Source organism: Bubalus bubalis, chromosome 2 (genome assembly GCF_019923935.1).
Source record: "Bubalus bubalis isolate 160015118507 breed Murrah chromosome 2, NDDB_SH_1, whole genome shotgun sequence".
Classification (NCBI taxonomy): Eukaryota; Metazoa; Chordata; class Mammalia; order Artiodactyla; family Bovidae; genus Bubalus; species Bubalus bubalis.
This window is the reverse complement of record NC_059158.1, coordinates 177,503,164-177,564,111: the sequence shown is the minus strand read 5'-3', so window position 1 is coordinate 177,564,111 and position 60,948 is coordinate 177,503,164. Positions and strand designations below refer to the sequence as shown.

At 44.6% G+C, this 60,948-nt stretch overlaps 3 protein-coding genes across 8 annotated transcripts in view; 2 read left to right on the top strand and 1 right to left on the bottom strand.

Moving 5' to 3' along the window:
• The first annotated feature begins 4,492 nt into the window (after window positions 1–4,492).
• Window positions 4,493–18,864, top strand: THEMIS2 (thymocyte selection associated family member 2). Of its 5 annotated transcripts, none has more exons than XM_006049664.3 (6): window positions 4,495–4,659; window positions 7,126–7,266; window positions 9,736–10,146; window positions 12,077–13,146; window positions 16,429–16,585; window positions 17,009–18,864. In XM_006049664.3, the coding sequence occupies exons 1-6, from the start codon at window positions 4,566–4,568 to the stop codon at window positions 17,059–17,061; spliced, it is 1,926 nt and encodes a 641-aa protein (XP_006049726.1). In that variant the 5' UTR covers window positions 4,495–4,565; the 3' UTR covers window positions 17,062–18,864. The 5 variants fall into 5 exon arrangements, with proteins under 5 accessions (XP_044794005.1, XP_006049726.1, XP_025134413.1 ...); XM_025278628.2 differs by lacking the exon at window positions 4,495–4,659 and adding an exon at window positions 4,666–4,980; XM_025278627.2 differs by lacking the exon at window positions 4,495–4,659 and adding an exon at window positions 4,988–5,956.
• Window positions 18,865–19,894: 1,030 nt separating this feature from the next.
• RPA2 (replication protein A2) lies at window positions 19,895–41,300 on the bottom strand. The gene is made up of 9 exons (XM_006049663.3): window positions 41,152–41,300; window positions 40,762–40,868; window positions 36,025–36,126; window positions 35,583–35,696; window positions 29,524–29,598; window positions 28,922–29,038; window positions 23,166–23,273; window positions 22,905–22,999; window positions 19,895–20,784 (listed from the first exon to the last, which is right to left on the bottom strand). Exons 1-9 carry the CDS (start codon window positions 41,159–41,161, stop codon window positions 20,700–20,702), a joined length of 813 nt encoding a protein of 270 aa, XP_006049725.1. The 5' UTR covers window positions 41,162–41,300; the 3' UTR covers window positions 19,895–20,699.
• A 15,134-nt stretch (window positions 41,301–56,434) lies between these two features.
• Window positions 56,435–60,948, top strand: part of SMPDL3B (sphingomyelin phosphodiesterase acid like 3B) — a 32,806-nt gene continuing 28,292 nt past the window's right edge. Inside the window, exon 1 of one of the 2 annotated variants that reach the window (XM_006049660.3) lies at window positions 56,435–57,005. In XM_006049660.3, the coding sequence (XP_006049722.1) occupies window positions 56,945–57,005 (61 nt within the window). In that variant the 5' untranslated portion in view covers window positions 56,435–56,944. The remainder of the gene's footprint in view (window positions 57,006–60,948) is intronic. The other variant, XM_006049661.3, reaches the window with a different exon arrangement.

The following is a 60,948-nucleotide window of genomic DNA, read 5'->3' as shown; positions in this document are numbered from 1 at the left end:
TGTCTGTAAATGTCAATGCAAGGGGAAAAAAATAAAAGACAAAAAAACAGGCAATGCAGTAGCAAGGAGACTCCCAGCAACCACAGTGTGGTTTCTAAACACCATTCTCCGATAAAAGGAAATACTGCCTTCTGGGAGAAATGGCTGATTGTATGGTGAGGGCAGGGAGAAGACAAGATGACCCGGGAGCGTCTGATAGCACCAGGCAGTAAGGAAGTGCTCAGAGAAAGGAACAATGGGGCTATGGCAAAGGGTCCCAGGAGGCAGACTGGAGGAGCTCCCAAAGCTGGAAGAATTTGAGCAACTAAATAATGTAGTATTAGATTATAGTCAAAGTATAAAATAAATATACAAGAGTCTATACTGACATAAATAATTGAATAAATAAATGGGGGAGGGTCTTCCCTGGTGGTCCAGTGGTTAAGAATTTGCCTGGCAATGCAGATGACACAAGTTTGATCCCTGATCTAGGAAGACTCCACATGCTAGGGAGCACCTAAGCCCACGCGCCACACCTACTGAGCCCGCATTCTAGAGCCCGTGTTCTGTAACGAGAGAAGCCACCGCAATGAGAAGCCCGCACACTGCAACAGAGTCGCCACCAGCCACTGCAACTAGAGAAAGCCCTGGTGCAGCAACAAAGACTCAGCACAACCAAAATAAATGAAATAAAATAAATAATTAAATGAGGGGGAGGGACAATTTTTAAAAATAATAATAACTTCATTTATTTATTTATTTTTGGCTGCCCTGGGTCTCTCTTGCTGAGCCAGGGTTTTCTCTAGTTGCGGTGCACAGGCTTTTCACTGCGGTATCTTCTCTTGTTGCAGAGCAGGGGCTCTAGAGCTCAGGCTTAGTAGTTGTGGCACGTGGGCTTAGTTGCTCTGCATCATGTGGAATCTTCCCGGACCAGGGACCGAACCCATGTCCCCTGCATTGGCGCAGGCAGGTCCTTAACCACTGGACCACCAGGGAAGCCCAAGACAAATCTTTCTTATAGAAGAATTCCAAATAATTTATTTGGATGCTGCACCCCAGCGGTTAAGGTTAGCATCACAGTGAGAAGTCATGTGGATATGTCATGTACGCCCCAGAGGATGTGATGAGAAGGGCACCTCACCTGGGAAGTAACCTCCCCTAAAATTCATAACCCCAGTCTAGCCATAGGAAGACATCAGAAAACAGCAACAACAATAACAACAAATTGAGGGACAATATCTGACGAGTACTCTTCAAGACAATCAAGGTTATAAAAACAGGGTCAGAGAAACGCTGAGAAAGTGTCACAGACAGGAATCGTTATGACTAAATCCAACAGGGAATCTTTGTTGGGATCCTGGACCAGAAAAAGGACATCAGTGAGAAAATAGATAAAATTCAAATAAAGTCTGTAGTTCAGTTTACAGCAATGCAGCAATGTTGGTTTCTAAGTTTTGACAAATGCACCCTGGTAACGTGAGATGCTACCAACAGGGGAATTTGAAATTAGCTGAGGGATATATGGGAAATCTCTATTATTTTTGCAACTTTATAGTAAATCAAAAATTAAAAACAAATAAACAAACCACCACATACACTCCCAAGCAGCATAAAGAGTAGAAAGAACACTGCAAAATGTTAGTTATATTTGGGTAGCGAGAAAAGAATGTCCTCTTTTTATTTGTCAAATATCTTTTTATTTTTATTTTAAACTTTGGTTATGATTTCTGATTAGAAGTCTTCTGTTACTCTCATAGTGACAAAAACTGAAACAAAGCATTTTGCACAGTATCTATATTATCTCACTTAATTCTCACAACCAGCTCAGAAAAGATTCTTTCTTCCATTTTACATGTAAGGAAATGAAAACTCAAAATCAAAGTGATTTGCCTAAAATGATACAACAAGCAAGAGAAGGAGCTTGGATTTGAATCTTAGCTGGTCTAACTGCTGAGAGACAGGGAGATGGAAAATCCTTATCCATCTCTCTGTGGTCACCGGAAATAGTTGGTCTTTTTCCTAAGCAGATTTCTCTTTAGCCCAAGGAAGAATTTTTCAGGAGAATTGTCCAGAGGGAAGGAGCATCCTGGAAAGTTAAAGAGTTCCCTATGGGTCAAGGACCGTGAAATGTCCCTGAGAGGGATTCAGGAGACCTGATGCTTTATCTTCCTCCTCAAACCCAAAGGGCAGGGCTGTGTGCCTCCTGTGAGACTCAGAACTGGACCAGGAGTTCTAATTGACCAGGGCAGGGGATGTGGGGGGCGGTGTGTGGTGGAATAACGAGAGTGGGGTCGGAGGGGGGGGAGTAGTGGATTTCTTCTTCATCTTTATCCTCCTCCCCCCCTCCACAATGGAGTACATCACTGAAGCCTAGGCATGTGGGGACCAGCTTTTATTTACTCAGAGCCTCCCAGGACGGAGGTTCATGACATTATATAGGAGGCAGTGATCAAGACCATCCCCAAGGAAAAGAAATGCGAAAAGGCAAAATGGTTGTCTGACAAGGCCTTACAAATAGCTGAGAAAAGAAGAGAAGCTAAAGGCAAAGGAGAAAAGGAAAGATATACCCATTTGAATGCAGAGTTTCAAAGAATAGCAAGGAGAGATAAGAAAGCCTTCCTCAGTGATCAATGCAAAGAAACAGAGGAAAATAATAGGATGGGAAAAACTAGAGATCTCTTCAAGAAAATTAGAGATACCAAGGGAATATTTCATGCAAAGATGGGCTCAATAAAGGACAGAAATTGTATGGACCTAACAGAAGCAGAAGATATTAAGAAGTGGCAAGAATACACAGAAGAACTATACAAAAAATATCTTCATGACCCAGATAACCATGGTGGTGTGATCACTCACCTAGAGCCAGAGATCCTGGAATGTGAAGTCAAGTGGGCCTTAGGAAGTGTTTCTACGAACAAAGCTAGTGGAGGTGATGGAATTCCAGTTGAGCTATTTCAAATCTTGGAAGATGATGCTGTGAAAGTGCTGCACTCAATATGCCAGCAAATCTGGAAAACTCAGCAGTGGCCACAGTACTGGAAAAGGTCAGTTTCCATTCCAATCCCAAAGACAGGCAATGCCAAAAAATGTTCAAACTACTGCACAATTGCACTCATCTCACACACTAGCAAAGTAATGCTCAAAATTCTCCAAGTCAGGCTTCAACAAAGCATGAACCGTGAACTTCCAGATATTCAAGCTGGATTTAGAAAAGGCAGAGGAACCAGAGATCAAATTGCCAACATCCGCTGGATCATGGAAAAAGCAAGAGAGTTCCAGAAAAACATCTACTTCTGCTTTATTGACTATGCCAAAGCCTTTGTGTGGAGCACAACAAACTGTGGAAAAATCTGAAAGCGATGGGAATACCAGACCACCTGACCTGCCTCTTGAGAAATCTGTATGCAGGTCAGGAAGCAACAGTTAGAACTGGACATGGAACAACAGACTGGTTCCAAATAGGAAAAGGAGTATGTCAAGGCTGTATATTGTCACCCTGCTTATTTAACTTATATGCACAGTACATCATGAGAAACTCTGGGCTGGAAGAAGCACAAGCTGGAACCAAGATTGCTGGGAGAAATATCAATAACCTTGGATATTCAGATGACCACCCTTATGGCAGAAAGTGATGAGCCTCTTGATGAAAGTGAAAGAGGGGAGTGAAAAAGTTGGCTTAAAACTCAACATTCAGAAAACTAAGATTATGGCATCCAGCCCCATCACTTCATGGCAAATAGATGGGGAAACAATGGATATGTGAGAGACTTTATTTTTGGGGCTCCAAAATCACTGCAGATGGTGACTGAAGCCATGAAATTAAAAGACGTTCCTTGGAAGAAAAGCTATGACTAACCTAGACAGCACATTAAAAAGCAGAAACATTACTTTACCGACAAGAGCCCCTCTAGTCAAAGCTATCGTATTTCCAGTAGTCATGTATGGATGTGAGAATTGGAGTATAAAGAAAGCTGAGTGCAGAAGAATTGATGCTTTTGAACTGTGGTGTTGGAGAAGACTCTTGAGAGTCCCTTGGACTGCAAGGAGATCCAACCAGTCCATCCTAAAGGAAATCAGTCCTGAATGTTTATTGGAAGGACTGATGTTGAAGCTGAAACTCCAGTACTTTGGCCACCTGATGTGAAAAACTGACTCATTTGCAAAGACACTGATGCTGGGAAAGATTGAAGGTGGAGGAGAAGGGGACGACAGAGGATGAGATGGTTGGATGGCATCACGGACGCAATGGACATGAGTTTGAGTAAGCTCCGGGGGTTGGTAATGGACAGGGAAGCCTGGCGTGCTGCAGTCCATGGGGTCGCAAAGAGACACGTCTGAGCGACTGAACTGAAACTGAACTCCCCGGTGTCAGGTCCTGGTCTTGACCTTCTACAATAGCGCCACGAGTGTGCGAGGTGGGTACTGCAACCCCCGTGTAGAGACCCGGGAACTAGGGCCAGCAGGGGAAGGGTGGGCGCCCTGGAACGCCCCTGGGCGGGGCCTCCGGCCCACCCCGCCCCGCTGGGCCGGGCCGGGCTGGACCGCACGGAGGCAGCTCAGTCCGCGTCCAGCGAGCCGCAAGGGCCATGGAGCCGGTGTCGCTGCAGGACTTCGTTTGCGCCCTGGACCCCGCCTCCCTCCCGCGTGTGCTGCGGGTCTGCTCGGGGGTCTACTTCCAGGGTGAGTGAAGGGCCGAGACCCCTCCGAACTCACGGCCCCGTCGCGGACCGCCTTCTCCCGACCGGGACGTTGGAAACCTGGGGCCTGCGCCCCAACTTCTCCGGGCCACGGCTTTTGCCTCCGTGGAATTGGGGGTGGGGGGTCGCTGATTGCCTCTCAGGGTGGCGATGGGAAGTCACTGAGCTCAGATACTCAGGTGAGTGGAACCGAGCCAAGCGGGATGGAACCGTCGGGCGCATTGCAGGAGGTCCGACCGTGCGGGGTCTCAGCACTCAGGCGCTCGCGACGCGGAGCTGTTGCTTGATGATTCTGAAACGCCAGGTCAGCCCTCCCTTCCGTGTACCCTTCGCTGCCCCACCTTGACACCTGTCTACATGTCCTATTCTTCCGTCCCTCTAGTCCCGCCTTTGCCCCTCTGCTCGGCATTGGGCAGTACTTGATTCGACAAGCTCTTCCGTTTGCAGCTGAAATGACTCCTCCTCCGGGCAGCCCTCCTGGCTCCTTGCACGCCCGCACATTTGCCCACCTGGCCGCAGCCCGCCTGGTTCACAGGGGTGGCGCACAGCTGGGGCTTCCTCAGTAGTCATTGCCTCAAAGATCTAGAGGGGAAGAATTAACAGGCCGTGAAGGTGAAGAGAGAGGTGGCAGCTCTGAGCGGGGGCGGGCGGGAGGAACTGTGGGCGGCTGAGTGGGGAAGGAGGAGGCGGTGGAGAGAGGGAAGCGAGAGTCTGGGTGGGGTGGGGGAGGCTCCTTCCTTAGAGAGCAAACTCCGCCTGAGTGCCCTGACCCATCCTGTTCCTTCAACCTGCTCCTGGTCCGCACAGGAAAGCGTTCTGAGGCTCCAAGTTGGGGTCACAGATCAAGGGTGAGACACCTGGAGGGCCCCCGGGGCAGGACCCGCCGCCAGGCCCGCTTGGGAATCTGAGGGATCTGGGTTCAAATCTCACTCTTCCTGTCTCTGGGGGCTTCCTGCAGGCATCTGTGCTGTTTGCTCTCCTCTGGACTCCCCCCTCACACACACACTGTGTCACAATGTTTGCGTTTCCTCATTCTGCTTCCCCAGCCCCACCCTGGGAGGCGGGAAGTGGAGGAAGTAAGAAAAGAACCGGACAGGGTGACAGCGTGGGGGTGGGGGTGAGCTGGAGAAGGGCCGATGGTGATCCTGGTGGGACAGGTGGCTCTGATCGCTGCGTGGTTCGGAGCCCCAGGTTGGAGGCAGACATCGGGGCCTGAGTCCTGGTAATGCCTTTGATTACCTGATCATCTTGGGCTGCCCATTCATCCTTGCCTAGTCTTGGTAAGTCCTTATATAGGAAGAAAGTCCTTCCCTCCAAGGACAGTCATGGGTCTTGAGCACGGTGATACCCCTGCAGTACTGGGCACAGCAGCGGGCATCGAGTCCATCTCGAGCACCAAGGCTGTTCTTACCAGCCCCGAGGGTCTGGAGCCTGAACTGTGTGTTGGAGCCTGAGTGTATTTTCCTGGGGTGGGATGGGGTTTTCATTGGTTTTTCGGGCCCTGCTGGGGCTGCCCTTGGTGTGAGGTAGAGTCAGGTGGCCTCGAGGTTTGCCCACCTGCAGTGTCTGTCCTTCCTTCAGCAGGATGGCGGGGTGGGGGCCTATGCACTGCCCGAGTGGAGAGATCTTTATCGAGCACCTTCCATGTTCTGGATGCGGCTTTAAGCTCTTGAAACCAGGAAACGTGGGGCTACTGTGCTTGAAAGTGGGGACCCGGAACCCTGCCTACAGGGCCCACCCTCTCAGTGGCCTGCCATTCTCTCCTGTGCTTCCTTTAAAAACAAGTCATTTGAAGAAGAAAGTGCCAGGGTGGGTGTTTGGCTGTGTGTGATCTCAGAGCCTCTCTGGGCTTGACTTTGCAGCTGTCTAATAAGGCAATTGGACTTCTCTAGTGACTCAGATGGTAAAGAATCCACCTGCAATGCAGGAGACCTGAGTTCGATCCCTGGGTGGGGAAGATCCCCTGGAGGAGGGCATGGCAACCCACTCCAGTTTTCCTGCTTGGAGAATCTCATGGACAGAGGAGCCTGGCGGGCTAACAGTCCATAGGGTCCCAAAGGGTTGGACACGACTGAAGCGACTTAGTATGCAATGAGGGAATTGGGATTTATGGGTGGTTTATTCATTCATGACTTACACACCCTGTCGAGGCTGGGCCTGTGCTAGGTGAGCTGGATCAGTCCTGCTGTATGAGTTAAGTTCCAGAGGCTGGTGGTTGTGACCACAGAGGGGTACAGTCAGTGCTAAACGCAGGCAAAGTGGCATCGATGCTGCCTGAGGACAGCTGAGCCTGTGGGTGCTGGGCAGGGAAGACAGGGAAGGGCATTCCAGGTGGTGGGAACAATGAGGGCCAAGGTGTGGTGAGTGATGTCTTGGGGGAACAGAGCCCTGGCCCCCAGTGACTAGCATTTGCTGAATGGGCGAAACTGAGCTTGCTGTGTCTCCGCAGGCTCCATCTATGAGATCTCTGGGAACGAGTGCTGCCTCTCCACAGGAGACTTGATCAAGGTCACCCATGTTCGCCTCCAAAAGGTGGTCTGTGAGAACCCAGGGACAGGCCAGACCACCGAGCTCGCTCCCAATTTCCAGGGTAAGCCGGGCACCTCTGCCTCCCTGAGTGCCCCGGAACCCTCCAGGCACACTCTCGGACCCACTGGACCCCCCGCACAAACCCCCAGCCCTCTGGGTTGGCCCCCACGGCCCTCACACCCACTGCCACCCAGCCCCGAGGCGCAGATGACCCCTGAGTGCTCTGACGGTGCCCTCAGCCGGCGTGGCTGTGTGCTCTCCTTGTCCATCTCTGATGACGTCTGCCTCTTGGCGGGGACTTTTCCTGTTTTGTGTCTTTGACCACGTGCCTGTTTTTGTCTTCATTCCCACATCCACTCACCAAACATGTATTGACCCTTGCTGCTCACCAGGCCTTGTGCTAGGGGCTGGGGGGTGTGTGCTCAGGATGAATCAGATACAGCCTCCTCCAGTGGGGAGCTTCCAGGATGGCAGGGAGGAGGACAGCAGAGGTAGGCACCCGTTTAGAGAGGGCTCTGGGTGTGAGGGGCCTGCCTCAGAGGTCTGTGCGGGCTTCCTGGGGGAGGTGGCGCCTGAGCTGGACCAAGGATCCCAGCTAGAGGGAGTGGCATGTTCACATAGCACAGTCACTGCAGGAGGCGTGCGGCGTGGTGGACCACAGGCCCAGACGCTAAAACCAGCAGCCTGGGCGGGAATTCCCAGGTCTGCCGGCTACTAGCTGTGGCTGTGCTGAGTTCCCATGGTCTCTCTGCCTCTGCTCCATCTTCTGTCATGAGGGAGTCAGGATTGATGGCATCACCTACTCAATGGACATGAGTTTGAGCAAACTCCAGGAGACAGTGAAAGACAGGGAAGCCTGGCGTGCTGCAGTCCATGGGGTCTCAAAGAGTCGGACACGACTGAACGACTGAGCAACAAGGTTGATGTGAGCATTAAATGAGTTGCCACATATGATGCGCTTAGAACAGGACTGGGCTCAGAGCAGGTGCCCTCTGAGGGCTTGTTCTCAGTATGCTTTCCTGATTTTAATCCCTGAAGTACAGTTTTGTGAGTGAATGTTTTTGTTTCTTAGGAGATGCACCAAATATTAGGAGTAATATTTAGATATAACGGGGCATCAGGTCTATTAGGGGCCTGGTGAGGGCTTGGGTTCCAGGTGAGGAACAAGAGGTGGGGAGGTGAGTGGAAGCCAGACCACTGGCGGAGGCTTGTGTGTGGCACTGATCCATTTCAGTCTTTATTTTGAAGGCATTAACTAGCCAAAGAGGGTTTTAAAAAGGGAAGTGATATGTTTTGTTTTCTATTTTGAGGATTTTTTAAAAACTTGAAATAATTTCAGACTTACAGAAGACTTTCTAGAATTCTTATATACTGTTTATCCATATTCACCAATTATTAAGCATTTTGTTACATTTGTTTTCTCTGTATATTATATATACATATACATACATATGAACATATATTACTATATATGTGTGTATATATATAATCTTTTTATATATCTATCTGTGTGTATGTATATATATATGTATCTTTTTCCAAACCATTTGAGAGTAAGTTACAGACATGATGCCCCATTACATCTAAATATTACTCCTAATTCAGTGTATCTCCTAGAAAACAAAGGTGTTCACTCACAAAGCTGTAGTTGAGTGATTAAATTCAGAAAATCCAGTATTGATACAATACTACTGTCTAGCCCACAGTCTGTATTCAAATTTCACCAGCTGCCCTATAATGTATCCTTGATAGCCTGGTGTTTGCCTTGATTCAGAATCCAGCCCCAGATCACACATGACATTCAGTTTGGCCTCCTTTAGTCTCCTTCAGGCTGAAATAGTTCCTCCGCCTGCCTTTGCCTTGATATCAACTTTTTTTGAACAGTCCAGATCAGTACTTTTGCAGAATGTCCTTCAGACCGAGTTTGTGTGGTGTTTCCTTGAATAGATTTGTGTGGAGGGTTTCGGCAGGAAAACGTAGAAGTGATATTACCTCCAGACATGGGGTATCTTAGGCCAGTCTGGTAGCAGAAGAATGGACAGGGCGTCGGGAGGAAGGGGAAAGGGGTGGTCAGAGGTCATTGGCCAGTAGCTCTTGGGTTTCTAGTTTGGGAGGGACAATGGCGCTCGCCCATCCAGGACAGGGTGACGGGAGCTGGTGTGTGGAAACAGAGCAGTGCTAAGGTGTCTGGGGGCAAAGATGGAAAACTTTAGAGGCAGGAGGGGCTGGGAGGCGGAAAAATGTGGCAGTCAGCGTGTCTGTCCTGTTCTGTCTCTGGTGACAATCCCTCTGTGTCTGTGTTGGAAGGAACCGTCCCCAGCCCTGCCCCTTGCTGTCCATTCGCACACGGTTACTTGCTGCCTCTAGTCCCTCAGCCCTGCAGCCCGGATATGCCAACACTGGCCCACCTTTGACCCCTGTCCTTGGGATTCTGCCTGGTTCTCTGCAGCCAGACCTGGGTGTGGGGTTCGCAGCCCTAGGCTGAGCAAAAGCCTGCCCCACCCTGACACCCCCTGCTGTGCCCCCACAGGCCTCTTCAGCCCCCTCACCGGCCCCCAGAGCTATGGAACCCTGGAGGAGCTGGTCTATGCTGCAACCCAGAGCTCCAAGTCACTGCCCATCTGCTTCATGTCGACCCACAGAATCGCCACCAAGGCCAGGGTGGTGCCTCAAGAGCAGCCCCTCAAGCTGGAGGCTGTGGAGATGCACCAGGGGGCCTGCTGTGCCCGCTGCGTGCTGGACTCCGGGGCCCAGCAGGTCTTTCTGCACCTGCCCTTGTCCCAGCAGGGGCCCTTCTGGAAACTGGAGCCTGGGCCCCCTCGGACCCTGCTCCAGGTGCTGCAGGACCCCACCGTGAGGGACACCCTTCTCACCTGCTCCGCCTTCCCCTGGCGCTCCCTGACCTTGAAGCCCCAGTATGAGGTCGAAGCCATCATGCACTGTGAGTTCCCTGGGCAGGAGGATGGGCGTGGGAGGCGGGAGGGACAGAGGGGTCCCAGGGGAGTTGCTTTGATGGACGATGCCCCCCCCTCCCTATGGATAAACCAGGGATTCTGGGTGGTTTACCTGGTATATACAATGTAACGGAGTAAAGATTCCCCAGCAGTGGAAGTTGGGTGCAAAAGGAGATAGGAAAACAGGGTAACTTGAGTGAGATCCCATATAGTTTATAAAATTGGGCAACAGTTGGGTTGTGCGCTTGTCCACTGCTAGGAGAAAGAAACAGTGTTACCAAGTGAAACCTTGAGCCTTTGCTCTGGAGAAATGTATTTTCCTGTTTCTGGGGAGGGCAGGATTGTTGGTGAAGGGCCTCCTGTATGGGAAGGCACTGTCTGGCTGAGTCCCCTGGCTGTTTCATAGGTCACTTCTTAGGCGGGCTGGTGGCTGCACACACAGGGTTGGTGAAGCAGAGGCAGAACCTGCCAGGTCTGGCTGGTTGGCGGCCACGCTGGAGCAAAGGTAGAAGAATGGGTGTATCTGTTGAGGTTCCCAGGGCACTCCCACCCCATTCCTCTACTTCCGCGCAGGCTTGGCCTCCAAACTGGGCAGACCCTTGCCTCATCAACCCTGCTTTGGATGCTACCAGAAGCCTCACTGAGGACTGTCTTAAGAAACAACCTATGCTTTGTTTACTAGTTTGTTTTTGTATTTTTTAAATAACGAGTTGGCTGCCCTGAAGAATAAGGCAGCTCAGGTAATCTAGAAAACATTCTAAAGGAAAAAAAAAAAAAAAAAAAAATATATATATATATATAATGAGCCCACATCTACCCATCTCCCAGCTTCAACCAGTTATCAGCTCGTCTCGCACAGAGCAAAAATCCCAACCATGTGACCTGAGGGAAGTCACCACCACTCTTCGGAGTCTCAGTGTTCTCATCTGCAAAATGGGAACATTCCCTGTTCTGACTTCCATGTGGTATGACTCACACAACACAGTGGGTAGGCCAGTTTTCCTCATTCTCTTAGAGTTTATGCACTTGGCACTTTCAGCACCAGGGCAGGATGTTATCCAAAGTCATGCAGTCAGTGTTTTTCTTGATTTGACTTTATCTATTCAAATCCAGAAAGGATTTGGAAAGACAGCTTATATTCAAAATTATATTGAAATTATATAAAATTTGAATATATACAATTTGATATATTTAATTATACACAATTATATTAAAAATTCAATTAAAATTTTAAAAGTAAACTGACTGGATAGTCAGTGATATTAAGGAATTACCAAATTATTATTTCAATGTGAGCATTGCCTAGTTATTATTAAAATTTTAATTATCCCTTTTTTAGCAATACACACTGAAATGGTCACAGATGGCAAGATATGATTATTCTGATTCAAAGTAACCCAGTGGAGGGGGAATGGATAGATGGGGGTATAAATGAAAGAAGATGAGCCACGGGTTTAAATGTTGAAGCTGGGTGACAGGTACATAAGGGTTCACAATACTATTCTACTTTTGTAAACATTTAAAACTTTCTATAATAACTTTTTATTAATTTTTTAAAGAGTTTTTTTTTTTAATGTAGACCATTTAAAAAGTCTTTATTGAATTGGTTACAATATTGCTTCTGCTTTATGTTTTGGTTTTCTTGGCCACTAGGCATGCATGTAGGGGTCTTAGTTCCCCGACCAGGGGTCAAACGTACACCCCCCTGTACTGGAAGGCGAAGTCTTAACCACTGGGCCACCAGGGAAGTCCCTATAATAAGTTTTTTAAAAGAGGTAGAAGGAAAGGAGTGGGCGAAGAAGCTGGCACAATAGGAAAATGTTGGTAGGAAGGAAAAGACGGAGACAGGCAGGTCAGCAGACCCAGACCTCTGAGGGGAGGAGGGCGTGGGCCCGGGCTGACTTCTCCCCTCCACAGTGCGCAGGACCATCGTCAAGATCCCCTCCACCCTGGAGGTCGACGTGGAGGACGTCACCACCTCCTCGCAGCACATTCACTTCATACAACCGCTGCTGCTGAGCGAGGCCCTGGCCCGGGGAGGCCCCTTCCCCCTGGCCACAGAGATCCTGGAAGTTCCGCAGGGGTCCCCTAACTTCCTCAGCCCGTGGCTGAGCTCCTTACAGAAGGGCCAGAGGCTCTGCCTCCATGGCGTGGCTTCACCGCCCTGGCGATTCCTGGCCTCGACCAGGGGCCGGAAGGTGCCCAGACACTTCATGATCTCCGGGGCCTACCGGGGCAAGCTGCGGCGGCGGCCGAGAGAGTTCCCCACGGCCTACGACCTCCTGGGTGCTCTCCAGCCGGGCCAGCCTCTCCGGGTCGTGGCCACAAAGGACTGTGAGGGAGATGAGCTGGAGAACCTGGGGTTTGCATCCCTGGCTGTGGGTGACAGGCTGGAGGTGCTGGGGTCTGGCCAGGCCCTTGGGCAACATGAGAGAGACATAGATGTCTTGGTGTGTCAGCGGCTAGGTGAGCAGACTGGGGAGGAAGAGGCTGGGGAGGATGAAGTGGAGGACCAAGAACAGATTCTGCTGCCCCTCTACTTCTCTGGCGGCTTTGTGGAGGAGCTGAGTGATGCCCGGCGCTACAGCCTGCAGGACCTGACTGCCCAGTTCTCACTGCCCTGTGAGGTCAAGGTGGTGGCCAAGGACCCCAGGCACCCCGCCGACCCTCTGCCCTCCTTCCCGGGCCTGCAGCTGGAAGAGAAGATCCTGGAACCCTTCTTGGTGGTCAGCCTGGACTCCGACCCCGAGATGTGCTTTGAGATCCCTCCCCGGTGGCTGGACCTGACTGTCATGGAGGTCAGGGAGCTGCCGGGCCAGCCGTCTGGGGCCCTCCCCATGGCCACAGTGGAGGAGCTGACGGAGGCCTTCTACTATCGCCTGCGGAAGCTACCAGCCTTCGAGAGTCAAGCTCCCCCGCCCAGGCCTCCAAAGAGTAAGGGCCTCAGTGAGCAGAAGAAGCAGATGAGCAAGGAGAAAGGCGTCAAGGTACCAAGAGAACCCCAGGGGGCAGGGAGGGGCCTTCTGTTGGCATCGTTCGAGTCCTGCTGTTCCTTCTTTGGCATCGCACTTCTCTTCCAGTCGTAGGGAACCTACAGTTTATAAATGTGCACACCAGGTACCCACTATTCCATCCTGACCATCCTGACATCAGTGTGATTATCCATATTTTACGGTTAAGAAAATGAGGTCTCAGAGACTCTGAGATGCGCCCCAAGTTACACAGTTCAGGGGCCCTGAACTGGAGCATGGCATTGCGACTCCAAGTTCACGGGGCTCTTCCTGTCTCTGCTAACCCTGCTGTCACTCCCCAGCTCACGCTGCAGCATTTTTCACCCCAACTGTTAGAGCAGCCTCTTCAACCCCTCCCCACTGATATCGGAATGGCCTCCCACATCTCTCCTGGTCGCTGAGGGGCCTCAGCCCCATTTTCTGAACCCTTCAGTGGTTCCCCATTACTGGGGGTGATGGAATCCCTTAACGTGGTATCCAGGGTCCTTTAGAGCTGACTTCAGCCTTGCCTTCCCAGGCCTGTTTTCCGTGTCAGCAGCCCACACTCCAACTCCTGATGCTCCCTCGATATGCCAAGATTCCCGCCTCAGCACTTCACGCAAGCCAGTCTTTTTGCCAGGAACGTTCTTCCTCCTTTCAGACTCCTGGGCAAGGCTCCGCTTAGATCTCTTCCAGGGCAGTGACAGTCGTTCCTTGTCTGCATTCACACTGCATGCTGTATGTAGCCTGGAGGTGGGGGGCTGTGTCGCTTTTTCTCTTTCTGGCTGTGCTGGGTCTTCACTGCTGTGCGCACTCGATCTAGTTGCAGCGGGCAGGGGCTACTCGAGTTGTGGTGTGTGGGTTTCTTTTGTTGCCAAGCATGGGCTCCAGGCGTGTGGGCTTAGCCATCTCGCAGTTTGTGGAATCTTCCCGGACCAGGGATTGAACCCACGTTCCCTGCGTTGGAGGCTGATTCTTAACCACTGGACCACCAGGGACATCCAGTCACGAAGTTTTAATCAGTTGTATTTGGTCTTTGGGGCTAGAACAAGAGTTCTGTGGGACGGGCTCTGCTGACTCCAAGGCAGGTGGAGAAAGTGAGGAAAACTTTCTCCAGAGAAAAACTCACTGTCAGTGAGTCTGAATGGAACCAGACTGAATCACAACAAGGGGGAAAGAACCAAAGAGTCAGAAACACGAAGTTCACATCCCAGCTTCCTCACTCTGCGGCCTGGACCTCTGCTCTGGGCACGTTTCCTCACTAGTGAGCCTGAGAGAACGTTGCTAATTCTCAGTGCGGTTTTGTTAGCCTCAGTTGGTAAAGAATCTGCCTGCAATGCAGAAGACCCCGGTTCAATTCCGGGGTTGGGAAGATCCCCTGGAGAAGGGGAAAGGCTACCCACTCCAGTATTCTGGCCTGGAGAATTCCGTGGACTGTATCGTCCATGGGGTCACAGTCGGACACCACTGAGCCACTTTCACTTTCACTTGTTGGGTGCTTACTCTGGGGCAGGCACCTTATATGCAGCTCCACCCAGCCCTCAACAACCTCCCTCTGAGGTGGGCACTGGCAGTTCTTTTTATGGTTGAGAAAACAAGAGGCACAGAGAGGTAAAGGAGTTTACCTCAGATCACACAGAGCTTCCCCAATGACTCAGCAGGTAAGGAACCCACCTGCCATGCAGGAGACATAGGAGACTCTGGTTTGGGGAGATTGGGGGGATCCCCTGGAGGAGGGCATGGCAACCCACTTCAGTACTCTTGCCTGAAAAATCCCATGGACAGAGGAGCCTGGAGGGCTACAGCCAAAAGGGTCATGAAGAGTCAGACATGACTGAGCGACTAAGCATGCGCACGCGCACACACACACACACACACACACACGCAGCTGGCAAGTGGCAGGCTGGGGGTTGAAATTGGGTCCGACCACATGGCCTGAGCACCTACCTGCCATGCTTTGCTGATAAAGGGTGTTGGGGCGTAGGGGAGAATGAGTTGTATAAAAAGCACTTTGTAAACTGTTAACAAGCCTATTATCTTGGGATGTGGAGAGACTTGTATTTGTACTATGTGGGGAGGTAGTGGGATGGTGGTGGAAGTTGAAAAATGACCCCGAGCCATCTCAGCCCCAGAAGGGACTCCTATCTGTGGGGAAGCGGGTAGGGTAGCTGTTTTCTGACAAGAATCAAGAATAGACTAGGACATCTGAAACGCAGGCCTGTGACAGTGTTGGAAAGAATGCGGTACAGAGCCGAGACCTGCGCCCCAGCCTTGGTTTCTTTGGGCCCGTTCCCTGCTTGTTGTCCTAGAACCAGCAACTTCCCCTCCCCGGGCACGGGTGTTCTCTGCTGCTCACCAGGGCGCTGTACTGTTTGCTCTTGAAAGCATGGCGGGAAAAGCGGTGGCTTTACTTTTGTTCTTTTTTGGCTGCGCTGGGTCTGCATTGCTGGCCGTGGGCTTTCTCTCGTGGTGTGCTTTCTTCTCATCGTGGCTGCAGTGGCATCTCGTTGCGGCACGTGGGCTCGAGCACAGACTCAGTAGTTGTGGCACACAAGCATAGTTGCCCCGTGGCATGTGGGATCCTCCCAGGCCAGGGATCGAACCCGCGCCCCCTGCACTAGCAGGTGGGTTATTAACCACTGGACCACCAGGGATGTCCCGAGCAGCAGCTTTTTAGAGGTCACAGACCTGTTCTGGGCCCCAAGCTTGACCTGGCCAGAAATCCCTTGTGAGGTGTGGCGTGGCACAATTTCACTGAGCCTGGTTCCTTACCTACAACTGGGGACTCAAACAGCTCCCCAGAGAGTGAAATGGACTGACATGCATACAGTGTTTGGCACATGGTGTGTTTAGCACATGGGAGGGGTTCAGTAAAAGTCCTCTTCCTTCTGGGACGCTCCTCAGCCCTGCACTCTTGCTCTGAGGCTTTGTGACTACATTTTGTTCCTTCGGCGACAGATCTGAAGGACGATGACCAAATCCCCGTGGAAAAATGCGACAGATCTGAAGGACGATGACCAAATCCCCGTGGAAAAATGCAGGGACATTTTCCTGTCTGGCCCCCAATCCCATCATCCCTAATCCTGACCCCCTTTTTCCCCTGCCAAAGAACATTTCAAATGCTTGTAGCAAAAACTCCTGGTGTTCTGAGATGTGCTACTCTGAAAGGGAAGTTCAGAGGGGAGCAGAGGAAGTAACAATTGGAGGAAATTGCATTTTGTGGACTCTGCCACCCTGTTTCTTGAGACCCTGCTGACTTCTGCTTTTTCTTCCATGTAGTCCTCTCAAGTCTCAGAATTGCAGGAACCACCTCTGCTGCCTAAACTCAAGACGAAGTCCTTGCCGAAGGTCACCCGGGACAGTTCCAATTTATACAGTGAGGTTCCTGGCCGCAAGAAGGGCCGCAGGCCCGCTATGCCCATCACTGAAGATTCAGGTGAGTTCCCTCAGCCCGTTCATCCAATCCTTGCTTCTCCCCTCCCCCACACCCTTCTGCTGCTGCTTTGCCTCTGAGGGCACCAGCCATACCCTCAGCAGGGCCCTGCCTCTGGGCAGACCCTTCTGCAGTCCTAGTTGGATGCACAGGCTTATATGGGGTGAGCTTAGGCTGAAGGATCCTTACTGTCCTTCACCTAGGGGCTCCAGGGCCCTGGCAAGCAAAATGACTTCATCCAACTACCCTCCCCAACACACACAGGAAGGTTGGCAAAGTGTGCAGACACAACCAATTGTGGCTTCTGGGCTAGCAAGGACCTTAGAGCATCTAGACCAAACCCTCCCTGTCCAGGGGGTGGAAGTGCCCTAAAGATGGGAAGCAACCTAAGGCCGAAGATCCTTACTGACCTGGATTCTTTTGCAGATGATGAACATGATTACGAAGAAATAGCTGAGCAGTTTTCGAAAACCCTCTAGGCGCTGGAAGAACCTTACGTCCTAACTGCTGCTTCTCAGGGAATCTGAGATACCAGCTGACAGTTACAGGCTTTTAGAGGACCCTGGACAAGACCTCTCAGAAATCAGACTGTGCACGAGGAATGGCTGTCTGAGGACTGACTGGAAACCTGCACCAGCTCCCCTCAGTTCCAGGTTCCTACCACCCAGAGCTGGCTTCTCTGGGCCCAGCATCTTGCATTCGGCTCTCTCAGCCTCAGAGCTTTGGTATCAAGTAGCCGACTGGGTTCTACTCAATCCTGCATCTGCAATACCAGCTGCCCCACTAGTTAGTGCAGGAAGGAATCCAAGAGACTGCCCACCTGGATGCTGGCAGCACAGTGCCTCCTGCCTCTGGGGACTCAATCCTGATCACACGCTGCAGTGAGAGTTTTTTTAAGACACATACCACCCCTGCTCCACTCTCGTCTCCCCCTCCCCATCCCCAGCTCTGAGCCTCTGAGGGACCAGGACTGTCTTCCTCATCTCTGCAGCACCCAGCACATCAACAGCTAGAGGTGACTATAATTATTTTACAAAACCAGAGAATAAAAATTACATCTGAGCTTCTAGAAGAATGATAATCATGATCACTTATTAAGTTGCATCTATGTGCCAGACTTTTTACAAGCCCTACCTAAATTCTCAACTCTCTTGAGGTAGACAATGGCAGGATTGTCAGCAGAGGACAGGATAGACAAATAGATGGTAGGAGTCTCCAGCTGAGGTGGGAGCTGAATAGAGGGTCCAGTTTCCACTCCTGGATTCTATGCATTACACCTCAGTGTCCTTCCTTTGTCTGCTACCATTCCTCTGGCTCTCTGGACCCATGCCCCACCCTAGCACAGAGCTCTCCAGGTGACCACTGCATGGTGACTATTGCTGCTGGGCCAGTCTCCAGTACCTAGCATTCATCCTTGTCTTCACGCCAGTTCCCATGCCCTCCTCCGCAGACACAGTCTGTACTACACAGCGGACCCTGAGGATAAAGCACTCTGGGAAAAGCAGTAAGCAAAAAAAAGTTCCTCCTGGGTACAGAACCCCTAGGGGTCAGGAGCACATGCAAAATGGCAACAGTTTTCACTTTCATGTCTGCATTGGATTTTGGCACCAAACTGAGTAAGGTCACAAAAGGGAGGCACAGGAGAGGACCACCAGTTTCCACAAAAGGGGATTTCTGAGTGGCCAAATGCTACCATGAGGAGAAAGGCAGTGATTTCCCAGCAGGGAAAGCTGGGCTTACAAGGAAAACATGCTTGAAAACCACGTTGTGAATGTCTTACCAGAGCAACGGGGGCAGGCAGGGAACGGACCAGAGGCAGACACCACCCTCAGGGTGCTTGTGCCGTCTTCCCTCCATGATAAACCACGGGGTGGGGGGAGGGTACTATAGTGAGGTTAGAGTCCCCCACCCCCTGGCAGTAATCTCCAGCGTGAATGCGCATGATGACTGACTGGGAAACCAAAGAATTACAGCTGACCCTGGAGCAACAAGGGGGTGAGCGTGCTGACCCCCACAGTCAAAAAATCCTGATCACTTTACAGTTGGCCTTCTGTATACACAGATGCAACCAACTGCGGATTGTGTAGTATGTACTTATTGAAAAAAATCTGAGTATAAGTGGACCTGCACAGTTCAAACCGTGATGTTCTGTATTAGTATCCCTTTATATTTATTTTTAATATCCTTTTTCATTTTTAATTTTTGAATGTTTTGTAATACACATAACAAACTAACATAGTAACAGATATAAATAACTGTTAAATAAAGGAATGTAACTTGGAGATGCATGCTCAAAAATGTATCAAGGGTTTTTAATTTCTCTCAACATTTCCCACCTGTACACCTAGAAAGACCTTCCTGAGAGGAGGCTGGACTCATGGCTTGGCCATGACACTGGGGATTTCTGAGAGCTTGGGTCACAGTGCTGTTCTGCTGTCTCAACAGTATGCCAAGAGAACACTGCATACCCAATGTCCCAGGTGACCACAAACATCCAAAACTGTACGTTCCCCCGGCCTGAGCAGGTAGAAGCTCTAGAGGCTGGGGTTTCATTCTGCTGAGGAGTGGCCCGCCTCTGCTCAGTCCCAAGGGCCTCTGTGGTGCTCGGGAACCACAGAACTCCTGTAAGATCATGTCAATGCCAAGATGGCAGGGAACTCTATCACTGGGCAGCTACTCTGTGTTACGGGGAATGTGGAGTCGCAACACCTGGGACACCAGTCTCTTGCTTTATACTCCTGGAAGTTGGCAAATGGGCCGACACAGTAGGTACTGAATAAACACTAACTGGGTTAATGACCAAGCAGTTTTTGATTGCTAAGTCAAATTCAAAATGAAAAGAAGAAAAAAAAACCTGAACCACTGCTCTTGTCCCCTTGCCCATTTGAGGGCGTCAGCATGGTAACTAGAAAGAGAAGTCCACGACCCATGAAAGTATTCTATCATGCATTCCATATTCAAATGAATACATTTTTTTAAACCTATTTTTAGCCATTGTTCTTTTAGGAAACAGGAATGGACACGCTTGCAAATAAGCACACTGGCTGACTGGCTTGTAAGCGGCTGCACAGCTCCCCAGGTGGGAAGTATCCTGTGGGCAGAGAGAGCAACCACATTGTTGTTTGCTGTCAGAAACCATGGTGGGGTGGGGCCTTATCCACACAGCTGCTGGTAGGTCTCATTTAGAAACACTTAAAGCAGCTACAGAACTTCAATTTGCATGTTACAGCTCATTAACTTATCTAAGAATTAGGTTGAGATGATAAAGTATTAATTACTGCAGCATAAAGAAATAACATTTTTACAAGTTACTTCAATAATAGAACTATTTTATTAAACATATGAACGTACTGATTTTGTACAACATGCATTTCTTTCTTTCCTCTGCCCCAGGAAGCCAGCGCTCTAGAACCCCATGTTTATAAAAACACACTTTGGCAGCTACTATGACAAGGTGAAAAAAGTGCAATTCCGAAAGTAACAACACATAACCAAAGTGGGGAACAAAAAAAGGCAGAGTTGAGTGGGCCCAGTGCTGCTCATCTTCTCTCAAGAGGAAACAATTTAAGAATAGAAACTCTTGAGCATTATTTAAGCAGTACTGCCCAACTCTCTTGGTAGCATCTGTTTCAATTCCATTTATCTTGATGTTGTAACTAACTAATCTGTTACTTCTTTAAGAAATTCTGCCCTGGTTTATATCCTTTTCAGTGGCCCATATCCCTTTGAGCTTCAAAAACACAGAAGTCGCTCAGTCGTGTCTGACTCTTTGCGACCCCATGGATTGTAGCCCACCAGGCTCCTCGGTCCATGGGATTTTCCAGGCATGAATACTGGAGTGGGTTGTTGTTTCCTTCTCCAGGGGATCGTTCTGACCCAGGGATCGAACCCGGGTCTCCCGCATTGTAGGCAGACGCTTTGCCGTCTGAGCTACCAGGGAAGTCCATGAAAAACACAGAAGAGTAGTAGTAAGTTTCAAAAGGATGTCAGTTGAGATCTTTTATAGATGAAATCTACTTCCTAGAAGTCAACTCGCCAATTATATCGACAGCTGGAGACAAGAGGCTGCAAAAAAAGGTCCAACTGGAAAATATCTCGGGTACCCAATTAGATCCAGTTATTCTGCGTCTGTGGATTTAAAATGATCATCATCCACGGTGGAATAGATGTGTCCCTCGTTGCTTAGAAAATCCACAGCTAGCCTAGAAAGAAAGAAAACACCCAAATGCAGAAGATAGGAAATTCCCTTTTAGATATGGCTGAAAATGTAAACTTCCCTCATTTCCCAACTTTCTATCTTCTTGTTTTAGTCACTAGGTCGTGTCTCACTCTTTTGTGACCCCATGGACTGTAGCCCACCAGGCTCCTCTGTTCATGGGATTTCCCAGGCAAGAATACCGGAGTGGGTTGCCATGCCCTTCTCCAGGGGATGCTCCTGACCCAGGGATCAAACGTGTGTCTCCTGCATTGGCAGGCTGATTCTTTACCATTGAGTCACCAATTCACAGCCGTTTGCTCAGAGAAGGCTCTTGCAGGGAGAAACATCAGTTAAATTGCAAAACTGAGGTAATCCATGGAGACAATGGTTTTAGGGCTGCCTTGGATCCCCTCTCCCAGATTGTATAAAGCAAAGAAAGTAGGACCTCACTTAAATACCAGTCTAAACGAGCGTCTGAAACTAGGATCTAAAGCTGTTGTTTAGCTTGCACATAATGTTTCCTAGTAGAAATAGCTTTAAAAAAAAAAAAAGCTCCTCATCCATCCATGGGCCCTCCAATTTTCCTCTGGGAAATAAAGTTGCAGGAAGGAAAGAAAAGGTCTTCCAGAAATGGTTTTAAGGCCTTCAGGGAGAAATATCAATAACCTCAGATATGCAGATGACACCACCCTTATGGCAGAAAGTGAAGAGGAACTAAAAAGCCTCTTGATGAAAGTGAAAGAGGAGAGTCAAAAAGTTGGCTTAAAGCTCAACATTCAGAAAACTAATAAGATCATGGCATCTGGTCCCATCACTTCATGGGAAATAGATGGGGAAACAGTGTCAGACTTTACTTTTTGGGGCTCCAAAATCACTGCAGATGGTGACTGCAGCCATGAAATTAAAAGACGCTTACTCCTTGGAAGGAAAGTTATGACCAACCTAGATAGCATAATCAAAAGCAGAGACATTACTTTGCCAACAAAGGTCCGTCTAGTCAAGGCTATGGTTTTTCCAGTGGTCATGTATGGATGTGAGAGTTGGACTGTGAAGAAGGCTGAGCGCCGAAGAATTGATGCTTTTGAACTGTGGTGTTGGAGAAGACTCTTGAGAGGCCCTTGGACTGCAAGGAGATCTAACCAGTCCATCCTAAAGGAGATCAGCCCTGGGTGTTCATTGGAAGGACTGATGCTGAAGCTTAAACTCCAATACTCTGGCCACCTGATGCGAAGAGTTGACTCATTGGAAAAGACCCTAATGCTGGGCAAGATTGAGGGCAGGAGGAGAGGGACGACAGAGGATGAGATGGCTGGATGGCAACACTGATTCAACGGGCATGAGTTTGAGTAGACTTGGGGAGTTGGTGATGGACAGGGAGGCCTGGCGTGCTGCGATTGATGGGGTCGCAGTCAGACACGATTGAGTGACTGAACTGGATCAGTGTCAATATCATATTTAATAATAGTAACAACTTAGAAAGCACCTACTATTGTGACCACCATTCTGGACCTCATCATAACAGTAACTTTTAAGACAGGAATTATTATCCTCATCTTATAGGACAGGAAATGGAATGAGACATGAGCATTTTTCTCTATCGAGATCTAGAATTTCAACTGATTTATAGTAATAGCTATCACAAACACAATACTCTGTTTGAACACAATACGAGTTCATTAGAATCAGGAAGCTGCTCATCTAACAGGTTATCAGGACAATGATGCTAGAAGGACTGTCTAACGGCTTTAGGTCCAGATAGCGTGTGGTACACTCTCCACATCTGGGACAGTAACACCAATGAGACTGTACACCTGAGGACCAGGAGTCAGGATCTCATTCCTCCAGACTAAATTCCACAAGAGGTATCATGTCAATTTTTGCTCAAAATTACATACTTCACATGTAACTGGACTTACTGTTTGTTGAATGAAACAATGAATGAGGGAAGTGACAGGCAGCACCATCTTTATGAGTCCTTTTCCTATTTTTCCATGACTGAACAACTTCCCTCTTATCAGTCAACAGTTGTTCTTTTTTTTAAACTCACTTCTCATTAAAGGAAACCTTGGTGAGGTAAAATGGGTATAATTCTGGAACCCTAGCTCACAGAAACCAAATACTCACTTGATTGAGGCTACGGACATGTGTTGGAGTTGGTTCTTGAGATCCTGAAAGTTCAATCCTTCAGGTCTTGGGCAAGCCTTGATCAAATTCAGCACCTGAAGATTCAAATCAGAAGCATTTCAGTAACTACTATGAATCAGTTCCCCTATCAAGCGAGAATCTCTTTATAAGAAAGAAATGAGTCAGATACTTAGCACCATTAAGAAAGTAACAATTTACAGCTCTGTGTCTTGCAAAATCTGGAGCCACTCCAGTGTTTACCTGGTTCTGGGCCACAGTGAGGCCATTTGCTGGTATGAAGTTACTCCCACCGAAGTTCCCAGCTTCACCCATTCCTGGATTGCTGATAGGTGCTCTCCCTGCTGAAGGCTGAATTAAGAAGTTCACAACAGTAGCAAGTTTACCAATTTAAACATAGTTCTTAACTCTTTTAAATAGCTTAATAAGTAGTTTACAAAAAACAATTTAAGCAAATTTTTTTTTGTTTTTCTAACCACAACGTATGGCTTATGGGATCTTAGTTCTCCAACCAGAGACTGAATTCAGGCCATGGCAGTGAAAGTACTGAATCCTAACCACTGCATCGCCAGGTAATGTCCTAAGCAGAATTTTCCAAATAACAATTGCTTAGACTGGAAAGGACAGCTATTATCTAATGAGTATTTCATAAGATAAAGTCATTCTCTGAAATATATATATCATATCAAACAGAAAGAAAGGTACTTCCTGGCTTCCCCTTTTCTTGGCAATGTGAGAGGAACCAGAGGAAAAAGAACACAAAGAAAATTAATGAGTTCTGCTACAGTGCTCTCTATCTTTGGTGCTAAATCATGCAAGCACTTACCAAGCATCAGCTAGCCATTAAGCATTACAAGGAGAGAAAAGGAGACACAATTCTCATCACCCACTTCTTTTTTTTTAACCAAACTTCTAAAAAACAATAGACTATAGTCACTATTTTCACTTCTCCCCTATTTGGATTCTCCCCAAATATACCCCTGAAACTGTTCCCACCAAAGTCACCAATGCTTTTCAACCAACACAGCCAGTAATCCCTTTCAGTCCCTCATAACAATTGACCTCTCAGAAGCAGACACTGCTGACCACACTCCTCTTGAAAGGGACCTATCCCTGGGCTTCCTAGCACCATATTCTTCTAGCTGTCCACTTAACTCTTGAACTCTGCCTTCTCAGTATCTCCTCTCAGTCTCCTCGTCTACTTATCTTTCAAAAGGCTGATAGTTCCCCCAGGATTTCATCCCAGACTTCCTTCGAGACCACAAATCCTTGTCCCCAACCATCAGCTGCAGACCACCACTTAGATGTCCCATGCACTTCAAAATAAAGTTCACTACTTTCCTCCCCGAACTGGCCTACTCTGCTATGCATTCCATCTCAGTTAGTAAGCCCAAGCCCAGTCCTGCAGAAGTCAGCCATCTGTGTCTCCAGTCACTCATCTCCCATAGTCTGCCCACAGCCTATTAATATGATCTTCAACAGTTCCAGTCCATCCTCATCACCCCCAGTCTTCTGACTAGTGTCTCAGCTGCAAGTCTCTCCTACGTCAATCAACCCTCTTTATTGCTCCAAGTAATAATTTCTGATCACGTCTCTCCTCCACCTAAATGTTTTCAGCTGGCTCCCCCTGCCTGTGAAAATAATATGAAAACTCCTGACATTCAAGACCTACCACAATTAGACATCAGAGTCTTTTTTTTTTTTTTTAATTCTTGACCACTAGCTTTTAACACAGGGACTTCTGGCCATTCACACACGCCTCTGACACTTTATTCCATGTCTGGAATGCTCCTCTCGTCATTTGCCTGGGAAACACTCTTCTTATCCTTCAAAGCCCAACTTAATTGCCACTGCCTTCAAGAAGCCGTCCCTGACACCTTCCCAGGCCAGGTTAGTTGTACTGTTTCTGGTCTCACAGCACTCGCCCCATTCCCTCTCTCAGCAGCCATCACGGTTTGTCACTTCCCTTCAGCTCTGCAGTGCCCGGTGGACAGCAGGTGCTCAGTCAATGTTTATTGAACTGAATAAAGATGACAAAAGATCAAATATGTTAAGTACTCATTACAAGTAAAAGAGCATTGTGGAAGCTCATCAGGGGAACTCCCATCCAGGCAGGAGACGCATTCCTTCAACATTTATCCATTAAATGCCAATGCTTTGAGGTCATAAAAAAATAGACAACAAAAATCAGTCATGATCCTCTTGTTTTCAAGCTAGATGCCTTCACACTGCTTTCTAGGAAAACAGAAATCTCATGTTATGATAATACTGACCTGAACACTATTTTTTCCCTGGACACCTCTGCTGATATGACCTGCTTCAGGTATCCCCCTTACCTCCCATTTTACGACTAGGTTTAGGCATCATCTCCTCCAGCAGGCCTTTCTTGATGTCTGGGTCAGGATGGGCAACTCCTCTCTGTGCTTCCATGTGTACTGCACTTGCCACTCATTGCTGGTTCCACTGCTTAAGTGATCTGAACCCCCCCACCCCTGCAATGCTTGAGGCAACTCATTGAGAGAAAGGATTATTTTATTTACTCCTCAATATAATTGTCTATGCTCACAACTTCCACCTATTCTAACTTTAAACCATTTTTATCATAGAACATTTGATACATACTTTATGTATCATACATAAAATGATACATATTTTATGTTATACATACATAACATACATACACATGTTATGAAGCACAGTCATAAAATAAACACTCTAAACTTTCTATCCAATCCCATTCTTTCTAACCCATGTTCCCCCTAACCGTTACTAAAGCCACTCTTTTGAAGATCCACGTTTCCAAATTCAACAGACCCCTCTCGTCATCTTACTTGACTTCTGGGCAGCATTCTGCAGCTGAACTCCATCCCTTCCTTAGAATACTCTTTTCAGAATATCCTATGGAATCACATTCCCCAATTTTCCTCCTGTCCAGCTGACAACTTCTTTGACTTTCTCTGGCTCCTGTGCCTCCACACTCCTGAAGGTTAGTGTCCAGAGCTCAGGTCTCTAATAACTCACTAGTTATCCCATCTCATCTGAAGCTTTAAATACCATCCACACAATGATGTGCTTCCTCTAGCCCTGATCCCTCCCTCGAGTCCCAGCCTTATACAGTCAACCTTCCACTCTGGTCTCCATTTGGGTGTCTAACTGGCACGTCACATTTGTTAAATCCAAAACAGAATTCTGGATTTTATCCCCAAAACCTGCTAGCTTCATCTAGTTACTCAAGTCCCAAACCTAGGAGTTATATCTGAACCCTCCCTTTTCTTTAGATCCTGTTTCTAAACTATCAATAGGTTCTGCAGCTCTACCTTCAAAATAGGTTAGAATCCAGCCTCTTCTCCCAGTTGCTGCTACCATTCCCCCAAATTACTGTTGCTATTGCTGGAGCCTCAATCTCTCTCCATACAAGAGCTCAAATGAGCTTTTCAATGGTAAATCACACCCCATCGCTCCCTAGTCAAAATCTTCTGAAAGTTTACTATCAGAAGAAAGTAATTCTTACTACAGCCTATGAAGCCCTACCTCCTCTGGGTCCCGTTTCCTTGTCTACATCCCTCTACCATCTTCCTGTCATTTGCTTCACTCCAGACAGTGTGGCTTTTTAATGTTCTCAGATATGCCAAGCTTGTTCCAATCCTGTGGCTTCTCATTTTTTATTTCCTTAGCTTCAAATGTTCTTTTCTCATCTAAAATTATACCATACATTTTTATTCATCACTGTCCTGTCCTACTCTGCTTTACTGCAGAGTATCTATCAGTTCAGTTCAGTTCAGTCGCTCAGTCGTGTCCGACTCTTTGCAACCCCATGAACTGCAGCATGCCAGGCCTTCCTGTCCATCACCAACATCCAGAGTCCACCCAAACCCATATCCATTGTGTCGGTGACGCCATCCAATCATCTCATCCTCTGTCGTCCCCTTCTCCTCCTGCCCTCAATCTTTCCCAGCATCAGGGTCTTTTCCAATGAGTCAACTCTTCACATGAGGTGGCCAAAGTATTGGAGTTTCAGCTTAAACATCACTCCTTCCAATGAACACCCAGGACTGATCTCCTTTAGGATTGATTGGTTTGATCTCCTTGCAGTCCAAGGGACTCTCAAGAGTCTTCTCCAACACCACAGTTCAAAAGCATCAATTCTTCAGCACTTAGCTTTCTTCATAGTCCAACTTTCGCATCCATACATGATTACTGGAAAAACCATAGCCTTGACTATACAGACCTTTTGGCAAAGTAATGTCCCTGCTTTTTAGCTGTCTAGGTTGGCCATAACTTTCCAAGGAGCAAGTGTCTTTTAATGTCATGGCTGCAATCTCCATCTGCAGTGATTTTGGAGCCCAGAAAAATAAAGTCAGCCACTGTTTCCACATCTATCTGCCATGAAGTGATGGGACCGGATGCCATGATCTTCGTTTTCTGAATGTTGAGCTTAAGCCAACTTTTTCACTCTCCTCTCTCCCTTTCATCAAGAGGCTCTTTAGTTCTTCTTCACTTTCTGCCATAAGGGTGGTGTCATCTGCATATCTGAGGTTACTGATATTTCTCCTGGCAATCTTGATTTCAGCTTGTGCTTCCTCCAGTCCAGCGTTTCTCATGATGTACTCTGCACATAAGTCAAATAAGCAGGATGACAATATACAGCCTTGACGTACTCCTTTTCCTATCTGGAGCCAGTCTGTTGTTCCATGTCCAGTTCTAACTGTTGCTTCCTGACCTGCATACGGATTTCTCAAGAGGCAAGTCAGGTGGTCTGGTATTCCCATCTCTTGAAGAATTGTCCACAGTTTATTGTGATCCACACAGTCAAAGACTTTGGCATAGTCAATAAAGCAGAAATAGATGTTTTTCTGGAACTCTCTTGCTTTTTTTGATGATGCAGAGGATGTTGGCAATTTGATCTCTGGTTCCTCTGCCCTTTCTAAAACCAGCTTGAACATCAGGAATTTCACGGTTCACGTATTGCTGAAGCCTGGCTTGAAGCATTTTGAGCATTACTTTACTAGCATGTGAGATGAGTGCAATTGTGCAGCAGTTTGAGCATTCTTTGACATTGCCTTTCTTTGGGATTGGAATGAAAACTGCCCTTTTCCAGTCCTGTGGCCACTGCTGAGTTTTCCAGATTTGCTGGCATATTGAGTGCAGCACTTTCACAGCATCATCTTTTAGGATTTGAAATAGCTCAACTGGAATTCTATCACCTCCACTAGAGTATCTATAACTATTTATTTTCTTGTTTATGATTCATCTTTCTCAAGAATGTAAGTTTGAGTGCAGATACTTTATCCATCTTGTTCACTGCTGTATTCCTAGGACCTTGAATAATGATTTGCATAAGCTATGCTCAATAAATTGAACGAATTTCTCTTTGTATCCTCAGTGCTTAGCAAAGTGCTTGGCAAAGAACAGGATGCAAAAGCAAATCAGTTTTCCAGTCCCTCCTACTGTAACCAGTCCTCCACCTTGCTACCAGAATCATCTAAGGGCATTCTAAAACTCAGATCAACAAACCTTTTGTGTGGTCCTAGATGGACTTGTCAAACTAAATTCATTAGAATTCATACAGAAAAAGATGTTGAGAAACAAGAAGCACATGAAACAAGAAGTATAATTTCAGGACAAAATAATGGTGAATAAATTTTCTCATTTAGCCAATAGCTTGAAAGGGAAGCAGCAAAATGCTGTCTTAGTTGGGGTTTTTCTCCGAATATGGACTGAAAATCCTAAAGTAAAGCTCAGCCTATAATGATGAGTCTACACTTGAAGTCTGTCTGGGCCTCAGCCATTCAAGACAGTGGAGAGGTATTATGAGAGGAATATGAGTGTTTCATCTGGAATAAAGTAACATGACAAAGCTCACGGAGAAGATTTTTTGAGGATTGAATGATGCCTGTCTTCTGGCTCGATCTGCAAAATGTTAAGGAAATCAAAGCCTGAGCACAGAAGCAGTTCCTCCAGGGAAGAGAAAAAAAAACGAACAGAGTGAAACTGCTCACCTGGCTGTTCGACTTGCTCAGCATCATGTGTGCATTGACTACTTCCAGAATGTGTGTGGTGAACTCATTCATATCCTCCAGGGGCATGATCTTAAAGGCTACCAGGCTTTTCTTGTTCTATTAAAATAAATAGAAAAATGTGAACAAAGGATAAGTACATTCAAGTCAACTGGCTCTTTTCTTGGTTACAGTATTTTATTAAATGAGGAAAATGTGCTATATATTGAAAAATTTCAACTCAAAATTAATTCAAATATAGTCAATGAAATATAGTCAAAAAACAAAACTAGCTCAGAGATGTTCAATGATTTTCCCAAGGTTAAACAGTCTAGTCTCTAAATCCAGTGTTTGCCCTTCCACATCTAATGAATGCCATAGCTGGCAACTGTAGGCTGAGATCTTGTTCTTTCTCTACTTCCTGTTTTAAACTGAAAAAACTCATTATTTCCTTTTGAAGAAGAAAATAACAAAATAACTTCAATATAATTCCCATTAAACATAGAGACTTAGTTAAGTCTTAAGTATCCCAAATGTAGGCATGACTCCAGAAACTGCTTCATGCAAATACATTTTAACTGTTCTTGTTTTTTTTCTGACTTTACCTGGAAAGATCTCAGATGACCAGCCACTTTCACATATGTTTCTGGAGGGACCACAGTGTTTTCACTGCTGGCATCCTAACAGAAAAAATACAAACACACACTTAGGTTTTGGTGATGTTGGTGAAAGCCTCTTTAAAATTTCTAATTTATGTAGAGAAAGTTACAAAGTAAGAGCTAAAGGATCCTAATGTAGCACTAACTAGTTTTCCCTGCCTTTTAGAATTTAATATTTTAAAAAATAAAATCAGGAATTAAGATAATATCTCTAAAAGTAAGTTCCAGTTCTAAGTTCTACATCATGCATATCAAACAAACAAACAAACAAACCAGCAAACAATTATGGCACTTTCAGGCAGTGCTCTTAGGCACACAACTTTCTGGTAGACATACTTCTCAGTACAGCAACTCTCCTTTTAGAAATTTAAGAAAATTACTGAGAACATGTAATCAAGATTTAGCTTTAAGAATAGTCATCTCAGCATAGTTTTGAATACTACTAAAACATTTAAAGCAACCTAAATATTCAACAAAAAGTATACATTCATATAATGGGATACTTTACACTACTACAAAGGATAAACGGAGAATTCTATTTATTGTCTGTGAATATCATTTGTGACTCATGGAAAAAAGCTTATTTCCCATGAGGGGAAACATACATGTCAAAATATTAACAAAAGTTAACTGGGATAATTATAAATGATTTTAATATTTCTTTGTGGGTTTTCTAGACTATGCACCTATTATTTATAAGAAAAACATATAAGCTGACTCAAAATTATTTTCTGCTTATAGAACGCATGTGTGTCTGCTAAATTGCTTCAGCTGTGTCCAATTCCTTGTGACCCTACGGACTATGCCCACCAGGCTTGTCCGTCCACAGGATCCTCCAGGCAAGAATACTGGAGTGGGTTGCCATGCCCTCCTGAGGGGATCTTCCCCACCCAGGGATCAAACCCGTGTCTCTTATGTCTCCTGGAGAAGGCAATGGCAATCCACTCCAGTACTCCTGCCTGGAAAATCCCATGGACGGAGGAGCCTGATAGGCTACAGTCCATGGGGTCTCGAAGAATCGGACATGACTGAGCGACTTCACTTTCACTTTTCACTTTCATGCACTGGAGAAGGAAATGGCAACCCACTCGTGTTCTTGCCTGGAAAATCCCAGAGACAGCAGAGCCTGGTGGGCTGCCGTGTATGGGGTCGCACAGAGTTGGACACAACTGAGGCGACTTAGCAGCAGCAGGCGAGTTCTTTACCGCTAGAGCCATCTGGGAGGCCCACTTAGAGAATGTTGCTAGAATAACAACAATAAAAAGCTAGAATAGAAAATCTGGATGTTTAAAAATAAAAAGCATTCCAACTCCCATCACCTGGAGGTTATCAACTATTTGCATTTCATTCTATTACTCTATATAGCTGAATCTATACCACAGATAAAACTCTGTATTCCCACAAAGAACATTTTTAAACCACTTGGAAAAAGTGAAGCTGGATTTATACTTCTTTCCTTTTACCAAAATTTATAAAAAGGCTTAATCATATATAGAAATATGAAAAGAAACCATAGAAATTATAGAAGGAAACACGAACAATTAAAAAACAATAATTTGAAACAAGGAAAAGCTTTTTAAAGTCAATAGACAAACTAGAAAAATAATATGATAAGAGATTACTACTTTTCAGGTTCTTACAAACAAAAATAAACACTCCTAGGGAATCAAAGCACTTAGACAACTGAAAAATCTTCCCACAAATTAACATTTTGTTGTTCAGACGTGTCCAACTCTTGGTGACCCCACAGACTGTGGCACACCAGGACTCCCTATCCTTCACTATCTCTCACAGTTTGCTCAAACTAATGTCCATTGAGTTGGTGATGCCATCCAACCATCTTGTCCTCTGTCGTCTCCTTCTCCTCCTGCCTCAATCTTTCCCAGCATCAGGATCTTTTCTACTGAGTTGGCTCTTCCCATCAGGTAGCCAAAATATTGGAGTTTCAATTTTAGCATCAGTCTTTCCAATGATTATTCAGGGTTGATATCCTTTAGGATCGACTGGTTTGATCTCCTTGCCATCCAAGAGACTCTCAAGAGTCTTCCCCAACACAGTTCAAAAGCATCAATTCTTTGACACTCAGCTTTGTTTATGGTCCAACTCGAACATCCATACATGACTACTGGAAAAAACAGCCTTGACTAGACGGACCTTTGCCAGCAAAAGTAATGTCTCTGTTTTTTAATTCGCTGTCTACATTTGTCATAGACTCATTTGTCATAGTCTTTTAACTTCAAGGCTGCAGTCACCATCTGCAGTGATTTTGCAGCCCAAGAAAATAAAGTCTCTCATGTGTCTACTGTTTCCCCATCTATTTGCCATGAAGTGATGAGACCAGATGCCATGGTCTTAAGTTTTCTGAATGTTGAGTTTTAAGCCAGCTTTTTCACTCTCCTCTTTCACCTTCATCAAGAGGCTCTTTAGTTCTTCTTCGCTTTCTGCCATAGGTGTAGTGTCATCTGCATATCTGAGGTTATTGATATTTCTCCCAGCAATCTTGATTCTACCTTGTGCTTCATCCCACTCAGCATTTCTCATGATGTACTTGGTATATACATACGCAGGGTGACAGTATACAGCCTTGACATACTCCTTTCCCAATCTGGAACCAGTCCTCTGTTCCATGTCCAGTTCTAACTGTTGCTTCTTAACCTGCATACAGGTTGTGCAGGAGGCAGGTAAGGTGGTCTGGTATTCCCACCTCTCTAAGAATTTTCCAGTTTGTTGTGATCCACACAAAGACTTTAGCACAGTCAATGAAACATAAGTAGATGTTTTTCTGTAATTCTCTTGTTTTTTATATGATCCAATGGATGTTGGCAATTTGATATCTGGTTCCTCTGCCTTTTCTAAAACCAGCTTGAACACCTGGGAGTTTTCGGTTCACGTACTCTTGAAGCCAAGCTTGGAGCATTTTGAGCATTACTTTGCTAGCATGTGAGATGAACGCAACTGTGCAGTAGTTTGAGTTCAATTTGGCATTGCCCTTCTTTGGGACTGGAATGAAAACTGACCTTTTCCAGTTCTGTGGCTGAGTTTTCCAAATTTGCTGGCACATGAGTGTAGCACTTTCACAGCATCGTTTTTTAGGATTTGAAACAGCTCAGCTGGAATTTCATCACCTCCACTAGCTTTGTTAGTAGTGATGCTTCTTAAGGCCCACTTGACTTTGCATTCCAGGATGTCTGGCTCTAGGTGAGTGATCGTATCATTGTGGTTATCTGGGTCATTAAGATCTTTTTTGTGTAGTTCTTCTGTGTATTCTTGCCATCTCTGATTAATATCTTCTGCTTCCGTTAGGTCCATACTGTTTCCTTCCTTTATTGTGCCCATCTTTGCATCTCTAATTGCCCATCTTGGTATTTCTAATTTTCTTAAAGAGATCTCTAGTTTTTCCCATTCTGTTGTCTTCCTTTATTTCTCTGCATTGTTCACTTAGAAAGGCTTTCTAATTTGTCCTTGCTATCCTTTGGAACTCTGATGGGTATCTTTCCTTTTCTCCTTTGCCTTTCGAATCTCTTTTCTCAGCTATTCTTACAAATAGCCTCCCCAGATAACCATTTTACCTTTTGCATTTCTTCTTCTTGAGGATGGTTTTGATCATCGCCTTCTGTACAATGTCATGAACCTCCGTCCAGAGATTTTCAGGCACTCTATCACATCTAATCCCTTCAATCTATTTGTCACTTCCACTGTATAATCATAAGGGATTTGATTTAGATCATACCTGAATGGCCTAATGGTTTTCCCTACTTCAATTTAAGTCTCAATATGGCAATAAGGAGTTCGTGATCTGAGCCACAGTCAGCTCCCAGTCTTGTTTAAATATAGTTAAAAAAATTCAATCTCACTAAACCAAATTACATATAAAAAAATAACATTCTCAATGACAAGATTGTATTTTTTAAACTATCATCCAAAAACTTAAGATTCATAAAACCTACTGTTAGGGTGTGGGGAACTAACTGGACATTCTCATGCACTAATTAAATAAAAAAAATGTAAAGTCGTAAGTGGAAGAACAACCAAAAAAGAAAGTATTTTAAAATGTATATTTCCTCCAGAAAGCCTAGTTTAATTCATCTTAAAGAGATTATCTCATAATCATAAAGAGATGTACACACAGATACTCACTGGGGCATATTCTATAATAACAAATGATGGAAATAAGCCAAATGTTCCCTGATTGGGTCTAGAAGCAAGGGATGATGTATCCTTATCATGGAACAGGTGGTCACAAGAAATGGGAGAGTTCTGAGTGAAAAGGGCAGATTATGAAGCAGTTGCACATCATATTATCCTTTATGTAAAACTGTAGGCATCCTTCTCATTAAATGTACAAATATGCAGAGAGAAATGTCTAAAAGGGTATTTATCAAAATGTACTGTAACAGTAATCATCTTGGAGATGTGGGATTTCAGGTAATCTTTAAATGCTCACTTATTATAAAAGTAAGCACCATACATTTTGCATGAGTATGTAGTATTAGGCATCTCTAGTAATTACCTCCCCACTTGATGGCAGGGACTGTGTGGTTACATTCTTTGTCTACCTGGAATCAAGCAGTCTAGTTCAGAATTCCAATTATTACTGTTCCAATTGGTATTCCAATTATAACTGTTCAATAAATTCTCCTATATTTTTCTGAGGTGCAAAAAATAAAGAACACATAACTATCAAGTTAACTCTTCACAGATGACTGTGGTTTTTGAACTGAAAATAGCATACAAAGTATTATCCAAATTTTCTAAAATGAATGCACTTTAAAAACATTAAAAAATGAAGAAGCTGGGAATTTCCTGGATGTCCAGTGGTTAGGACTCCATGCTTCTGTAGGAGGCACAGCTTGATTTCTGGTCAGGGAACTAAGATCCCAAAAGCTGCACAGTGCAGAAAAAAACAAAAACCAAGACACCTGCCCAACTAAAAAATAAAAGGGTAATAAGCATATATTTTCTTTCGGTCTATTTTCTCCATGTTTATACATATACTCATATACATGGTGCTTTGCAAAAATGGGGCCACATCACGCATACTATCTTTAACAACCTCTTTTCCTCTCAACATTTATGGTAAACACTTTGTGACAATACATACATTTCTTCATCATTTGCAGTGTTTTAAAAATATACCATGATTTAACAATATCCTATTGCTAACATCGAGATTCCTTTTAGTTTTCCATTATGATAAATAATGTGATGATCAACAATCTTACAACTGAATCTTTGCACACATCTTTATCTTCTTAATGTAAATTTCCAGCAGTGGACTGCTAGATCAACATTTCTGTGATGGGTGATATTGATCATCGGCTGATTTTTGAGAAAGGTTATACTCATAACATCAAGGTAGGATGGTATCCACTTTCCCAGACAAACACTAACAAACCATTCCCCAAATTAAGTGCCTCCTGCTCTCAATAGAAGTAGATGTTGCTATTCTTTTTTTTTTTCCTTTGTCAATTTAATAAGTTAAAAATGGTATCTTAATGTTTAGTAAACCTGCTTTTCTAATTGTTGCAATTTGTATTTCACCTATTATGAATTACTTGTGCATTTCTTTCCTTGTTCTCCTAAGGTGCAGTGCTTTTTCCTTTCTAAGAACTTTAATTAAAAATTTAAAATGTTTGTAATATGTTGCAAAAAATGTCCCCACTCATTTGAACAATATTTACTCAGGGCCCACTATGTAACTGGCATTATTCTAGGTGCTGGGGATACTATGCCAACATAAAAAATCTTTGTACTCACAAAGTTTACATTATAGTATGTCCTGTCACTTGCCCTTTAACTTTGATTATAGTATTTGGGGAAGTTTCAAAGATTTTAAATTTTTATGAAATAAAATGTACTGGCCTTTCATGTTAGGGTTTCTGTGTTTGACATCTTGCTTATGTTTTATTTTTATAATAAGACCCACCTTTAAAAAGTAAAACTAAACAAGTTCGACATCGCCAAAGTCCCAAAGTAACTCCACTGATTCCAAAACAACTACTTACATCTGTGTCAACCCACTGGCGAACATCCATGGGTGCAGCTGTCATGTCATCTATCTTGTAAACAATGTTGGTTGCAGCCTTCTCTGCATTTCTGATAATCCCCACAATAGTGACCTAGACCAGAAGGGAAAAAAGTTTAGTTTTCTTGGAAACCAAAGTAACATTTATATATTTTTAAGGAGCCTAGTGGGCTGCAGTCCATGGGGTAGCTAAGAGTTGGACACGACTGAGCGACTTCACTTTCACTTTTTCACTTTCATGCATTGGAGAAAGAAATGGCAATCCACTCCAGTGTTCTTGCCTGGAGAATCACAGGGGTGGGAGAGCCTGGTGGGCTGACGTCTATGGGGTCACACAGAGTCAGACACGACTGAAGTGACTTAGCAGTAGCAGCAGTTTTATTTCATTCTTCATGTTAAGTGACTCTTGTACTCTTCCATACCTGTGAAATCTCAACATTTCCAATTCTGAATACTTCATCAACCAGAGTAGCAGAAAGCAGCTGAGATATGGTACAGGGTACAATGTGCTGAGCTCGAGCTCTCTGAAAAAAAGTATGCATAAATTCAATCAAGAAAATAATTAACCACTGTTCATTTAGCACCTGCTATGTGTCAAGCACTATACATATAACATTGAATCTTCAATATGATCCTATCTCTACTTCATACAGGTGAAAACCAAGATTATATAGTTAACAAATGCCATACTTTAGACTTCAAACCCAGGTTTGTCTGACTTCAAAGTTCCTGATGAATGGATAAGTCTGTGCTGCACTAGGGATCACCAAAATGAGTAGGCCAGATTGTGGAGAGTGTAAGGACTTGCTTCTGGAACAGACTTTAAAGAAGAAACTCCAGCTTTAGGATGAAGGCAAGCTGGAGCTGGGTTTTCATCACTGATGAGATGGGTATTGGAAGGGGTCTGAGAAATGGTCAGCAGAAAAAGAACTCTGGAGTTGTTCTAAGTCTCATGATAAATGACAACAAAAATTTAGACATATAGCTTTAGGACAGATGTTCTGACAATCAAACACGAGTATGGGGAAAATGGGACAGAGGCTTGGTCACACTGGACATCCTAAAGGAAAGGGACAGGAGGCAACGGGCAGAAGAGGACAGACACCCAACTCACATCTGGAAGCAACCTAACAACAGTGTAAACTCTTATTTTGCCTACCACTGGTCAGAGGACATAAAGATGAGTATAATGGAATAGGATTTGCCCTCAACATACTCCTAACTTAGGGGAGGTACAAATGTAAGCAACAATCTTGATCTCTGTACACTACAGAATGAGAAACTCTAAGTGGAATCTCAGAAAAATTTACTGGAAATTTCAAGAAGAGGGAGCATTTAGGCTGGACCTTGAAGCACAAAAATTTTGATGGTGAAAAAACAGTGGGTAAGGAACACGGATTATAGACTGTGAGCAAATACGCACTTTCATAGACTTTTAGGAAGGACTATGTACAAGACAGAAAAAGCATGGTGCATTAAAGATGAGGGTTCTTCCTGTTGGAAGTCAATAAGATGTAAACTCAGTAACTGTTCTATATGTAAAACTGATTTAGAAGTCAAAGCTTATCTCTGAAGATACATGATACTAGCAACATTTCACCTTACTGAAGCATAATTTTGAATGGTGAGTACTGCCAGGATAGAAGAAAGTAAGCCCAGCCAACTACCAGCACGTATGTCACACAAGGTGGCAACCAAGCTTGAGGGTAAAGATTATAGCTCCACCACTCAGTAGTGTGCCCTTGATCACATTTCTCTACTCATCTGTTTACCTCTGTTTCCTCATCTATAAAACAAGGAATGATAAAATCACTAAAAATCATTATGAGAAGTAAATATATGGTGAAGTACATAGACTATCTGGCACACTATAAACACTCAAGAAATATTAGCAATTATTAGGCCAGCTATTATTTCTCACTCTTTCTATCTGCAATAGTTTTTAATAAGGATGTAAAGGAACCAACTATGTTTTCCAATTTTATGGTATTGGTAAATGAACTTATATGCTATATTAGTATTTATACATTTAAAATCTGTTGAGGTTCTGTTTTCATCTATCACACTTGAGATTTTCACTGTATCTTCAGCATAAGAAAACTAAGAGCCACTATGGTAAGAGCAGCAAGAACATGGCTTTGGAGCCAGACAGTCCTATAAACCTGTGTTCAAACCCCTGCTCCACAGCCCTGGACACACTGCCACCTATTCTGTAAAATGAGGATATCAACCTGTGGAGCTGTAAACAAAACATATACTGTTATAAAACTGCTAATATCAATCTCTATATATAGTCATACATATTCAATAAAAATTATTATTCCTCAGGTAAAAACGTTATATATGGGTAATTACTGAGGTGTTGGTAATACCTTCTGGAGAAGGCAATGGCACCCCACTCCACTACTCTTGCCTGGAAAATCCCATGGACGGAGAAGCCTGGAAGGCTGCAGTCCCTGGGGTCGCTAAGAGTCGGACACGACTGAGCGATTTAACTTTCACTTTTCACTTTCATGCATTGGAGAAGGAAATGGCAACCCACTACAGTGTTCCTGCCTGGAGAATCCCAAGGATGGGGAGCCTGGTGGGCTGCCGTCTATGGGTCACACCGAGTTGGACACGACTGAAGTGACTTAGCAGCAGCAGCAGTAAACCTTCAAATTCACCTCAAATCACAGAGGATTCTTGTGTTTTGTTAGTCAGTCAGTCAGTCGTGTCGGACTCTGCGACCCCACAGACTGTAGCCCACCAGACTTCTCAGTCCATGGAATTCTCCAGGCAAGAATACTGGAGTGGGTAGTCATTCTTTCCTCCAGGGGATCTTCCCAACCCTGGTCCCCTGCATTGCAGGCAGATTTTTCACCATCTGAACCACCTGGGAAGCCCTCTTGTGTTTTAACGAACACCTATTATGTGCCAGGAACGATCACAAAGAGTTCCTGGTTTGTTCCAAAGAGTCTCAGAGAGAGTGCAAGCACAAGTATGTTTAATTTTGGAGAAAAAAAAAAAAATTATTTTTTAGTAGACTATGAATCACTGGCTACTCTGACAGTACTGTAAAAAAATCCAAAAAACAAAAATACCCCACCATTTTAAAAGGCAAAACATGATCAATTTTGGAAATTTCACATGAATTGATCAAACATAACAGGTTTATAATCAATAGGCAATGTTTTAGATAGAATGTCAACTTAATTTACTATGGAAAAGGCACTGGATTTAAACATAAAAGACCTGGGTTTGAGACTCCAGGTTACAACCATCACTTCTCTAGAAGTGTTCTTAATACACAGCCCCAGTCAGGTGGAGATTCTGAGATAAAAATTCTAACAGCTGGAAATGAAGAAAAATATTAAGCTTAAGAAGAAAAGATGAGAACCAATGGTCTTTCTTTTATTTTTTCCTTTACAGCCTCAAAGAAGACAAATTTAGAGGACTTGGAGTTCCCTCTGGTCTTCGTAGGAAAAAGAAAGATACAATAGACAGAAGTTGCTCACCAGATTTTGGATTTGTGCAGCATCATATGTGCACTGTCTTACTAGCTATGCGAGTTCAGGTGTCCCTTAATCACCTTGAGCCTATGTTGTACAATGGAGTAAATAATAAGTCTCTTACAGGATTATATAAAACAATCATATGAAAAATATAAAGCAATGCCCAAATGTATGGGAATTATCAATGAATTCTTTCCTACTGATACACACCTGTGAATCAACAGCTCAGGTAAAACCTTATCAACCTGGACAAAAAATACAGAACTGACTAATACTGAATCTTAACACCAAATTCTGTATTTTTAAAAAGATGAAATCAACAGCAGCTATTAAATGCAAACTTATTTCTGAAAGAGTGAATAATAAGCATTTGGGTAGCTTTTTACAGATCACTTTCCTATACATTATTTTATTTATCAAGTCTCAGAACCACCCTGTGACATGAGTAGTACTAGTACTATTATCTGATGAGAAAAATCAAGGGCCACCAAAACTAAGGATGTAAGTTGCTTCACTAAACTCACACCAACAGTTAAAAGGCAAAGTTGATTCTGGACACCGTGTATTCTGGCTCCAAAACTCAAGTTGTTTTCAGTAATACTCTGTGGGGCCATTTATTGAAAGCAATTCTGGGATAGGCATAATTATATTATTATAGTATTAAGTCTCACACCAACTTCGTAAAGTATGTATTATTAATCCCATTTAGCAGATGCAAAACGGACTCCCAATTTTAAGAAATTTGTCCTATGATACTACAAGGAGTGGCAGAGCAACAGTTCAACATGTAATATATCCACTAGACTTCAAAGACCAAGCTCTTTTCACTGCATTAGTTAGAGCACCTCATTCGTCCAACTCTTTGAAACCCCATGGACTATATAGTCCATGAACTATACAGTCCATAGAATTCTCCAGGCCAGAATTCTGGAGTGGGTAGGCTTTCCCTTCTCCAGGGGATCTTCCCAACCCAGGTATCGAACCCAGGTCTCCCACATGGCAGGCGGATTCTTTACCAGCTGACCCACCAGGGAAACCCAAGAACACTGGCGTAGGTAGCCTATCCCTTCTCCAGCGGATCTTCCGGACCCAGGAATCAAACCGGGTCTCCTGCATTGCAGGCAGATTCTTTACCAACTGAGCTATCAGGGAAGCACCTCATTGCGGTTTCCCTAGAGGCTCAGCTGGTAAAGAATCTGCCTGCAATGTGGAGACTTGGGTTTGATTCCCCTGGAGAAGGGAAAGGTTACCCACTCCAGTATTCTGGCCTAGAGAATTCCAAGGACTGTATACTCCATGGAGTCGCAAGAAGTCGGACACGACTGATCAACTTTCACTTTCACTTTTCAGGGTACCTCATTAAATTTCATTGAAAACTGACTTTCAATACATGAAGAATGCAAACTAGGCTAAACAAACAAGTTTTTTTCCCACAAGACTGACTCATTAGTTCTACTGGTAAATTTCAAAATAGAGCCAAGTTAACAGTGGATGCAAAATTAGGGAAAACATCACTTTTCAATACTAACAGCATTCAATTATAAAATTCGATAATAACTGACAATTACAGCTCAGGTTTAACACACTTCTCTCATAAATTTTCTCACAGATGAGTTAAGAACTTCAGGAAAGGATAACATAAAACGAAGTACGCTTTCAACCTACGGATTTCTTTTCGGCCTGGGAAGCTGTCGGAGATCCAAAGCCCCCAGGGGACTGTGTGTAGCCGCCGGCTCCCCCGAACGAGGAGCTGCTATAGCTTTCAAATCCACCTGGTTTTAAACAACAACAGTATAAACATCTGTGCTGCCCTCCAAGGCTTTGAACAACCCACCGGACCCCCACCCCAGACTTCGCTCTAACCACTCTCGGCGTCGCTCTAACCACTCTCAGCGTCTCCCTAACCGTCCCCCGCCCCATCCCACCACCCCCGGCCCACAAGCCCCCTCAGCCAGCCCCCTGCTCCTCCCAGACCCTCGCCGCCACAGGCCTCGCCCACCCCGCTCCTTGCTAAATCTTTCCTGCGATTCTCATCACGCGCCCCACTCATCATACTATTCCACATCTTCGACACGATTCCCTCAGGAGAGTTCCAGAAGGTTCTCGCAGGAGGGTTCGCCGAACCCCTTCAAGACCCCTGCCGCTCCCGCTGCGCAGTATCTACTTTTCGCTGGCGCCACAAACTCCTTCCCGCGAAGGACAGAGCCAATCAGCAACAAGAACGCTTCGGGCTTCAGCCAATCAGTGCTCACGAATCTACGCCTTTTCCGTCTTCTCGGGCCAAGCTCCTGAAAACTCGCACTCGGATCCCGTGAGGGCCAGAAGCCCCGGCGGCCATCATTACAAAGGGCAAAACAAACTGCGCAAGCGAAAGTAAGGCTGAGAACCACTGAGATAGGACGATGTCTCAAGGAAATAACCAATCAAGATGATACGTCTTGATACTTCACGATCTCAGACCGTGTAATCCCACCCGCATCAAGTGAGTGACACCTTACATCACTTTCTTTGTACGGCCTCCTCTCCCGCCAAACTCACTAATCAAAAGAATCCCCAATCTAAAGCGTTATGGTAGAATTCTTGCTTCTGCGTCTCCGTCTGGTGATCGCGCTTTATTTGCGCATTCGGGAAAGTCACAGTACTAGTTTCACGGTACCTAGTAGGGCTGCGTATCCTTTTCCATAAAGTGTTAGTAGCTCAGTCGTGTCAGACTCTACGGCCCCATGGACCGTAGCCTGCCAGGCTCCTCTGTCCATGGAATTCTCAAGGCCAGATTACTGGAGTCGGTATTCTTTCCCTTCTCCAGGGGATCTTCCCAACCCAGGAGTCGAACCGGGGTCTCCTGCATTGCAGGCGGATCCTTTACCAGAGCTGCCAGGGAAGACCTTTCCATAAAGAGCCAAGTTCGTTTCTTATTGCTATCTCCTCGTCCTTACTTTCCCCAGTGAGGCTGTGAGAAGTTACACTTTCCCAGGATGGCAAAAAATATGAGAATGACATCCCCCCAACCAGTCTTTTCCTGACCCTGATCTAATTCAGCTCAGTGTCCTCGGTTGCTTAAAGTGCTCCGTATAAAGTGGTTGTGTCCCTACCAAAGAGAGTGGCAGTCCTCTGCCTTAAGTACTACTACGTTGTTAGGACTCCTCCTCCCTCCTCCCCCGCCCCCCGCCCCCAGCCCCCAGCCCCCAGTTATTTAAAAATATTTATTGACTTTCCACGAAGAAGGAAATGGCAACCCACTCCAGTATTCTTGCCTGGAGAATCCCAGGGACAGAGGAGCCTGGTGGGCCGCCGTCTGTGGGGTCACACAGAGTCGGACACGACTGAAGCGACGCAGCAGCGCAGCATTGACCTTCCAAGCTCTGTGCTGGCCACTGGTATTCAGTGGTAAAAAAGATAGTCATAGTCTCTGGGCTTCTGGGCCATTGTATTTCCTTTTGATAAAACTGCTGGGACTGTCTTAAACATAATATTGCTGTTGTCCTCACTTTACAGATGAAAAACTGAAACTCAGTTGTGGGAGTCTACATTCAAGTCCAGGACGTCTGATTCCATCAACCAAAGTAGTTAGTATACCTTCCTGGACATCCTAGAATTGGGGCACAAACTCAATTGGATAAGGGGATCAGGCAGGAAAACTGTAAACATAATAGATTGGATAATAGAGTGGAATTTTTAAAACTTTTTCTTTACAGTAACCAAAACAGCCACACAAGCATAATGATAAATATTGACTGACATAAAGAATATGGGCTCAGTGGGACTTCCCTGGTGGTCTAGTGGTTGGGAATCCACCTGCCAATGCAGGGGACACTGGTTGGATCCCTGGTCTGAGAAGATTCCACATGCTCCAGAGCATCTACACCTGTGCACTACAACTACCGAGCCTGTGCTCTAGAGCCGGAGAGCCGCAAGTACTGAGCCCATGCGCTTGAAATACTGAAGCTCAGTTGCCTAGAGCCCGTGCTCCACAACAAGAGAAGCCCTCCGAAAAGCCCCTGCACTGCAACTAGAGAAAGCCTGCACGCAGCAACAAAGACTCAGGGCTCAGCATTGCCAGGTCATTTAAGTTTTTTTAGTAGGTGCCAGAAGCCTGTGACTTTATGTAAATATTTGCAAATTTCGAGTGTTTGTAAGTAATTTAAAAATTGCAAAATGCTACCTAGGTCAAAGAAAAGGTATCTGTGGGCCAGATGTTGCTTGTGTGCCATTTCTTTCCTATGTAAATTCCATCAGCCTCAAAATCATTGCTGAGAAATACACAAGATACAGCCAAGAACAAAAGTCATACCAAGATAACATTATTAGGTTAAGCTTCAGGTGACTGAAACTTACAGTGTAACAAGGAAAACATATTTATGATATGTAGAATAACATGTTTGCAAATAAGAGTATTTGGAAAAATTAAGATGTGGGTTCATTTGGGGTAGTCACCCTCATTTGGGGTGCACCTAGTTATAAATTCAGCTGAGAAGATCATACTTAAAAATTTTTTCTTTTATTTATTTATATTTGGCTGTGCTGGGTCTTCACTGCTGCGAGGGCCTTGCTTTAGTTGCAGAGCACGGGCTTCTCATTGAGGTGGCTTCTCTTGTTGCAGAGTGCAGGCCAAAGCACGAGCAAACTTCAGTAGTTGCAGCTCTTGGGCTCTATAGCACAAACTCAGTAGTTGTGGCTTACGAGTTTAGTTACTCCAAGGCATATGGGATCTTCCCACACTGGGGATTGAACCCGGGTCCCCTGCATTGGCAGGCAGATACTTTACCACTGAGCCACCAGGGAAGCCTAAGATCATATTTTTTTAAAATAAATAAAATGATGGACTTCTCTGGTGGTACAGTGGATAAGAATCCACCTGCCAATGCTGGGGAATGTGAATTTGATCCTCAGCCCGTGAAGATTCCACATGCTGCGGAGCAACTGAGTTGTGCGCCACAACTACTGAGCCTGTGTGCTGCAACTACTGAAGCCCAGGAGCCTAGAGCCTGTGCTCAGCAACGAGAAATCCCCGCAACAAGAAGCCCGTGCACCACAACGAAGGGTCCTTGTATGTGACAACTAGAGAAAGCCCATGGGCAGCAACAAAAACCCAGAGCAATCGAAATAATCAAATAAATAAAATGGAATATTACTGTTTTAAATATAAGAATGCAAAACGTCAAACTAAGATTTTTGCACCTCTTTTCAAGAGCTTGGTGATCTGATAAATTGAGCAGAGGGCTCAGTTCTCAATTATTGATAAAATGATTAGTATTTACTTTCTGTTTGTGCGTGGGGGGCAGTGAATTCATCTGTCAAGGTTTTGTTTTATCAAGTTGAAGTCTTCCTGTCACATGGTAGGGATTTCTGAGAAGTCTTTCATTTCCCTATCTAGGTAGACTGCTATCAGGGATATCCACAGCAAGATTGAGAAAAGGAAAAACTACAGTTTAAAAACAATCTGGTGGGGACCTCCCTGTTTGTGCAGGGGTTAAGACTCCACCCTTCCAATGCAGAGGGCACAGGTTCAATCCCTGGTTGATCTGGCAGTTCCATTTCTGGGTGTATACCCCAAAGAACTGAAATTAGGGACTCAAAGAGATAATTCTACACCAGTGTTCATAGCCAACATTATTCACAAAAGTCAAAAGTGGAAGCAAACCAAGTCTCTATTGACAGATGAATTGATAAACAAAATGTGGTATGAATATACAATGGAATATTATGTAGTCTTGAAGAAAACTCTGGTACATGCATGCTACAGTATGAATGAACGTAGGAGACTATGCTAATGACAAAAATGGCATCATGTCTTTCATAAAAGACGTTATGAAATAAGCCAGTCACAAAAGACAAATGTGGTATGATTCCACTTTTATGATGTACATAGAGGAATCAAATTCACAGGGACATGAACCCCTAAGTAAATGGCAGTTATCAGGGGCTGGAGAGAGAGAGAAATGGCAAGTTATCATTTAATGGGTATGGTTGCCATTTGGGAAGATTAAAAAGTTCTGGAGATGGATAGTGGTGATGGTTGTGCAATAACAGGAATGTAGCTAATGCCACTGAACTATACTTGAAAATGGTAAGTTTTATGCTGTTTCTATTTTACCACAATTAAAAAAAATTAATCAACCCTAGTATTTCTTGAGTATATACCACATGCCAGATATGTGCATTATCTCTACTAAATGCTTCATACGCATTATCTCCGGAAGTTTTTGACCTGCCATTTTAACCTCCAAGTTCATTTTTCCTCCACATCATAAACAAACATATTTTGATCAGAACTGTCTCAACATCAATGAACTTTCATTTAGACTTGATTTCCTGTTCAATTTTTTGTACAGTGAGATTTAGCCATTTCTAATTTTTTTCTATTTTCAATTTTGCAGAAATCACTGTGAATCAGTTCTTTCCTGGGTAAACTTTACAATGAGGGTTAAATTCATCTTTTAAATTTGATCCATACCAAATTTTAATTTTTTTTCACATCTGCCGCTATAGTTTCATGGGTGCTTATTTCTATTGAATACAATTTGATTAAGGGGATTCCTGGTAGTTCTCAATGTTATATGCAAAATATGATTCTTTTTTTCTAAGATAATTTTACTGGATGGAGTAGTCATTTTCAGTTTTATATCATGCTGATTATTTCTACTAGTAATTGTCATTATGAATTGGTTGATACTGATAGAATTCTTTTTGATAGGGATTGTTGTTCAGTCACTCAGTCATGTCTGACTCTTTGAGACCCCCATGGAGTGCAGCACACCAGGCTTACCTGTCCTTCAAGCATCTCCTGGAGTTTGCTCAAACTCATGTCCATTGAGTCAGTGATGCCATCAACCATCTTGTCCCCTTCTCCTCCTGCCTTCAGTTTTTTCCAGCATCAGGGTCTTTTCTAGAGTTGGCTCTTCCCATCAGGTGGCCAAAGTATTGGAGCTTCAGCTTCAGCATCAGTCCTTCTAATGAATATTCAGAGTTGATTTCCTTTAGGATTACTGTTTTGATCTCCTTGCAGTCCAAGGGACTCTCAAAAGTCTTCTCCAGCACCACAATTTGAAAGCATCAATTCTTTGGCACTCAGTGTTCTTTATGGTCCAACTCTCACATCCATACATGACTACTGGAAAAACCATAGCTTTGACTATATGGACCTTTTGTTAGCAAAGCGATGTCTTAATTTTTAATATGCTGTCTGGATTTGTTACAGCTTTCCTTCCAAGGAGTGAGTGTCTTTTAATTTCATGACTCCAGTCACAATCTGCAGTGATTTTGGAGCCCAAGGAAATAAAAAGTTTCTGTTGTTTCCCCATCTATTTGCCATGAAGTGATGAGACTGGATGCCATGATCTTTTATTTTTTAATGTTGAGTTTTAAGCCAGCTTTTTCACTCTCCTCTTTCACCTTCATCAAGAGTCTCTTTAGTTACTCTTTGCTTTCTTCCATAAAGGTGGTATCATCTGCATATCTGAGATTAATGATATTTCTCCTGGCAATCTTGATTGCTGCTAGTGCTTCATCCAGTCCAGCATTTTGCATGATGTACTCTGCATAAATAAGCAGGAATAGCATAGGATAATCAAATAGCTTAGAAACCCCATTAGGGAATTGTAGATAGGGAACTTTAGGGGGGTTGGGAGACCACAATAAGACTAATGATCACTCAAAAAAGTAATGAAAATGTTCTGAAACAATGTGGGCTTGCTTGACTCTTGAAGCAAAACAAGTCGCTTAGCATCAAAGCCAGATTGGCTGGCTTAACAAAATCAAGCTATCTTTGCTTAGCGACAAAACCATGCAACAGAAGCACGAGACATGCCCCAAAACAATACAACAATGGTAGCATGAGACCTACATCCTGCCCAGTAAGTTCAGTAAGTTACTAACCTCCAAGGCCCTTTGGCCTTGGCCTTTTGCCCTTTGGCCCCGAAGACGTGTTCTTTGCACAATGCCCCCCAAACAATAAAACAATAGTAGAGAATAAGGCCTACAACCTGCCCAGTGGTGTCAACAAGTTAATGACTCCCAAAATATGCCCTGTGCCCACAAAAAAACCATCATTTATGGAAAGGTGAATTTTCTAAATGAAAGACCTTCATTGTACTGAGACCTGAAAATATTATTCCAAAATGTTATGACAGTCTTGGCCTGACCATATAGTGACAAGAAAACTTCCCCACCTTACTTGGGGGAGGAACCGATGAAAGAAACCTGACACCTATTTAAGAAAGACAAAGATGTTCTCCCCTTTCCCTCTCTTCCTTTGATTATAAAAATGTAACCCACTGAGTACTCTGGGCAGTGCAACACTTGTCTGCCTGCTCCTCTGTTCATGGGGATTCTCCAGGCAAAAATACTGAAGTGGGTAGCCTTTCCCTTCTCCAGGAGATCTTCCCAACCCAGAGATCAAACCCAGGTCCCCACATTGCAGACAGACTCTTCACTGTCTAAGCCACCAGAGAAGCCCTTGTGAAACTTACAAGCGTCCTAGTCTAACAAATCACTTCTTGTCTATCACTTTGCCTCTTGCAGAATTCCTTCCTGTGTTGAGACATAGAGGGCTGTGGTACCAGAGCTCTTTGGAGCCCTGGAAATGACACTAACAGTTTCATTTTCATATTAAAGAGGCTTTTATAAGTGAAGCAGAACACTTAGAATTATTTGTTTAATGCTCAATTTATCAAAGTCTTATAGGTGATAAACCTTGAAGTCAATTTTTTGGTATTTAAACATTGTTTCAGTTCAGTTCAGTCGCTAAGTCACGTCTGACTCTTTGTGACCCCATGGACTGCAGCACGCCAGGCCTCCCAGTCCATCACCAACTCCCGGGGTTTGCTCAAACTCATGTCCATTGAGTCAGTGATGCCATCCAACCATCTCATGCTCCATCGTCTCCTTCTCCTCCTGCCTTCAATCTTTCCCAGCATCAGGGTCTTTTCAAATGAGTCAGCTCTTCGCATCAGGTGGCCAAAGGATTGGAGTTTCAGCTTCAACATCAGTCCTTCCAGTGAATATTCAGGACCTATTTCCTCTAGGATGGACCGGTTGCAGTCCAAGGGACTCTCAAGAGTCTTCTCCAACACCACAGTTCAAAAACATCAATTCTTCTGCACTCAGCTTTCTTTATACTCCAACTCTCACATCCATACATGACTACTGGAAAAACCATAGCCTTGACTAGATGGACCTCTGTTGGCAAAGTAATGTCTCTGCTTTTTAATATGCTGTCTAGTTTGGTCATAACTTTCCTTCCAAGGAGTAAACGTTTTTTAATTTCATGGCTGCAGTCACCATCTGCAGTGATTTTGGAGCCCCCAAAAATAAAGGCTGACACTGTTTCCACTGTTTTCCCATCTATTTTCCATGAAGTGATGGGACCGGATGCCATGATCTTAGTTTTCTGAATGTTCAGCTTCAAGCCAACTTTTTCATTCTCCTCTTTCACTTTCATCAAGAGGCTCTTTAGTTCTTCTTCAGTTTCTGCCATAAGGATGGTGTCATCTACATATCTGAGGTTATTGATATTTCTCCTGGCAATCTTGATTCCAGTTTGTGCTTCATCCAGCCCAGCATGGCTTAGAGGGTAAAGCGTCTGCCTGCAATGTGGGAGACCCAGGTTCAACCCCTGGGTTGGGAAGATCCCCTGGAGAAGGAAATGGCAACCCACTCCAGTACTCTTGCCTGGAAATTCCTATGGACGGAAGAGCCTGGTAGGCTACAGTCCATGGGGTCGCAAAGAGTCAGACACAACTGAGCGACTTCACTTTCTTTTCACCCTGCATATATGGAGAAGGGAATGGCAATCCACTCCAGTATTCTTGCCTGGAGAATTCCATGGACAGTGAAGCCTGGCAGGTTACAATCTGTGGGGTCGCAAAGAGTCAGACATGACTGAGCGACTAACACACACACACACACACCCACCCACACACCCTGCTTATAAGTTAAATAAGCAGGGTGACAATATACAGCCTTGACGTACTCCTTTCCCTATTTGGAACCAGTCTGTTCTTCCATGTCCAGTTCTAACTGTTGCTTCCTGACTTGCATACAGGTTTCTCAAGAGGCAGGTCAGGTGGTCTGGTATTCCCATCTCTTGAAGAATTTTCCACAGTTGATTGTGATCCACACAGTCAAAGGCTTTGGCATAGTCAATAAAGCAGAAATAGATGTTTTTCTGGAACTCTCTTGCTTTTTTTATGATCCAGCAGATGTTGGCAATTTGATCTCTGGTTCCTCTGCCTTTTCTAAAACCAGCTTGAACATCTGAAAGTTCACGGTTCACATATTGTTGAAGCCTGGCTTGGAGAATTTTGAGCATTACTTTACTAGCGTGTGAGATGAGTGCAATTATGCAGTAGTTTGAGCATCCTTTGGCATTGCCTTTCTTTAGGCTTGGAATGAAAACTGACCTTTTCCAGTCCTGTGGCCACTGCTGAGTTTTCCGCATTTGCTGACATATTGAGTGCAGCACTTTCACAGCATCATCTTTTACAAACTTAATTAATTATTCTTAAATTTTTAAAATAGTTTTTTTGGTGGACTTTGCCACTCAGTTTGCAGGATCCTTTTTAAGAATTTATTTATTGATTTTTTTTATTGATTTATTTTTGATGGCACTGGGTCTTCATTGCTGCACACAGGCTTTCTCTAGCTGTGGTGAGCCGGGGGCTACTCTTCATCAGGGTGCATTGGCTTCTGATTGCGATGGCTTCTCTTGTTAAAAGCACAGGCTCTAGGGCACACAGGCTTCAGTAGTGCAGCTCTCAGGTGCTAGAGAGTTGGCTCAGTAGTCCAAGGCATGAGAAATCTTCCTGGACCAGGGATCAAACCTGTGTCACCTGCCTTGGCAGGCAAATTCTTATCTACTCTGCCACCAGGGAAATCCTCCTTAAAATTTTAAACTGTAATTAAAGTGCTGGTTTGGCTGATGCTTATGAATTCTTCAAACATCTTCAAGAGGAGATCAGAAACAAAAATGATAACTGAAAGTAATGAAGTTTAAATTTTAGTGCTCTTTGCTTGCATAGCCTCTTCCAAGGCCATTCTTTTGTCTGTATGCCTCTTTAATACCTTACTATGCATTTTTTTTCTTAAGTAGGGCCACACAAATTGTTTCAGCCATGGGCCCCACAAAATCTGGAGCTTATTGCCCCCTGCTTTCTTGGACCATTGCTTTCTTTTGTTATTGTCCTATGGTTTCTGTAATATTATTCATATTCCTTTCTGGGCTTTCAAAAATCCGATCAGACTGGAAAGAAAGAGAAATGTCATCTTAGTTCAGTTGAGGTAATTAGATCTGGGTCTTCAATCAACTGATTCTTGGTCAGTCTTAAGATCTGCTTGTGTGGTCCAAGGGGATTTTCACCAGGCCACTGATGATCAAAATGAGGTCCCTTTTTATAATGTCTATAAGAGTTTTAAAATCATACCTTTCTCTTAGGTTTTCATTGTTTGTAATGTGATATTCTCCCTCAAAATCATGAGCTTTCAGTCTCACTTGGGTGGCATTATATAAACTGCTGTCCTGTCTCATGGGCTTCCCAGGTGGCTCAGTGGTAAAGAATCTGCCTGCCCAAAGCAGGAGATGCAGGAGACGTGGGTTCAATCCCTGGGTTGGGACCATCTCCTGAGGGAGGAAATGGCAACCCACTCCAGTATTTTTCCCTGGAAAATCCCTCGGACAGAGGAGTCTGGCAGGCTACAGTCCATAGGATTGCAAAGAGCTGGACACCTCTGAGTGAACACACATTCACACATGTCCTGTTTGATACATTGACGGCGATTTTTGCAAGTTCATGTATTCCTACTGATACATTATTTTGTGATATTCATAGGGCCACCTGAAATCTTCACTTCCTAGAGGAGGAGGAATAGAGTCCTTGGGGTTAGCAAGACTCTGGTTGGCTAATTAGCTCTTGGATTCCCTTCTTGATTATTGTGTGTGAGCAATCCAGCCTGTCAGCCTATCTTGTTCTTCACACAATTCCCATTGTTTGGGACTATTTGACTCCTCACAGGTCAGTGAATTGCTTTTATACCCAAGTGGGAACAGTATGTATGTATATTTTATAAATAGGAATTCAGTTAATAAAAGCAAAGTATCCATGTGTTAATTTTTCTTATGAAAATAAAAAAATTAAACATATCCTGTACTAGTCACCATTCTTGTATGTTTTAACTAACTTTTTGTGCTCTTTTTCTATTTGGAAAGAGGAACTAAAGAGCCTCTTGATGAGGATGAAAGATGAGAGTGAAAAAGCTGGCTTAAAAATTCAACATTCAAAAAACTAAGATCATGGCATCTAATTCCATCACTTCACAGCAAATAGAAGGAGGAAAAGTGGAAACTGATAGATTTTCTTTTCTTGGGCTCCAAAATCACTGCAGACAGTGACTGCAGCCATGAAATTAAAAGACACTTACTCCTTGGAAGGAAAGCTGTAACAAATCTAAACAGCATATTAAAAAGCAGAAACATCACTTTGCCTACAAAGGTCCATATAATCAAAGCTATGGTTTTTCCGTTAGTCATGTATGGATGTGAGAGTTGGACCATAAGGAAGGCTGAACGCCAAAAAATTGATTCTTTCAAATTTTGGTGCTTGAGAAGACTTGAGAGTCCCTTCAACTGCAAGGAGATCAAACCAGTCAATCTTAAAGAAAATCAACCCTGAGTATTCATTAGAAGGACTGATGCTGAAGCTGGAGCTCCAATACTTTGGCCACCTGATGGGAAGAGCCGACTCATTGCAAAAGACCCTGATGCTGGGAGAGACTAAGGGCAGGAGGAGAAGGGGGATACAGAGGATGAGATGGTTGGATAGCATCAGCAACTCAATGGACATGATTTTGAACAAACTCTGGAAGATAGTGAAGGGAAGCTTAGCGTGCTGCAGTCCATGAGGTTGTCAAGTTGGACATGACTTAACGACTAAACAACAACATGAACTCATGGCCTTTCACAGATGCAAGTTGCTCCCGTAATTATGACAAGAAGAGGAAAACAAGTGTCGTGTTATTATTAATGCTGCAGTTGTCACAGCTTGCTCGGTTAGAGGTTGGTTCCTTAGACGTACCAGCGCTGCTGATGCTTCTTAAAGCCTGCTGGTGTTCTGGCAGCAGGAGGACATTCCGCCTCATCCAGTCTGACTTTTTTCTTTTCCCAAGACACGGACTCAGTTCTCCTCCTTTGCATGGAGAAGGATACAGAGGGACCCTGCTGTTAGAGCCTTCTTAGTAGTCACTCATGAATGGAAGCCTTTCTCTCTTCAAGTTAGGAGTTAACATTTATTTTTGCAGTTTAACAGAGCATGTTGCTGTACCTTACATTTGTTATGCTGACAAATACATTGTGGATAGTTTTTTTTAGATGCTTTGCCGCTCCAAAAGGCATTAGATTGGGAAAGACATAGGACCTGGGTATGCCTCTGGATTGGGAAGGCAGGGTCAAATATCCTGCTTTAGTCACTTCATCTTCACAACAACCAAGTGAGGTAAGCGCTGTTGTCATCCCTATTTTACAGATGAGGAAACTGAGCTTCCCAACCTGCATTTATGTCATAGACATATGAAGAAAATGGGGCCTGTGTGGTGTGCTGGACTAAACACTTAGGGCTGGCAGGCACCAGAGGTGCAGAAGCTAAAGGGGCACTCATCCCAGTTTGCCCAGGACTTTCCCGTTTTTTTGGCTGCACAGCATGTGGGATCTTAGTTCCCCAACCAGGGATGAAACCCGTGGGAGCATGGAGTCTTAGCCACTGGACTGCCAGGGATGTCACAAGAATTTCCCATTTTTAAAACTAAAGGTCTCTTGTCTTGGAAACCCCTCCAGTCTCAGTGAAACCAAGATGCTTAATCATGCTTCAGAGGTCTCTGGTCAAGCCCACCCTGCCTGCCTGACCTATGTATGAATATCTCCTTGCTCCTGTGACCTGCTAGTGATGTACTGATGTGCCTGGATATTCCATGTGAGGCTCAGTAATCAGCCTGAGGTTGCAGAGCTAGTAAAAAGAGAAACCAGATTGAACCCAACTCTATGTGACTCCTGAGCCCAGCTCTTAATCGTGATGCTTTGTCCTTATTGCCCATTCCCTCACCCTTTCAGCTCTTCTTTACCCTAAGATGCTTAGTGCTTTGATGGTCTAGTCACATTAAACAAACAGAGGGGAAAGGAGCTTATTCTTGTTTTTCTCAAACATAGCCACAATTTTAAAGAGTACTTTGGGTTCATTGCAGCACTATTTACAATAGACAAGAAATGGAAGCAACCTACATGTTCATCGACAGATAAATGGACAAAGATGTCACATACACACACACACACACACAGACACCCCACAATGGAATACTACTCAGCCATAAAAAAGAAGGAAATAATGCCATTTGCAGCAACATGGATGGGCCTAGAGGTTGTCATACTAAGTGAAGTAAGTCAGACAGAGACAGACAAGTATCATGATATAGCTTATATATGGACCCTTTAAAAAATACAAATGAACCAGTTTACAAAACAGAAACAGACTCACATACCTAGAAAACAAACTTAGGTTACCAAAGAGGAAAGGGCAGGGAAGGGCTAAACTAAGAGTTCCGATTAACATAAACACACTGCTATATATAAAATAGATATTCAACAAGGACCTCCTGCATAGTTCAGGGAACTATACTCAATATTTTGTGATAAGCTATAAGGGAAGAGAGTCTGAAAAAGAATATATGTATGCATAACTTAATCACTGTGCCATATACCTAAAACTAATACAACATGGTAAACCAACAATACTTCAATTAAAAGAAGGAAAACATTGAAGATCTAAATACATAAAGAAATAGATTGCACTCATGGGCAGAAAAATTCAGTATCATAAAAATATCAAGTTGAGAAGAATTGGCCCATAGGTTTTATGCAGTTGTAATAAATATTCTCAATAAGGTTAAAAAAAAAAAAAGAACCCACCTGCCAATGCAGGAGACACAAGGGATACAGGTTCCATCCCTGGGTTGGGAAGATCCTCTGGAGGAGGAAATAGCAACCCATTCTAGTATTCTTGCTGGGATAATCCCATGGACAGAGGAGCCCGGTGTGGCACAGTCCACGGGGTCTTAGAGTCAGATGTGCATGCGTGCTAAGTCGCTTCAGTTGTCTCTGACTCTTTGTGACCTTATGGGCTGCAGCACGCCAGGTCCTCTGTCTATGGGATTATCCCAGCAAGAATACTGAAGTGGGTTGCAATGCCCTCTTCCATGGGATCTTCCCAGCTCAGGGATCAAACCCACATCTGTTACATCTCTTGCATTGGCAGGCGGGTTCTTTACCACTAGAGCCACCTGGGAAGCCCAAAGAGTCAGACTGACTGAGCAACTGAGCACGCAGGCACGCCTGCACATTAAGATTGAGCTGGTGGGACAACCATACAAGTATGCGCCTTTGCTCTGCAATGCAACAGGTGGGACACAAGACCGCATGAGATGTCATCTTGCCAAAAAATTCAAAGCTAACCGTCATCAAAACTTCAGATCTAACTACCAGTTTATAGGCAGTATGGAGAACAGAAGAACAACTTAAATGACACCAAGAGGCAATCAGCCAAACACTCCAGAATGTGGGAAATTTCACAAGAAAAATGACCTAGTTCCTTAACAAGGGAAAAGAAAAAAGCGGGGAGGGGGAAAAGTCTAAAATTAAGAGAGACTTAAAGAGACAGATAAACTGCATGCAACGTGTGGGCCTGATTTGGATCTTGATTTGAGCAAATCAATTGTATTTGGTTAGCCAAAAAGTGCGTTCCAGTTTTTCCGTAAGTTAAACAAAAATTTTAATTAAATTTTAAAAAATACTATGAGAAAATCAGGAAAGTTTAAACACTGACCAAGTATCTCCCTGGTGGTATGGTTACTAGGAATTACTCCTGAGATAGGCTGGGACCTGGGACCCTCTACTGGAGTGCTTGCACTTTCACCTGGGTAAATGCCTCCTTGAGCAACAGAATACAAAGAAACTATAAGCAGCTAAAAATAACTGCAAGCAGGAGCAGTTGGGCCAATTATGAAAATAAGATACAAAAAGGCCACAAACTTCTGAGGTGCTGGGAGCAAAAGCTGGGTACTGTGTAGGACCCCTGCACACAGCACCACCAAGGGGTGGGGAGACCGTCTAAACTACCCCTCCAGTCCAACCATCTGCTCCTATCTTCATCCCACTTAAAGAACCAGCCCACCCTCCTGGGAGAGTGAGCCAGGGCACTGGTGTCTTGTTTTCATTCTGTCGTGATGCAGCACAAGTCCCAGTAAAGCCTTGCTTGAATCTCTCGTCTGGTCCCTTATCAATTTCTATTAAATTAAAAGACACTTGCTCCTTGGAGGAAAAGCTATGACAGACCTAGACAGTGTATTAAAAAGCAGAGACATCACGTTACCAACAAAGGTCCATATGGTCAAAGCTATAGTATTTCCGGTAGTCATGTACGGATGTGAGAGTTGAACCATAAAGAGGGCTGAGTGCCAAAGGATTGATTCTTTGAAATTGTGGTGCTGAAGAAGACTCTTGAGAGTCCCTTGGACAGCAAGGAGATCCAACCAGTCCATCCTAAAGGAAATCAACCCTGAATATTCATTGGAAGGACTGATGCTAAAGCTGAGCAAACTCAGAGAGATAGTGAAGGACAGGGAAGCCTGGCAAGCCTGGCATGCTTTTACTCCACAGAGTCGCAAAGAATCAGACATGGCTCAGTGACTGAACAATGAACAAGGGAGGAAGGTGGGAGCGGGGTTCAGGAAGGAGGGGACACGTGTATGCCTATGGCCGATTCATACTAATGTACGGCAAAACCCATCACAATGTTGTAAAGCAATTTTCCTTGGATTAAAATAAACAAATTTAAAAAAAGAAAAATGAGGCCAAGGAGGAGGGTCAGTAACACTGTTGTTTTTAGATCCTCTATGCTGTTTTTAAAAAATTCTAAAAAAAAAAAAAAGTTCTTATCTTTTAGAGATGTATACTAAAGTGTTTATGGGCAAAATGATATGATCTCTGGAATTTAAAAATAATCCTTTGGGGTTGGGGTGGGGGTAAAGATGAAGTAAGATTGGCTGTGAGTTCATAATTGCTCTTGTGGGAGGATGGATACGGGGGCTCTTTACATTGTTCTCTCTAGTTCTGTTTATGTTGGCAAATTTTCACAATCAAAGAAGAAACGAAGCCATGTCACCTCCTCCCAGAAGCCCTCTCAGTTTCCTCAGAGGGTGAGCTCCCTCCTCTGGGCTTGTCAAGCTACCTGCCACGCAGAACTGCAGTCCAGTGGCCTGCTTCTTCCTCTAGAGGGCAGAGTGGTGGCCTTGGGTCCCTCCATCTACCCAGGACAGGGTTTCCGGCATGAATGAGCAGATGACTCTTGGTCTGGGTTCATTTGTGGTCAAGCAGCTCAATCTCCAACAAGCACTTAAGTTCCTTTGATGGCAAAGGCCGGACATTGTCTGTTCTCTTGGGGTGGGGCAGCGTGAAAACTTTGAAAGAGGATATTTGCTGGTTGGTGACTGCGGCTGAGTGAGTTTCCTGGGGAATCCAGTTGCTGACTGGACCGACCGACACGCTCTGAGGAACTGGCAGGACTGGTGCTGCTTCTTACGTGAGAGTCCAAAGGCCTGGCAAGTGCAACTCCCAGGGCAAACCCCACTCACACCCCCCTGGGCAAAGGAAGAAAAGCCAGAGGAGCCAGATGCCCCAAGTGTCTGGGAACAGCTGGTGACTGGACGGGAAGTTCTGCTCTGACACGCAGCCATCCACACCTAGCTAGGAAGTCTGTGGCTCGAACAAAAGCTCAGGGAGAACCCTACGGCTCCCATCAGGCGAAACCCCAGGATGGAGCTGCTGGAGGTGCTGATTTTCCTGGCCTCCTGGGGAGTCGCCAGGGCTGCACCAGGTAGGCACTGAGGATGCCTGGGATCGCTGTGAACTCAGAGTCCAGGGCTGCTGGAAGCTGCTCAGGGAAAGCTGAAAATGTTGCTAAGAATAGCAAGACAGGGAGCTCAGCTGGGGAGGCTGGGTGCGAGAGTTAGTGGGCAGAGGGTGTGCTGTTTGAGCCTAAGATTGTTAAGTGGAGGTGACGGCTGGCCACAGGAGGAACATGGACATTGTTCAGAGCTATTGGTAACTAAGAGCCAGCCAGCTGGTAGAGGTAGAAGGTAGCAGGCAGATTCATGAATTCATTCAACAAATATTGGTCGAGTAGCTCTCAAATCTAGTATTTTATTGGAACTCTGTTGAGGCATTTTACTAACCTCATTCCCTTTTTGATCTGTAACACATTTTAGAATTTCCTAACAGAGTTCACTGTTGTTTAGAAATCTGCATCTGGAGAAGGGAATGGCAACCCACTCCAATATTCTTGCCTGGAGAATCCCATGGACAGAGGAGCTTGGTGGCTATAGACCATGGGGTCGCAAAAAGTCAGACACAACTTTGAGAATAAACCACAACCTCAGAAATCTGCAAGGGTTTCTTTTCTGCAAATGCCACCAGCAGATTATAATTTTGTCAAAAATGTGCACGCACACACTACATGGATCCGCATCATACACGGTATAAATTTTATCCTTGCTGGAGTACTCCCATCTCTCTCTTAAAAGGACATTAGATTAGCAAATTATACAAACGCTTTGTTGTTTTGTTTAAGACAAAGGCAAGCTTTCCTAAGCTTGAATTTATAGTTCTTCAAAACAAAAACAAGGCATAAGAACTAAAATGTCCTGGGGATTAAAAAATTATTTTGAACCAAAAAATGAATCATGCACTATTCTTGGAACCAGGGTTGTGGCAGAAAAGAAACAAAATTCCAGTGCTGGAGAAACCTCCCTTCACCTCAGGAGAGACAGACTAAAAGACACATAGACAAAGAAATACATATTCCAGGAAATAACGAGGGTTATGGAGAATAACAAAGCAGAATAAAGGAGTAGAGAGGATGGGGGAGAAAGACTACTTAAGGGGTAGCAGAGAAGAACTGTCAAAGTGACATTTGACTAGAGACCTAAGGCAGCACGGGAGAGAGCTGTGTGGATATCCAGAAGAACATTCCAGCAGCAGAGGACAAAAAGTTCACAGGCCCTGAGCTGGATGCACAGGCCATGTGTGCGAGCAAAAGCCTGAGGCCAGCGTGGCTGGAGCTCAGAGAATGGGGGATGGCGGGGCAGGGGGACGTGGATGTTGGGAGATCACGGGAGTGGGGCCAGGGGCTGGTGCCAGCTCATGTGTAAACTTGCAGACAATTTTAAGAATGCCAAGTGAGGGAATTCATGGGCTGTTTGATGGTTAAAACTCCACGCTTTCACTGCCCAGGTTCAATATCTGGTCAGGGAACTAGGATCCTGCAAGCTGGGAGGTGCAGCCAAAAAAAAGAAAAAGTATATAAAAACATGCAAACAAAGGAAAATAGTCAAGAAGAGCTAACATTTATTTTCTGAGTACTTACTATATACTGTGCTTATGCTTTGTGCTTGACATATATTGTCCTCCTAAAACCATTTGAAAAATGAAGTGAAAACACCTCCTCTGATTTTTATCTCTGTAGTGGTGGTTTAGTTGCTAAGTTGTGTCCAACTCTTGTAACCCCACAGACTGTAGTCTGCCAGGCTCCTGTGTGCATGGCATTCTCCAGGCAAGAATACTGGAGTGGGTTGCCATTTCCTTCTCCAGGGGATCTTCCCGACCCAGGGATCAAACCCAGGTCTCCTGCACTGCAGGGAGATTCTTTACCATAGTCCTGTAAAGTAGGTACTATTACCATTATATCCATTTTGTGGATGAGGAAAATGAGACCCAGAGGGAACATAAAACTCCCCAAGATCCCACAGCTGGGAAGTGGCAAGACCAAGTTCGTACTCAGCCACCTTATCCACGATACACTTTGATGGGTCCTCTTGGGATTGTGGGTACTACTTTTTTCCCCCCCTTTTCTTCAAACTTTTCTGGACTGTATACATCTATAATCTAAAACTGGAGTTAAATTTAAAAAGAATTCCATAGCACCTGTCAGTTTTTTCAGAATCTGAGTCTCTTCCTGAAGTGCAGACTTTTGAGACACCCAGTCAGATAGCCATCACCCTTGCTTTGCATAAGGCCGTGGAGTTTCTACCTGCACCATCCTTTGCCAAGAACTTGGGTGGGGCACCAACTTGCTGGTTTCATTTCCTCCCACACAAACCAGAGGCTACACAGCATTTATCCCTCAGCCTCTAACTGCAGACAAGCCCACAAGTTCTTTCTGTGGGAGCCAGTGTGGGAGGCAAACATTTCCTTGAAGAATGACGAGCCTGCCTCTTGGAGCTACTGTGAGGCGATGGCGAGCCACACAGCTAACACAAGTGAAGTGAAGTGAAGTGAAAGGCGCTCAGTCGTGTCTCACTCTTTGCAACCCCATGGACTGTATACTCCATGGAATTCTCCAGGCCAGAATACTGGAGTGGGTAGCCTTTCCCTTCTCCAGGGGATCTTCCCAACCCAGGGATCAAACCCAGGTCTCCCGCATTGCAGGCGGATTCTTTACCAGCTGAGCCACAAGGGAAGCCCAAGAATACTGGAGTGGGTAGCCTATCCCTTCTTCCGCGCAGATTTACCAGCTAACACAAGGGGTCGGTTTTAACAAGTTAACCCTTTGTGTTTTGGAGGGCAGTGGTTTACAGAGGAGGAGTTATAACTGAAGTGTTTGGGATCATTGCTTAGCATCAAAAATGATAGCTTATTATTGTTATTGTTATTTAGTCACTCAGTTGTGTCTGACTCTTTGCGATCCCATGGACTATAGCCCACCAGGCTCCTCTGTTCCTGGGATTCTCCAGGCAAGAATACTGGAGTGGGTTGCCATTTCCTTCTCCGATAGCTTGTATGCAAATCTAAAAAAAAAAAAAATGTCCAAATGAACTTATTTACAAAACAAGAACAAACTCACAGAGAGCGGATTTATGGTTACCAGGGGAACGGGGAGGGGGGGATAGATTGAGAGTTTGGGATTGACATATATACACTGCTGTTTTTAAAACAGAAAATCACGGACTTCCCTAGCAGTCAAGTGGTTAAGGCTCTGTGCTTCCAATGCGGGGGTCATGAATTTGATCCCTGGTCAAGGAACTAAGATCTTGTGTGGGGCAGCCAAAAATATATATATAATAATAAAAATAAGAAATAAAATAGATAACTAACAAGAACCTACTGTAAAACCAAACCAAAGCAGAAAACAAAACAAAAAAATCCCCACAAAGGACTGAAATTGGGACCAATATTGCTTTATGGTGGGTTGTATGCATAACAGATAAGTCACGGAATCATAGGCAGTTGAAACTGATAAAATAGATAACCTTTGTGCAAAACACAAATCTTATGCTTCAGAAAAAAGAGGCTCCAGAAGAGAAGAAAACCTGAGGTCCAAGGGGCAGAGCAGCCCAGGGATTAAGCACTCAGGCTGGTTTGTCCACTCCATGGCCATCCACCCCTTTTCTACTAGTATCGTTATCCCCATTTTACAGAAATGGGGACACTGAGGCTCAGCTGAGGAAATCTCTTGTTCAAGTTGCCATTGAATGTGTAGCCAGGATTCAAAACAAGATTTCTCTGATTTCAAATTTCATGCTGTCCTTTCAAAAATAATCCACTGCCTTAAGCCAGAAAACCTAGGTACTACCTTTTAATATCTATGTGACCTTGAGTCTCTATTTCACTATCTGTAAAATAAGGATAACACTATAGGAGGAGAGATTAAATCAGGTGAGCTCATGCACTTACACTGCAATGTGCTATAAAAGTTTAAGACCTTTTTTTTTTTAATATCTAAGGTCACATGGCTAACTAGTGGCAAAGTGCACTGTGATCAT

What these genes read in the sequence shown, in the direction of transcription:
- RPA2 (XM_006049663.3), bottom strand. An exon ending in GCCAGTGGGTTGACACAGAT is followed by an intron (nt 29,599 to 35,582) that starts GTAAGTAGTTGT and finishes TTTTTCTGTTAG; the next exon opens with GATGCCAGCAGTGAAAACAC. An exon ending in GTCATCTGAGATCTTTCCAG is followed by an intron (nt 29,039 to 29,523) that starts GTAAAGTCAGAA and finishes TTATTTTAATAG; the next exon opens with AACAAGAAAAGCCTGGTAGC.
- THEMIS2 (XM_006049664.3), top strand. Translation starts at nt 4,566, where the DNA reads ATGGAGCCGGTGTCGCTGCAGGACTTCGTTTGCGCCCTGGACCCCGCC. An exon ending in CTCGGGGGTCTACTTCCAGG is followed by an intron (nt 4,660 to 7,125) that starts GTGAGTGAAGGG and finishes GTGTCTCCGCAG; the next exon opens with GCTCCATCTATGAGATCTCT. An exon ending in GCTCGCTCCCAATTTCCAGG is followed by an intron (nt 7,267 to 9,735) that starts GTAAGCCGGGCA and finishes GTGCCCCCACAG; the next exon opens with GCCTCTTCAGCCCCCTCACC.